At 44.4% G+C, this 72,089-nt stretch overlaps 1 protein-coding gene across 1 annotated transcript; it reads right to left on the minus strand.

Moving 5' to 3' along the window:
* Positions 1–26,288: 26,288 nt before the first annotated feature.
* LOC142501999 (uncharacterized) lies at positions 26,289–31,799 on the minus strand. Its single transcript, XM_075612744.1, has 2 exons — positions 31,760–31,799; positions 26,289–28,178 (listed from the first exon to the last, which is right to left on the minus strand). Exon 2 carries the CDS (start codon positions 27,948–27,950, stop codon positions 26,289–26,291), a length of 1,662 nt encoding a protein of 553 aa, XP_075468859.1. The 5' UTR covers positions 27,951–28,178; positions 31,760–31,799.
* Positions 31,800–72,089: the final 40,290 nt, after the last annotated feature.

Genomic DNA, 72,089 nt, shown 5'->3' on the forward strand with positions numbered 1-72,089 from the left:
CCTGGTTTTGGATTATCCAAAAAATGGGGTTCAGTCTAGGCATCCTTTTTGTCTGCACTGATCAATAGATCCTTTAGGTTTTGTCCCCTCTGGTATGCAAACCTGGGTTGTAATTTACACGCCTCCTTGAGGGTACTGTCACTATTTAGGACTTTCCAGTGTCTTAAAATGTTCTGCCTCATGAATTTACTCGCAGTCGTATATTTCATTACAATCGTCATCCTCTCTTGGTCTTCCTGATGATTTACCTGCATAATTGGATGAGTGAATGCCTTTTCTACCACTTATCTAGAGTGCCATCTGGAAATAAATCTGGATTTGATTTCATCATATGTCTCTTTTAATTGAGTCTGCATACCAGAGGGGACAAAACCTAAAGGATCTATTGATCAGTGCAGACAAAAAGGATGCCTACACTGAACCCCATTTTTTGGATAATCCAAAACCAGGTTGTTATAAATGTTACAACTGTTCAGTATGTAACAGCCTCAACACGGGTACTAATTTCACTCACCCTAGAAATGGGAAAAAATACAAAATCAAAGGGAGAATAACATGCACAACTATGTTTATTATTTATAAAATCACATGTCCTTGCGGCCTCAGCTATATAGGAAAAACTAAATGCATGCTTAAAACAAGATATATCGATCACAAAAGCAAGATCAATAATGTAACTGAAGAGACTGAATTGATCAAACACTGCAGGGAATTTAGGCACACAGTAACCTCACTCAAGTTAATGGGTATTGAACTAGTTAAAAACAGCTTGTCAGTGACAGACAGAGATACTCTGTTATTACAACGTGAAGCTTTCTGGATATTTACCTTACATATGATTTTTCCAAGAGGGCTCAATGATAATCTATCCTTAGGTTGTTTTCTGACTGAGAGGTGAACAGGTACCTGCTGCTGCTGGAGGTCTCGCTTATGTTTCGGTCTGTATGGTTGTTCTTAAGGGATATATCGTGCTATCCCACCTTGGAGTTTTTTTGATTTTATAGAGTGTTAAGCATCTTTATTAAAGAAATGCAGATTTTAATTTGAGTGTGTTCACTGATTTTTTCTCATTTTATATTGAGCTTGCTGGATGTTCCACTAATACCTCTCTTTATTCACTAAACATCAACACAGGAGGCATATAAAGATGATCGTGGGAATAACAGATCTATATACACACTGCCCCCACATCACATATGGATGAATGCACTAAAGGAGCGATTTTGAAGAAAGGGGAGGTCCCTGCTGCCAAGAATACATCACGGAGCAATACAGAGGTCCCTGGCTCCGCCCTACGTCTGGAGGGACTGAACAAACCTTGAGATGTCAGAGGAAGGGCAAGAGGGAACGTCAAGGAGGCGGACCAACGTTGGATACCGAACGCGATGACGGCACACGCATTGGAAGACTGGAAGACGCCCCATGATGACGTCACAGATGTCGCAGGACCAGCAAGAAGACAAGCATATTGTAATGGAGGACAATCACGGACAATTGTGGACACATGTGGGAGGGTGTATATAAGACACTGTGTTACGGTGGTTTGTTATCATGCCATTAGCATTTGAGAAAGGCCATAGGGGCCGAAACGTCATCATACTGGCTAAATAAATCTTTTTTCACAAGCAGAAATCCGGAGTGCCCAGGCTCTTCCTTCCTATTTCACTAGCAGTAAACCATACATCTGTTAATGTTTTGAATTGCTGTACACTTTAAATGTTTTTAAATTGTATTTGTAAATAAATGTTTTTGTACTTACTCCACCAATAAAAGAAAATGTTGATTTGTTTTAAATTGTTCGATTGTCTCCTTTTATACTGTAACAAAATACAGTGCTTCTAGAACATACAGTACTGTCCAGGCATACTGTACAGTACTGTACTGTATACTGTAGGCATGCTCAGTACTGTACATCACAAGAGTATTAAAACAATACATGCTGTACGGGTATAGAATACACATATGTTCCGAAATACATGTAGAATAAATGCATACTTTTTATTTTTCTGGTTTATTATACAGTACATTTACTGCTGCGGCCGAGTTTATTCGAGCATTTGCCCGTTCTCGGCCGCAGCAGTATCCTGGCGCGCGCCGGAGGCTGCCGGGCGCGCACCAAAGCATCGGAAGAGCGCCCTCCGATCGGGGCGCTCTCCCTACCGCTGCCGGGTCCGCCGGGTCCCCCGGAACCCCCTGCCGCCGTCCCCCACATCGCGGGACACCAGGGCTCCCTCGGGGAGCCCTGGACGCGCGTGCTGGGGGCGCAGGCACCCGATGAAAAAAAGCACACATTGATTATTTAAAGCTTTTTATTAAGAACGCCTAATTTGATAACGTCTTCAAAAAATCAAGGTCAATTCACAATGGGCCACTGTATGTATGTACCAGTATAGAAGTGTGTGCTATCTGTTTTAAACACCTGCACCCTTACATTGTAGCAAAATACTGTATACTGTAGCACTGTACCATGCACATTACAATTCAATACAATTCATTCAATTCATTAATTTCTGCCACCTGGCGGATACGCAAATAATAGCAACCAAATTATAATTCATTAACTTCTGCCACATGGCGGATATGCGAAGAATTGCATCCAAAGAAACAATAAACCATTAAATGAAACAGATAATCCGCGTGTGGCTGCACGGTGCCATATTGCGCGAACGCTGCATGAATAGTGGTCAAAACACGGAAATACCGAATGGAATACAGCGGTCAACACGAAAACTGATTCGAGATCCATTCGAATCATGGCCGCTCCATCAGTATGACCGGAGGGTGGCCAGAATTAGGCACTCAGTTTAGGGAAGCGGTGCAATCTGATACCTCCTTGGAGGGCATGAGACTTCGGACGTCTGAGTCTAAGCCAAGTGAGGGGTCTGATTACTACTTGTGGCACCGCAGGCTTTTTTATAGAGAGCAGGGTGCTACAGGGTTAGATAAGGTTTGGAATGGCAAGCGACAGTTGGTAGTACGCTCGGAGTATAGGCAGCAGTTATTATGGGTTGCCCACTCCATCCTGCTTGCGGGGCATCAGGGGGTCGCACGCATGAGAGCCCAGCTCTTGCAGTGTTACTACTGGCCGGGGGGATCCAGCGGGGTGGCTGATTTCTGCCGCTCCTTTGATGCCTGCCAGCAAGTAGGTAAGGCGGGTGATCGTATGAAGGCACCCCTGAGACCGTTACCGTTGATTGGGGAACCCTTTCAGTGGGTGGCAATGGACCTTGTGGGGCCCCTCATGATTCCAAGTTGGACAGGGAAGCGCTACATAATCACGGTGGTGGATTTTGCCACCCGGTACCTGATGATGTTGCGCTGCTACTATTGACGCTAAGGCAGTGGCGAAAGCCTTATTAACCATTTTTATTAGTGTAGTTTCCCCAGCGAGGTCCTAACGATCAAGGGACGCAATTCATGAGTGAATTGCTACAGTGTCTCTGGATGGATGCTAAATAGGAAATCCTGTTGACCATCTGGGCTAGCTCACACCCTGAGTTAACTTCCCAGCCTGAGAAAGGCCAGGTACAGAGGGGAGTGCACCTATGCTGAGTAGCCAAGGTGGCATTGTCGCACAGGCTCTGTGTGAACAGGAAATCTCTAGAGTGCCCACTCTCCAAACTGTGGGCAAGTAGGGGATTGGGGAATGAGAAAATTCCCACGAGGGGGATTGGGTGGGTATGTTGGAGATAGGCACTCAAACCCTATATACATGCTGCCCAAGCTATCCCCATTGTCTTTTGTTTTTCATTCTTCAATGTGAGCGGACTTCCATCACGCTTCTAACAGTAGGATAAGAGCAGCAACGACCCTGGGACGCAAAAAGACTTATCACATCGGAACCAAGGACATAACTCTGCGCCAGGACTCTGTTATTGCTGGGGGTATCTGTCAGACCCCAACGGACCAGAAAGAACTTTGCACTGTTCACAGAAGGATTGGTTTGGCAATTTGCGCCTTTGCAAAAAGACTGCACTTTAACTGACAATATTCTGGTGCTTTGCACTTTTCTGGACATTCTATGCTGTTTCTCTATTCAGTAAGAGTTTTTGTTAAGTATATTCTGAGGTTGTCGTGTGTCTGTCTAGTAAGGAAATAAAGGACAATTTATTTTGCTCAACTTGTGTGCTCAATCTAGTTCCCCAAAAATATAAAATTGTAGTACAGGTCAGTCCCATTAACAGTGTGTAAAGCTGGGCTTTGAAATGCGTAGCAAAAAACCTTTGAGCTTCAAAGAAATAGAGGTGTTAAACTTTTGTTCCCAGCCAGGAGTGAGGTAGACTGAGTGGCATCCCTTAAGGAAGCAGGGTGACATATGCTAATTAGCAAGTGGCCAGGTGGGGGATGATGACATTTCTGTTGCACATGCTCTGTGCAAACCATGAAGCCACTTTTGCCAGTAGTTCCTAGCATGGGCAGAACAGGAATTGGTGGGTTAAATTTTCCCAACGGCGGCTATTGGGCTTGTATGTTAGGGGTAGGACTGTAAACTCTATAACCATGCCTGCCGAGCTATCCCCAGTGTGATTCATGACATATCGAAGCTTTGCACAAGATTCTGTTTGAGTACAGCGGTAGCGGTACCAGGACGCAAGGTGTTAAACACATCGTAACAAAGGATTTACCCCAATTTAAGGAATTCGTTAGCCCTGGTGACTCACGAATGAATTCTAACGAACAAGCACGTAATTCCTTCATTTGGCGGAGATATTAGATCGGCATCTTGCGATCTAGCCATACGGACTTTAAATCAGAGACTGCATTTCTTGTGCTTTCGTTCAAAGGACAATTTATTTTGTTGCCCCATCCCAGTAAGTGTTGTATTAAGTGTATTCTGAGGTTGTTTTGTGTTTGTCTATCAAGGAAATAATTGAAAATTTATTTTGCCCTCATTGTTGCGTTTAATTGAGAATCCCAAAAATATAAAAGTATTGATAAGTTCTGGTCCACCGTGTCTAGCATCCCTGGGCATATGTTGTTTAGGGTACATCAGTTCCAAAGTCTGGACCTCCGTAGAGGACACAGTAGTCACCAAAGAACAAGCAGAGAGAGGCATGCCTGTGCCCAAAGTGGAGCACCAGAAGCAGGGATAGGCACCTCAGGCGAGACAAGGAAGTTCTGTTAGGAATCTGATTTCTCAGCGCCGTCCACGCAGCACACAGACTACCCTCAGAGAGACCCAGGGTGCTCAGTGCAACCTCCACTTACTTGCCTCCACGGGCCAACAACTCCTCCATTGCCTCAGGCCTCCTCCCCTTGGCGGTCCCACCGCTCCTCCTCCTTCTCAGTGGAAGGCGCGGGTCCTCCGTCCCATGTGCACACGTGTGTCCTCCGTCCCATGCGCACACGTGTGTCCTCCTCCAACGCTGGTCACGTGCACACGCAGCTTACATAGTGCACGCCCAGCATCCACTCTTCTACTTCCACTCCTGCTGGGAGGCTTTGCCCCCGTACACCACATGGGTGTAATCAGAGTGCTACCAGTGCTCATGAATGAGGGTGAAAACTAGCGCCACAGCAGTCAGTCAGTCAAATTCAATGCGAATCCGATGATGCAAAAAGTTTTTAATGGTATAAGGCACACGCAAGACACTCCTCCACTACGTGTTTCACGCTAGAACAGCACTTCGTCTGGGACACCTATCCAGAGAGGCTCCCTGCAGTCCTCCTGACTTGCCTCCATACCTGATTGTTCAGCCCAGACTTAGGCTGCGTCCAGGGTTGCAGCAGTCGTACGGAGGCACGCTGAGGCTGAGGGAAAGCGTGTGCTTTCCCTGGCCTTGGTCCGCGTGCCGTCTGGGGGCGTGTCGGGGGGGGCCTGTGATGTCACAGAGCTGGTTCGCCCTCATTGGGCCCTGCGCTCCCTTGAGCGCTTGAATTTAAAATTTTGCTAAGCGAGACCCTGCTAAAACTGCTCTCATTGCGGCTGCAGGGGCTCACTGGTAAGCACCAGCACGCCTCAGCATGGGTCAGCGCCTAAGCGCTGACCATGCCAGAGGCCTTATCTAGCATCTCTGAGCCCTCATTCATTGCTCGACATATTCTCTGTATGGACGTGTTTGGTGCACACTCTGTTACTACAGGTTTTGACACGGCTCGTACGACTACCCCCTTTGGCTATCGACTTCGGCTCTCCTTGGACTACGTATTCTCAGGCATCCCATGATCACGGCTTGGACTTCAACCTTCCTCATCTTTCCGCTCCCTGACCTCTGCAAGGCAATCACTATTCTACTCCTATACCCGGTACCGACAAGTATTGTCTACGTTACTTACATCTGGCCTGGCAACGTTTAATACCACACCCCGGACACGCTCCCCTTGCTGCTGGTGCGTGTATTCCTACCTCCCCCTTCAGCACAGTGGACGGGTCTGGTCTGCGGGCAGCACCGGCGTAACATTATGTCGAGCCCACAAGATTCAGACCAGACTGAAGTAAGGCAGTTTCTCTCTGATCTGCCTCAGCAAAACCAGACCATGACGGATCAAATTGTGGCACTGACATGTCACGTCTCCATACTCTCGGCCCGAGTACCAGCCTCTCCTGCTGTTATTCCCTAGACCACAAGCGCAGCTAGCAGCTCTGATGTAAAAATTCTGCCCCCCAAGCCTTACGCAGGTGAACCACAAGAATGTAGGGGTTTCCTCAATCAGTGTGAGGTGCAGTTTGAAATGGCCCCCTATCTCTTCGATACTGGACGTAAGAAGGTAGCCTACATTTATCATCTCCTAACGGACAGCGCCCTGGCTTGGGCTTCCCCGGTCTGGGAGAGATGTTACCCAGGATTACCCGGCCTTTAAGGCTGAATTCAAGCAAGTGTTCGATTCTCCCGCACACCGGGAGATGGCATCTGTTTCTCTCCTACACATTACCCAAGGGTGACGAACGGTGACGCAGTATGCCGTGGAGTTTCGGACCCTTGCAGCCAAGACTAACTGGGGACGGGAGGTTCTCATCTCTGTATTCTGGCAAGGCCTGGCAGATCCCATCAAGGATGAACTCGCTCATCAACCCAGGCCAGATCAATTGGAGGTTCTCATCGAACTAGCAGTCTGAGTGGATCAACGTATCCAGGTACGCCGCTCCGAGCGTCAGCGCACTCGCTTTCATAATTTTCAACCTCCCTTCCTCAGTACTCCTGCGGTTACTAGTGCTATCACTCCTCTTCATCCTGCCCTGGAGCCACCAGAGCCGATGCAATCGGGGGTACAACGCATCCGCACACCTATATGGCAATTCCGCTATGCCGGGAGATTGTGTTTCTACTGCGGATCCGCTGAACACCTGGTCCGGGAATGCCCCCTGCGGCCAGGAAAACGTGAACACCCAGTGAGTATGGAGGGGCTCTCTCTGGGTGTCATGTCTCCTCGTCCCCTCCATAAGGGAGAACTCCCTAAGAAACTCACCTGTCTCTCTTACAGGCGACAAGTTTCAGACCTTAACCACAGCGTTCATTGACTCTGGAGCAGGAGGAAACTTTGTGGATCTAGAATTCGCCAGGCTGAACCACATACCGCTCATGAGAAAGAAAACTCCCATCGCACTGGTCGGTATAGATGGACTTCCCCTTACCCCTGCATACATCTCCTTAGAGACGGTCCCTCTCCTTCTGACCTCACACGCTCACAAGGAGACCTTAGTCCTCGATGCCATCCATGCTCCTGGAACACCCATTACCCTTGGTCTTCCCTGGTTACAGCTTAACAATCCGCAGATTGACTGGACTTCCTCTTCCCCCATCACTTGAAATTTGAGGTCAGGCGAGGCTTTCCAACTCTTGGCCAATACCTCCATCCCTGAGATTACCCTTCCCCCTGTCTACCACCAGATCCGGGACATTTTCAATAAGGTCCAGTCAGATCTTTTGCCGCCACACAGGACCTGCGATTGCCCAATCTTGTTTCAGGTTACTGCTTGCCCAAGTCCAAGACTTACCCCTTATCATTACCAAAGTCACAGGCCATGGATGAATATTTCCAGGAGAACCTCAAGAAAGGTTTCATTCACCCTTCCAACTCCCCAGCAGGGGCTGGCTTTTTCTTCGTGAAAAAGAAAGATTGCTCGATTACAGGGGTTTGAACCGCATCACCATTAAGAATCGTTACCACCTTCCCCTTATTACCGAACTGTTCGATAAATTACAGGGGGCTAAGATTTTTCCAAGTTGGATCTACGTGGGGCCTATAATCTGGTGCGCATCAGACAGGGTTACGAATGGAAGATGGCTTTCAACACACGTAGCAGCCACTACAAGTACCTTGTGATGCCCTTCAGGCTATGTAATGCTCCAGCAGTCTTCCAGGACTTCATTAACAACATTTTTCATAAGGTACTCAACATTTTTGTAATAGTTTACTTGGATGACATACTGATTTTTTCCATGGATCTCCAGGATCCTATTCATCACACTTCCTACGTTCTCTCTTGTCTCCGTGAACACCATTTGTACGCCAATCTGGAGAAGTGCACCTTTCATCAGACCTCTACTCAATTCCTGGGCTACATCATTTCTGACGAGGGTTTTATGATGGATTCCGGTAAACTTCAGACAGTGACTGAATGGCCAAGACCCAATACCCTCAAGGCCATACAACGCTTTTTGGGATTCGCGAATGCATCCTGGTCCACGCCTAGAGATGGCACCCCACACATGCATCTTCACTGGGTGTTTTGGATGCGGTTTCATAGATATGCGACCTTTTTTGTGGAATGCAAAGGTGGCAAATCTTTCCAGCGATACAGTAGACTTGTCAGTGAAGATGCACTCCTGGAAAGTTTCTCCACTGTCGATCCATGCCTGGGCCTGGACCACTCTCTTGATCTTGTTAACGTCCCTTATCAGAGGGTACGCTCTGTAATGACAAAGAATAATTTTATATGTACAGTATAGTTTCTACAGTACAGTTTCTTAAACAACACTTTAACCTCCTGTACTGTCCAGTACTAACCTCACACGTCCATATTTCCATCCAATTCTGCGTCTCATCTTCTTTATGCTGGTCTCGGATACAGTGAGATTGTGATTTTGCTGCAGAGTGTATTTGACCTTTAATGCGCTCTTCTCATCATTCTCTTCACTTATTTTGTCGACCAGAAGAGTTGCCTCTCTACAGTGTACAGAAAAACAACAATCCGGTAAGTTACAGTGCAGTAGGCCACAAGTACAGCACATCATTTACAGTGAAAATAGTATAAAATTAGATAGATTATAATATATAGTTCTATTAATATGCAGCAATATAAACAATACTAGATATACTGTATTATATAGTTATATAGTATTATACAGTTTTATATAGTTATATCAATAAAAAAAGTTATATAAATATACCGAAATAACTATAAAATTAGATAGATCTATACTTTATGGTTCTATTAATATGCAACAATATAAACAATAATAGATATACTGTATTATATAGTTATATAGTATTATATAGTTTTATATAGTTATAGTTATATAAATAAAAAAAGTTATATAAATATACCGAAATAACTATAAAATTAGATAGATCTATACTATATGGTTCTACTAATATGCAACAATATAAATAATAATAGATATACTGTATTATATAGTTATATAGTATTATATAGTTTAATATAGTTATATAAATAAAAAAAGTTATATAAATATACCGAAATAACTATAAATTAAGATAGATCTATACTATATAGTTCTATTAATATGCAGCAATATAAACAATAATAGATATACTGTATTATATAGTTATATAGTATTATATCATTTTATATAGTTATAGTTATAGTTATATAAATAAAAAAAAGTTATATAAATATACTTACGTGTTAGTTACCGTTGGTGTCCTCGTGCGTTGTTTGTTTTTTTCCGTGTGCATGACAGCACAGGGTGGTTGATGGCACAACGAGGCCAGAAGCAGCTAACAAGCGTTGGATATCTGCAATTTGTTGTCCGCTCGTGTACATCTCCTTAATTCTCACGCTGAGATCCTTTGAAATCTTTTTAACAGGCATTGCAGCGAGTAGAAAGAAATACAAGCACTAGAATGTATATTCGATGTTTAGTTGATGTTTATTCAATGTGCAGTGAATCCACAAAATGGATGGTGTATTTATACATTAATGACTCACATTAGAGTACGCCCACTTTTAACACCTGTACCTCGTTGCCATGCATAAAAGGTCACACACTTTGCATAGCCCACCACTCGATGATCTGTATCTGAACTTGCCCTTGTCCAGATACTGCATTGTGCCATCTGCTTCCATGGATCAACCCCGATTCTACGGACGCAAGAAGCCACTCGCCTCTGCCGTGCCTATCACACAGAAAAAGCGAAAGGCGCCAGCCGTTTCCAAGCCAAGGCAAAAGCGACAGGCTAAGGCTAATAAAGAAAACCTTCTGCTGACCCCAAAGGCTAAGGGTTTTAATACATGTAAGCCTTATTATGTCAAGAAGAAATTCGGTGATGTACACTCAAGGCAAAACAAATGGCAGCCAACCCATCGAACCCGCAGGCCACTTCCTGGATTACGCTTCGACGACTTTGCCGCTGCTCTCCCGGAAATCCACAGCCCATTTTCTCCACTACTCGTTCACGACGCTGCCGCTGCTCTCCCGGAAATCCACTGCCCATCTTCTCCACTACTCGTCCACGACACTGCCGCAGCTCTCCCGGAAATCCACAGCCCATCTTCTCCACTGCTCTTCGACAACGCTGCCGCTGGTCTCCCAGAAATCCACGGGTCACTTTCTCCATTACGCTTAGACGACTCTGCCACTTCTCTCCCGGAAATCCACAGGTCACCTCCTCCATCCTTCTTCGACGACGCTGCCGCTTCTCTCCAGGGAACCCCCATCTCATCCTCCGTTGCACCCATCCACCCAGAAGTCCACAGCATGCCATGCACAAGAACCAGCTCGTTAGACCGCATGCTGAATGGGTTAAGTGTGGATATCCCCGGGAACTCTACTATGCTGGTAAAGATAGATCTGCTTTTAGAGACCATGCTAAATATGGATCAACGGATGGAGAAGATGGATCGACGGATGGAGAAGATAGAGACTGACATAGCGGGGATACATAATTTGCTCGGTGTTCATGCCCCGGTATAACCGACGCCGGAGCAGGAGGGTGGCATGGATGTGATGAATGGGACCTTCGACCACCTTCCAACACCAAGCGCACTTCCTCCACCAGAAGAATTTGTGTACATGTATGCTGTTGAGGAGAACGATAACATGACAACCCCGTCAAGACCACGCCAGGAGACAACATGGCGACCAAGGCAGGATGAAAGCTTCCTCTCAGACAACCTACCCTCGCCTGCCGCCACAAGCACACCCGTTCCCAGAAGCACACCGATTGCCACAACGCAACCTACTTACGTTTGCATCGATACGGTGCCCGACATCACTCTGCGCGAGCTGCCACCAGCACTCAGGGAGAAGTATAGGGTGATCAGTGCTGGTTTACCCCAGAAGTATGGCATGTTAATTTTTAAGCACCACGTGTCCTACTTGGTGTACTGCGGGTGGGCCAAAAATGTCAACTACGAAGGAAATCGCGAAAAAAGGGCGCTTCCTGAAAATTTAAGGAGGACTATTGTGTAGGAATTGCGGTGCTATTTTTCAATTTCAGATCCTTTAATGAAAATCATTCGAGACTCCATTAATGACATTTTGCACCATACAAGGCATTGGCCCTGGAAGGTCAATCTGGTGGGGATCGAATTTGCGTGACTGTTCAACTGTTGTTTATTTTTTGACTTGTTGCGTGTTTTAACTTGTATTAATAAAGAAATGTTTTTACTTAAACAAGACCTGCACAATTCCAGTCCTCGAGGGCCGCAAACAGGCCCGGTTATCAGGATAACCTTGAAAACCGGGTCTGTTTGCGGCCCTTGAGGACTGGAGTTGTGCAAGCCTGACTTACTTTACTGTACACCATCCTACAGTTAATGTTTTGACTTTCTGTACATAAATGTTTTCACTAGCAGTAAACAAAAAGGAAGATGAATGCACATTCCCCAACAAAGAAAATAATGATAAATACCGGTGCTCCTGGTTCAGTAATCTCTGGGTGGTATTCCAAGTGAAATAGGAAGGAAGAGCCTGGGCACTACAGATTTCTGCTTGTGAAAAAAGATTTATTTAGCCAGTATGATGACGTTTCGGCCCCTATGGCCTTTCTCAAATGCTAATGGCATGATAACAAACCACCATAACACAGTGTCTTATATACACCCTCCCACATGTGTCCACAATTGTCCATGATTGTCCTCCATTAGAATATGCTTGTCTTCTTGCTGGTCCACCGACATCTGTGACATCATCATGGGGCGTCTTCCAGCCTTCCAATGCGTGTGACGTCATCGTGTTCGGTATCCAACGTTGGTCCGCCTCCTGGATGTTCCCTCTTGCCCTTCCTCTGACATTTCAAGGTTTCTTCAGTCCCTCCAGACGTAGGGCGGAGCCAGGGACCTCTGTATTGCTCCGTGATGTATTCTTAGAAGCAGGGACCTCCCCTTTCTTCAAAATCGCTCCTTTAGTGCATTCATCCATATGTGATGTGGGGGCAGTGTATATATAGATCTGTAATTCCTACAATCATCTTTATATGCCTCCTGTGTTGATGATTAGTGAATAAGGAGAGGTATTAGTGGAACATCCAGCAAGCTTAATATAAATGAGGAAAAATCAGTGAACACACTCAAATTAAAATCTGCATTTCTTTAATAAAGATGCTTCACACTCTATAAAATCAAAAAACTCCAAAGTGTGATAGCATGATATATCCCTTAAGAACAACCATACAGACCGAAACATAAGCGAGACCTCCAGCAGCAGCAGGTACCTGTTCACATCTCAGTCAGAAAACAACCTAGGGATAGATTATCATTGAGCCCTCTTGGAAAAACCGTATCTAAGGTAAATATCCAGAAAGCTTCACGTTGTAATAACAGAGTATCTCTGTCTGTCCCTGACAAGCTGTTTTTAACTAGTTCAATACCCATTAACTTGAGTGAGGTTACTGTGTGCCTAAATTCCCTGCAGTGTTTGATCAATTCAGTCTCTTCAGTAGCATTTTGATCTTGCTTTTGTGATCGATATATCTTGTTTTAAGCATGCGTTTAGTTTTTCCTATATAGCTGAGGCCGCAAGGACATGTGATTTTATAAATAACAGACATAGTTGTGCATGTTATTCTCCCTTTGATTTTGTATTTTTTCCCACTTCTAAGGTGAGTGAAATCAGTACCCGTATTGAGGCTGTTACATACCGAACAGTTGTAATATTTTTAACAATGTAGAGAGTAATGCAGCGCACCGCGATCAAAAAAGAAGAACAGGTCTGGCCAAAAAGATGTATTCTTTAATGAAGTCTCATAAAATCAAGGGATGCAGCCCTTCTACGCGTTTCGTGTCTAGCACTTTATCAACCTTGATAAAGTGCTAGACACGAAACGCGTAGAAGGGCTGCATCCCTTGTTTTTATGAGACTTCATTAAAGAATACATCTTTTTGGCCAGACCTGTTCTTCTTTTTTGATTGCGGTGCGCTGCATTACTCTCTACATTGCTGGACTCCATTTCTCTACAGCAGCACGCAGTGGAGGGGAGACTCTGGTGGCAGTGAATACCGTGAGTACTTAGGGCTAACCTAATGAGGTAGGGGAGGCTGTCCTTGGACTACCTACCCCGACCTTCAGGGTATCTGGTGCCCCATTGTTTGATGCTCAAGTGTATACATCTATCAATGCTTTAATACCCAGAGTGCACTCCCCTCCTTCTTGTGTATAGCACACTTTGAGCACCTTACCTCACCAAAACTTCGTAATATTTTTAACAACCTGGTTTTGGATTATCCAAAAAATGGGGTTCAGTCTAGGCATCCTTTTTGTCTGCACTGATCAATAGATCCTTTAGGTTTTGTCCCCTCTGGTATGCAAACCTGGGTTGTAATTTACACGCCTCCTTGAGGGTACTGTCACTATTTAGGACTTTCCAGTGTCTTAAAATGTTCTGCCTCATGAATTTACTCGCAGTCGTATATTTCATTACAATGGTCATCCTCTCTTGGTCTTCCTGATGAGTTACCTGCATAATTGGATGAGTGAATGCCTTTTCTACCACTGATCTAGAGTGCCATCTGGAAATAAATCTGGATTTGATTTCATCATATGTCTCTTTTAATTGAGTCTGCATACCAGAGGGGACAAAACCTAAAGGATCTATTGATCAGTGCAGACAAAAAGGATGCCTACACTGAACCCCATTTTTTGGATAATCCAAAACCAGGTTGTTATAAATGTTACAACTGTTCAGTATGTAACAGCCTCAACACGGGTACTAATTTCACTCACCCTAGAAATGGGAAAAAATACAAAATCAAAGGGAGAATAACATGCACAACTATGTTTATTATTTATAAAATCACATGTCCTTGCGGCCTCAGCTATATAGGAAAAACTAAATGCATGCTTAAAACAAGATATATCGATCACAAAAGCAAGATCAATAATGTAACTGAAGAGACTGAATTGATCAAACACTGCAGGGAATTTAGGCACACAGTAACCTCACTCAAGTTAATGGGTATTGAACTAGTTAAAAACAGCTTGTCAGTGACAGACAGAGATACTCTGTTATTACAACGTGAAGCTTTCTGGATATTTACCTTACATATGATTTTTCCAAGAGGGCTAAATGATAATCTATCCCTAGGTTGTTTTCTGACTGAGAGGTGAACAGGTACCTGCTGCTGCTGGAGGTCTCGCTTATGTTTCGGTCTGTATGGTTGTTCTTAAGGGATATATCGTGCTATCCCACCTTGGAGTTTTTTTGATTTTATAGAGTGTTAAGCATCTTTATTAAAGAAATGCAGATTTTAATTTGAGTGTGTTCACTGATTTTTTCTCATTTTATATTGAGCTTGCTGGATGTTCCACTAATACCTCTCTTTATTCACTAAACATCAACACAGGAGGCATATAAAGATGATCGTGGGAATAACAGATCTATATACACACTGCCCCCACATCACATATGGATGAATGCACTAAAGGAGCGATTTTGAAGAAAGGGGAGGTCCCTGCTGCCAAGAATACATCACGGAGCAATACAGAGGTCCCTGGCTCCGCCCTACGTCTGGAGGGACTGAACAAACCTTGAGATGTCAGAGGAAGGGCAAGAGGGAACGTCAAGGAGGCGGACCAACGTTGGATACCGAACGCGATGACGGCACACGCATTGGAAGGCTGGAAGACGCCCCATGATGACGTCACAGATGTCGCAGGACCAGCAAGAAGACAAGCATATTGTAATGGAGGACAATCACGGACAATTGTGGACACATGTGGGAGGGTGTATATAAGACACTGTGTTACGGTGGTTTGTTATCATGCCATTAGCATTTGAGAAAGGCCATAGGGGCCGAAACGTCATCATACTGGCTAAATAAATCTTTTTTCACAAGCAGAAATCCGGAGTGCCCAGGCTCTTCCTTCCTATTTCACTAGCAGTAAACCATACATCTGTTAATGTTTTGAATTGCTGTACACTTTAAATGTTTTTAAATTGTATTTGTAAATAAATGTTTTTGTACTTACTCCACCAATAAAAGAAAATGTTGATTTGTTTTAAATTGTTCGATTGTCTCCTTTTATACTGTAACAAAATACAGTGCTTCTAGAACATACAGTACTGTCCAGGCATACTGTACAGTACTGTACTGTATACTGTAGGCATGCTCAGTACTGTACATCACAAGAGTATTAAAACAATACATGCTGTACGGGTATAGAATACACATATGTTCCGAAATACATGTAGAATAAATGCATACTTTTTATTTTTCTGGTTTATTATACAGTACATTTACTGCTGCGGCCGAGTTTATTCGAGCATTTGCCCGTTCTCGGCCGCAGCAGTATCCTGGCGCGCGCCGGAGGCTGCCGGGCGCGCGCCAAAGCATCGGAAGAGCGCCCTCCGATCGGGGCGCTCTCCCTACCGCTGCCGGGTCCGCCGGGTCCCCCGGAACCCCCTGCCGCCGTCCCCCACATCGCGGGACACCAGGGCTCCCTCGGGGAGCCCTGGACGCGCGTGCTGCCGAGGGGCTGCCACTTGCAAGCCAGGAAATCTCCCGGCTTGCGGAACTGTCCACACTTCAATAAAGTGTGTCGCCAGTGTAAAAAAAGTATTGTATACGGTCTGAAAACAACAGCATTCTGTTTCAGGTTTTCTATGAAGATCTCAGTTACAGTATTCTATCCTAATCAATAACAACGGCCACTAAAATGTAGACTCCGGTACGTGGTTTTTTAAATCCGATTCTGCAATGTGCAAGCATTGTAACACAAAGCGATATTATCCATCGAAATACCTCCATTTGCCGTTTTCCGCATGAGATGACAAAGTTTTCTTTTCTGAGGAAAAACAAAAGTACAAGTTTTACTGTAATGGTCAGTCAGTCCCCTAAGTTACCACAGTCACACCAGTAATTTTCTCGGGGGGCGTCTCCTGTTCACATGCGCATGCGCCTACAGTCGATGTGATGACACGCATATGCGTTTCAAGAAGGTTCCAATGCACATGCGCCTAGCTTTCCACCAATTGTTCAGTATCTACTGTAGAAGCTGCTCAGCCAATGATATTGCTTACAGGAGAATCGCTTAACTGTGCATTGAATTGATATTTCAAAAAAAGAATAAAATACGGCAACATTACTCACCATAGACTTTGCCAATCAGCTGGCACCGAGCCACTGCCAGTCCCGTATTCTTGATCATACACATCGTTGACAGGTGACAGCGGGACTACTACACCTGTAGTCAGCTGATGAGGCTGGAAATCGCTTAGGTACATGCAAGCTTGCTGGAATCTGTACGCAAAATCCAGCTCAGGCTGCAGGTATCTGGGCGGGGACAGACAGCAAGGGTTGTCGGTGACCAGGTTTTCACTGACGGTCGGACCGTTATTGGAAGCCGGTGCTGGTGCTGGCGCATTGCTTGCCTGCGACTGACTTTCTTAGTTGGTTTTAACATGACCTTTCGCTTTTTGAAATCTCCATGATCATAGATACGGGAGAAATCCGGTGATACACACCAATAGCCTCCAATAACACCGGGATCAATACGAAAAAAACACGGATTGATACTTTACCCTTATTGCACACTTCCACACAAGAGCATCTGGTGAAAATTTGTAAAAGTCATAGTTTTCGATAAAATACTGATAAATTTAACCAACTGTTGCCATCTTACATCTGTTGCATTGATCGCGGCCCATATTAAATAAGCGTACGTTCTGTTGGGTTTTTGGAACATGGACTGCAGTTGTGCACTCATCTCGGAACTCTTAAGACAAGACACTGCGCTTTTAGTTTTAATATGAAAAGCCTAAATTGATACATTATTGTAACTTCTTCAGTCCCAAGGCCAATTTACAATGGACCACTGTGGTATTCATTTAAACACCTGCAAGTCGACACATTACTGAAGCGCATGCGCAATACAATTCAAGAATATCTGCCATCTGGTGGATACTCGAAGAATTGCAACCAATTAAATCCGAACCATTATCAATAAACACATCAACCGCGGGTGTGAATGCAATATGAATGCGGTATGAATGCGGTCAGGACGTGGTGAAGTGCGGTGAAGTGCGTGGCATTCCGAAAATATCCCCGAAAAAATTCGGAGATGTTGGAGAATAAAAGGGGCAGCAGCTGTAACTATGGATTTCCCGAAACTTCGTAATTCGTTAGCCCTGGTGACTCTTGAATGAATTCTAACGAATCTCTATGAAATTCGTTGAGGTGGCTACGATATTAGATCTGGAAGTTGCGATCTGGCCACGGGACCTTTAAATCAAGACTTAATTTCTTGCGCTTGCAGGAAAAGGACAATGTATTTCGTTCCCTTATCCCAGTAAGTGTTGTTTTAAGTGTATTCTGCATATGTTGTGTGTTTGTTTATTAAGGAAATAAATCACAATTTATTTTGCAGTTTGTTCTGTTCAATCGAGTACCAAGAAATATAAATGTGTTGATAAAGTTGGTGTCCATCATGACAGGCTTTTAAATAACTGGTGGCAGCATGTGGGATACTGATTGAACCTATATTGCAGTTTCCTGCGGGGTTCTGTAATATAGTGAGGACCTCGTAGCTTGCAAGCTTCACAGACAAGTAGCAACTGACACACCCTTCTAAAGAGGCCGAGAGACTTCACTGTCCCTTTACCCATACCCCAAAGGCACCATGAGTTACCACTCAGGAAGGTTCCAATCGTGGACCAGAGAGAATGTCATGGAGAGATGTGTGGGTTATGGTTTACAGACAGATGGGCGGTCAAAGGTACAACTGGAGGAGGTTTTGGAGTGTCATGAGGACTGCATGGTCCCGCCAGAGGGGCAAGTCCCCGTAGCTGCTGTGGCAGCGGATGCTAGTCAGCCCGGAGTGCAGGAGGTTCCTCCAGCTCCAGGGCTGCAAGGACATGAGGAGAATGCTAGTGACCCCCTGGTCGTGGGTGGCTTGGTGTGGCGAGAATTGAGGTGATCAGGCCTGAATAAAGGTAATACCCGACTTGTCATCCTCCCCTCGCATTGGGAATGAAGGGGTTAAACTTGTTTGCCATGCATTACTGTGTTTGCCCTGTTCCAGCCGTTTTTACCCCCCTTTTTCAGGCCATTCCCTGCCTGCTGTGTTAAAAGAAAATGCATTGCCTGCTATATTCTGTGGAGACACAAGATGGGAGTATTGAGCACCACAGTAAGCCCTGATTGAATAAGCGTGGCTGCGGTTGTAAAGCCTGGGTATCCAGTTACTATTGGTTTGACCTGTAACCACAAGTAAATTGGGTAAGTGGTTTGTGGTTAGCGATAGAATGTATCTGTTCCTCGGTTAGCTTTCTAACTTGAAAGGCGGCCAGTCAATTGACGTGGGAACTGTGTCAATTGACGTGAGAATTTGGCGAACTTGAGTCTCCGAAGCCAGCATTTCAATTAGAAAGGCTAACTCGAGAACGGAAGCACCCAGCACTCTGGTTTTTAGAGTGCATATGTAGTAATTATTTAATAAGGAAAGAGCAGTTCCCGCTCAGCTAGTAAGTATGAGTGGTGCACTAAGAGAAAGAGGACTGAGTTGAAAAGGCAAAAGTATTTCTTATATGGGTGCACTCAACCTCTTTGTAAACAAGGAAACTCAATGTGTCATTCACTGGTAAGGGATGGTTTCCCATCCCCACTAATACAATAAATTTTATTTTACAAGAGAATAATGCTATTTAAAATCTTAGTCAGTTAGCGCTACTTAACAGATGAGTATATATCTTACTTTATCTGTTAATGCTGCTAGTCATCCTGTGAGGTAGTTATACTTAGAGGTAGAGGGACTAGTTTCCTCTTATATACACATAGGTCTGAATCGCTAAATTGAGGTGAAGAGTGAAACCGATAAATAGCTATTCTATATAATGATTTTCTTAATCTAATTAAATAAAAAATAATAATAAATAAATGTGGACATATAAGTGAGTCCTACGTGCATATATTTACATATATGCATATGGGGTACCACGAGTCGAATATCGCTATTATAAATATATGCACGGTAGGACTCACTTATATGTCCACATTTATTTATTATTATTTTTGATTGAATTAGATTAAGAACATCATTATATAGAATAGTTATTTATAGGTTTCACTCTTCACCTCAATTTAGCGATTCAGAACTGTGTGCATATGAGGATACTAGTCCCACTACCTCTAAGTATAGCTATCTCACAGGATGACTAGCGGCATTAACCGATAAAGTAAGATATATACTCATCTGTTAAGTAGCGCTAACTGATTTAAGAGGGACTGGGTGGTCAGACTGCAACCACTGTTATCTGGGAAAGCCAAGCGGACTGTAATGGATAATCCACACGTGGATGCCGATGACTACGGTCATATTAATAGCAAACTGCTGACCCAGTATGCCCTGACCCTGGAAGCATACAGGGGCAAGTTCCGGACGGGGGGAGTCCTCCCCGGGGAGTCATTCAATGACTATGCCGGCCGTATGGCTTTACACGGGACTCAGTGGGGGGCGGGGAATAGGGTTACAAAATTTCATGCCCTACTGGTTACAAAATGTCATGCCCTACTGGACTTGTTCTTTCAGAAGTAGTTGCTGCAGCAGCTCCCCCCGGACCACAAACCCCTTGGACCACAAACCTCAGAACTATGAGTAGGCTGCAAAAATGGCTGATGAATATGTGGCCAGCAGGGTAGCAATGGAAGATCCAGCAGCTCCAAAAGTAACGGCCTGCGTGACCAAGGGCTAAAACAACCCCTCAATGGACACACAAACCTGCAGGACAGTCAACGCACCCAAGGCTGCAGAGTTTAAACATGAGAGGCAGTGTTTTACCTGCACTAAGGTCGGTCATCTCAGGCTTGACCAGGGGAATTGATCATCAGCTGCGAGGCCAGTCGCCCGTGTGTGACTGGCACAAACAGAGGAGCCAACAACAGCCGTGGAACCAGACCACAGATGGATGTCCAGTGGAGAATCTGCCCTTTCCACCTCGGGACAAGCAGTGGAGATCGGGGGACATCAGGTTGCTCCAGTCAGGATGCAGCCCAATGATGTCCGGCAGAAGCATCTGCACCACCCCCAAACCAATGGATTATGTGAGAGGTTCAATGGTACCCTGAAGCAGATACTGCGAACATTTATAGAGGCAGAGGGAAAAGACTGGGAGATTCACCTGCAGCACTTGCTGTTTGAATACCGAGATGTACCGCAAGAATCTACAGGCTTCTGTCCCTTTGAGCTGCTATATGGTTGCAGGGTACGGTGACCTCTGGACCTATCCGTGAGGGGTGGGAGGGGGAGACTACCAATACTGATGCTTCTGATATGTTAACGGTTTGGTAATGGATTAGCGAGTCAGCCTGATAGATGGGCTGGAGTGTTATTAAGCTCTCCCAATGTGGAACAGGTTTTATTTTGCTATGTTTTGTTTATGCCTTAATGGGACAGTGTGCTCCTATGTATAGTTATGCTGTGGAGCAATAAAGCTATTCAACATTTGCTCTAAACCTGAAAATACATGTGTGGACTATTGTATGACCTCGGCTATAGGCCGTCCATCCACAGGTGGTATCAGAAGTGGGATCGGACGGCCCCATGTATCAGAAGAGCCACACACACACAAAAAAAATGTTTTCTCAGTTCCTGGAGCAACAGGTCCAGCTAGCAGAGAAACAGGCTCAGCAAACAGAATGGCTGATTAAAAAGCAAGCAGAAAACCAGGCCAAGCAAGATGAGATGCCGGCCTGGGAAGCTGAGCATCATGCCCAGTGAGAGGAGAGGCAGGCCCAGCAAACAGAATGGCTGATTAAGCAGCAAGCAGAAATCCAGGCCCTGCAAATAGAAAATCTCCTCCAAATGCTGGCTCTAGGTCCAGCCCCAGTCAGACCAGAGATTGCAAATAACCCACCGGTGATGCTGCCTAAAATGAAGCCAACCGAAGACCCAGAGGCATTCCTCCTTACATTTGAAAGGGTAGCCATGGCCCATGGCTGGGCAGTTGATCGCTGGGTAACAACGCTGGCTCCACTCCTCATAGGAGAAGCTCAGGCAGCCTACCAGGCTCTTCCAGCAGACAAGGCCATGGACTATCAGCAATTAAAGGCTGCTATTCTGGATCGCCTAGGCCTCACCCCAGAGACCTACCAACAGTGGTTATGGACGGTCAAATACACAAACAGAGACAGACCCCGGGTCATAGCCCACTGCTTAGTAGACTTATGTACCAGGTGGATACAACCCAAGAAGCATACCAAGGCAGAGATCCTTAAACAGTTTGTGCTCGAACAGTTCATACATATACTACCCCCTCAACACGCTCCTGGGTAAAAAGACATGCTGCATTTTCCCTGGATTCAGCGGACCACTTGGTGGAAAACTTCCTTGGCGACGACAGCCAACAGGATAGCTGGGATCGGTCCGTGCAAACACCAGTTGCTTCCGGTGATGCCAGAGGCAGGAGAGCAGACAATCGAGCGGTCTACAACCTGCCAGCTTGGGAGGTCCAGTCATCCCGATCGGAAGACCCTTTCCCATCTCAGAGAGATCCTGGTAGAGACTCCCACAGAGACGCCCGTCCCGGACCTGTGACCATTGGATCACCATGGGGAGGATGCCACTCACGGTATCCCCCGAGAGCCTGGATTCCACCACCAAACAGAAGGGAGGATCCCATCCCACAGCAGAGAGGTCCAAATGCCGAACCCCGTCGAGAGCCCCCGCTGACGACCGATTTAGCTGACTCAGGAGATGATGGTATGGACTGTTCCTTGTATGGCAGAACCACTGCCACTGCTTCTCTCCGAGGTGACCACGATCCGTGGTTGGTCCCGGCATCTCTGAAGGGGAAAACTGTAACAGCCCTGGTGGACTCGGAATCTGGAAAAACCCTGATCGTAGAGGAGCTAATTCCCAACAACCGACCAGCCTATGACATTCAGTGGAATATCGAATGTACCCATGGTGATACAAAGAAATACCCGATGGCGAACATCCTCCTCTGCATCAATGATCGGGAGGCTAGACTGCCAGTCAGAGTTGCTCCCTGGCTACCTGCTCCTGTTCTACTTGGCCGAGGCTGGCCCCACTTCGGAACATTGTTGGCCCCTACTCCTACAGGGCCTTCTTCCCCAGTTCTGGAGAACCCAAAGGACTTGTTCCCTTTTTCCCCAGAGATTTTTCCCCATAGACACCACGTCCCAAACACACGTAAACAGAGACGTGCGGAAAAAGAAGACTGGTTAAGGATGGATGGGACGCTTGGTAGTCAGCCCAACAGACTGCAAGTCATGGCAGGAGATGACAAGGGAGGGGAAAAGACATATATGGGAATTTTGCCAGACCTGGCTCTCCCTGACATCCGTCAGAGGTAGAGGGAAGACCCAGCTCTGGCTAAACAATATGAGAAGGTGGTACGGGTCAACGATAACATAGTAAATGAACAACGTGTAAGGGTGTATCCACATTTCGAACTATTAAATGACATCCTATATCGTGTGAATAAGGTTACACAAACTGGGGAGGTAATTCGACAAATGTTAGTCCCTAAAGGTTTGATTAAAACAGTGTTTACCCTAGCCCATAATCTCACAAGTGGTGGTCATTTGGGCAGATATAAGAACACGGACTGCATCTTGTCCCAGTTTTACTGGCAAGGCATACATGGTTACATCATGAAACTATGTGAGATATATCCTGAATTCCAATTAACTAGACAAAGCCGGATCCCTTGTTTCCTCTGCCCTTGGTATCAGTCCCATTCGTGTAACACTCGGAGAGCCCACAAGCCAGACAAGACCCCGGGACTGAAGTGGAAAGGAGTAATACCACACACCTAACAGTAAACGGGGGCACGGCCGGAGTGTGGAAGTAGCGTAGATGATCCGGGTAACAAAAATAGAAAAGGTACCGTACATGCCAACTCCAGCGGTGGAAGGTAAAGTCCGTAAGCCAATGGTCATGGGATGGAGAAATCAGTGTAGTAGAGTGTCCGTAAGCCTGGGTCGTGGAGTGCAGAGAGCAGCGTAGTAGATTGTCCGTAAGCTGTGTCCAGAGGATATAGAAGTCTGCAAGGTAGAAAGTCCAAAGCCAAATCCAGGGGTTCCAGAGAGCAGCGTAAACGAAGTCCAATGCCAAAGGTCAAAATCCAGGGAGGTCAGTAGAATATCCAAGGACAGGAACAGGAACTGAAAGAGAGAAGGGGCCAGGCAACAGCAGACAGCACCAAGGTACAGAAGCTATGCAGAGCAAGGAGGAAATGGTGAGGGGAGATCAAATAGGGGGCTGGGACCTATCAGAGGAAGGGGAGGGACGGAGGAGTGGCCCGAGGGAGGGCCTGATAGGGGAGAAGTGCCTGGGAAGTTGTGGCCTGTCAGAGCAAGGGGAGGAGCGGTGGAGCGGCACAGGGAAGGATCTGATAGGGGAGAAGGGGCAGGGAAGCGCTTGATGCTCGCGCCGCGTCAGAGGAGGCGGATTCAGGCGCCCGGCACCAGCAAATGGAAGTGCGGGGGCAGCCGTGGAGGGGGCCGCAAGGAGCGAGGGATGCCGTCTGGGAGCCCGGGCGGCACGGGGCAAAGGTAAGGAAGCGCTGGAAGTGGGTATACCCGCAGCGCGGATCCTTACAATTCAAGAGGATTGGTGTAGATCTGGTAGGTCCTTTAGAACCCTCTGCGAAGGGACATAAGTTCATACTAGTGGTTGTAGATTATGCCACCAAATATCCTGAGGCCTTCCCTCTGAGATCAGCCACTGCTAAACACGTTGCTCAGAGGCTGTTAGAGCTGTTCTCCCGGGTAGGAATTCACAAGATAATGTTAACCGACCAGGGAACAAACTTCATGGCGAAGTTAATGCAGGATGTCCTGAAGTTATTGGAGCTTAAATCCGTCCGGACCTTGGTCTACCATCCTCAAACTGATGGATTGGTTGAAAGGTTTAACCGCACTTTAAAAACCATGCATAGAAAGTTTGTGGACACTGAAAAGCGAGCCTGGGATGAACTTCTCCATTTCCTATTTTTTGCGGTATAAGAAGTTCCCCAAGCATCCACAGGCTTCTCCCCATTTGAGCTCCTATATGGATGCCAACCCCAGGGTATTCTAGACCTACTGAGGGAATCCTGGGAGGAGAAGCCCTTCAGTATGTCATAGACCTTAGAAACCGCCTGGACATGATAGGTCGGTTTGCTAAGGAACATCTTAAATCTGCTTAAGAACGTCAAGAGAAGCAGTATAACCAAAATGCCCGCATAAGTGTCTTCCAACCTGAGGACCAAGTGATGCACCTATTACCGACTTCGGAGAGTAAACTCCTTGTGAAGTGGCCGGGTCCTTTCCAAGTTCTCCGTTGCACCAGGGAGGTGAACTATGAGAACTCTCAAACAGGGTGCAGGAAGGGTAAACAAATCTACCACGTAAACCTCCTGAAGCCCTGGAAAAAGATGAAATCGCTATTCATCCACCCTCGGGAAGGAGAGATGGATTTGGGTCCACAGCCTCCAAAGGGGAGTATATACAATGACAGGCAGGTTCCCATGGGAGGGCAAGTAACAACCGAACAAAGGTCAGACCTACTGCAATTATGTGACCAGTTTCCAGACGTTTTTTCTGAGCTGCCAGGGCAGACTGATTTAATGTCCCATAGGATTGAGACAGAACCTGGAGTAAAAGTACTGTCCCATCCCTATAGATTTCAAGAGGGCCGAAAAGACCTTGTAGAGCGGGAAATAATAGACATGTTGGAATTGGGCGTGATCGAGGAGTCCCACAGCGAATGGTGTAGCCCTTTAGTGTTTGTCCCTAAACCCGATGGGATGGTGAGGTTTTGCGTGGATCTCCGAAAGGTAAATGCTGTATCCAGATTTGATGCATACCCAATGCCTACGGTGGATGAATTGCTTGACTCTCTTGGCAAAGCAGAGTATATCTTCACCATTGATCTCACAAAAGGATATTGGCAGGTACATTTAGCAGAAGAATCCAAATGCAAAACTGCCTTCGCCACCCCTCTCGGTTTATACTAATTTGTCACTATGCCATTTGGGTTACATGGGGCTCCAGCCACGTTCCAAAGATTAATGGACAAAGTGCTACGACCCCATAGGGCATATGCCGCTGCCTACTTGGATGACATCGTCATCTATATTAGTCACTGGCAGCCACATTTAAAAAGGTTAAGGGCCGTCCTAACATCCTTAAGAGAAGCAGCGCTCACTGCCAATCCAAAAAAAATGTTCCCTGGGAAAAGCCACTACAAAATACTTGGGCTATGGCGTTTGGGGAGGGATAGTAAGGCCACTTGCCAGCATGGTGGCCACCATAAAGGAAGTTCAAACCCCACAGACAAAGACGCAGGTTCGCTTCGTTTTGGGGTTAGCAGGCTTTCACAGGCGGTTCATACCTAATTTCTCAGATCTAACAAAAAAGAGTGCCCCAACCCAAGTTAGATGGTCTTGGGAATGTCAAAACGCCTTTGACATCTTAAAGAAGTGCCTGTCAGAGGGCCCCGCTCTTCGGAGCCCAAATTTTAAAGATCCCTTCCCTTCCCTCCCATTATTCAGACAGACGCCTCCGAGGTAGGACTGGGAGCAGTTCTGACCCAAAAATTTGATGGTGTTGAACACCCCATATTGTTCATCAGTCACAAGCTGTTCCCAAGGGAGGTGAGGTATTAGGTCATTGAGAAGGAGAGCCTCGCTGTAAAATGGGCAATTGAGGCCTTGAGAAATTATGTCGCCGGGATAATCGTTGCATTCGTACCCCACATTGCCTCTGAGTAGGGCATGTTAACAATATTACGTGTGGTGCACGTGTCATACTCATCTGGAGCTATTTGAACATTCATCAAATCGCTCATTGCCCTGATTACCGTGTCAACATTCATATGCAAACTATCATTGAGACATTTCTGGAACAGGGAGTAGACTTTGTAATTAGGTTTCATAATCACTATTCGCTCCACACACCAAAAATCTCGTAACCCAGAAAAATGTAAAAATCCTTGATCAATCATTTTCGGTTGCCAGTTAAAATAGCCTTGCGTGAGATTGTAATAAAAGGAACACGGTTTACAACCGTACTTGAATACTGTAGTGTCCTTATCACAGATTCCTTCATTAATCAATTTCTCCAATGTGATACCACACGCATTCTTGAAACCTTTACATGAATGGCTGTAGTATGTCGTATTGGTAAATGTAGCAAAGCGTGGTTGAGTGCAAGTGTCCCATGCTGTAGGTTCACGAAACAACATACCATCACCTTTAGTATTCCATTCTTTCGGAAGTGCTGCTGTCTTTAGCTGTCCAGTTTTAGCATCTTCCATCACATCTTGAAGTTTGTGTAACAGGTCCTCAGCGGTTATTGATGAGTTCCACCATCCTGAGTAAATACTGTCAGTACAAAAAACAGCAGATATATAAGGTCTTACCCCCCCAGGTATTCTGTACTCTTCTTCTTCAGCACCTTCCCAGAATGCCACTCTTGGATCAGTCTGTCCATTGGGAACGAATCCGTTCTGAGTAATTTGACCTGTATTCAGATAGAAAATAGGGTATTGCTTATACCTTATATTGTCCATGGTCACACCAGGCCGAGGGCAATGATCAGCTTTCAGCTCCTTCGTTGGCCATTTACGTGTTCCTTGAAAGTCAATGAAATAACAATGTCCAAATTCAGCATGACAACGTTGTTCACGGTAGCTTTGCTGCTTCCAATGGTCATGAAGGGGTAAATCATATTTCAGGCTTGTAGATTGCAGCTGTTGCATCTGTGCATTCAGATGTTGTGTCACCAGCTTCCTTCCTTCTGGCGTAGTTATACCAGCTTCTTTAGCTAGCACAGTAGAATCAAACAGCACAACCTGTGAAATCCCCAAAGTCTTTCGTTTCTGGATGATAGGTTTAGGAAACGGCTTCCAATACACACCTTGAGGTATACCCACCGACTGTATGTCCACCGGTTTCAAATCGTAATGTAGTCCTCGTTTCACGATGCCGGAGTCTGGTGTGGTAATACCGTGTGCTGCTGTACGTTTCCAGTCGATGATCTCTCCTTCTTGCTGAGTCACAAAATGCCATTGTAACCTGAAAATAACGCTGGCCGATATTGCTAGAAAAGCAAAACAGATTGAGAGACACAAAATAGTCTTTAACAGTCTTTTCTTTGTGATCACCTTAGCCACTGTTTGATAGGCCTTCTGGTAAATATTGCGTTGATCCGGTATGGCAGGTAACACATATATATGTCTTTGGTCACTGTCAGGGAAGTCAGCTTCAGCTTGTAGGACCTCACCTGCGTGATTATTTTCCACATCCTGTTGTCTTGCAATCTGTGCTTCGAGAGGCTGCAGCTCGATCGAAGTCTGTCGCAGATACGGTGTCTCCTCCATCTTGAACAGTGACGTTACTGCAATGTGCTGTAGGCTTAAGATTATCGATACTCACTTTTCTTTCTCTTCCTTTTGTATCTTGGATGATAAAGGTTCTTTCATTTATCTTTTTCAGTATCGTGGTAGGTTTCTTCCACTTAGGCCGCAACGGCTTTACCTTAGCAACCCTCTCCTGGACCGAATGTCCAATCTGCGGCGTCCAAGCTGCAGGATTACGTGGTGTGTGGGCTGTATGGGAAAAAGAATCCCTCAATTCCTGTAAAATTAATATTTGTTCAAGTCTCCCTGGGACAGAAATAGAATCATTAGTAAACGGTGTATTCATAGGAGTACCATATTACAGTTCATGGGGTGTTTTACCAGTTACTGAGTTAGGAATATTATTTAGGCCAATTTGAACCGTAACTAAGAGTGGATACCACTGTGTAGGACGATTAGATAGCATTTTGGTTAAAAGTCGTTTTACCTCGTAATTTCTACGCTCAGCGATTCCAGTGCTTTCCGGATGCCACGGTGAGCTGAAGGCCCAATCAACACCTAATGTTGCGGCCCATTCCTTGGTTTCTGCTGCTGTGAAAGCAGGTCCACCATTGGAATGAAAGGCCTTGGGCTTAGCCACACTTACTAAGGTGTTGAGACAATTAAGCGTAGAGCTAGATGTCGTACTACGAACGGGGTATAACCACGTAAACCTTGTACAAGCATCAACACAAACCAAAACATGTTTGTAGGAATGTGATGCTGGCAAAGGTCCAATATGGTCCAAATATATTAAATCAAACGGTTTGTTCGGTATTGCATTAATAATAAATGGTGGGGTCTGATGATTAGGAGCGTTTACCAACCGACATGGTTTACAGTTGCTTAGAACTGTCTTAACTGTTTTCCTCATGTTCGGCCACCAGTATTTGTGTTTCAGTGTCAACAAAACATTTTCTCTCCCTAGGTGAGGGTGTCCCACACTGTCGTGTGCTTGCGTAGCGATCTGCATCCTGCTTGCTACAGGGGGAACAATGAATTCATTAGCATCAATTACAACCATGCAATTATTGTTGACTTGTTTAAATGAGTATTTCTTAGGATACCCAGGTGGATTAGGCCTGGTGGCATCCAGACAAGCATACAACTCTGCATCGAGACTGGCTGACTTTGACTGTGCCCTTGTTAACACTTTGTTAACGGCACATTTCTGACTTACAGTTTGCGCGAGACTATCTGCAAACTGGTTACCCATAGTATGAACCGATGAACCAAGCGTTCTGTGCGCTGGCTCGTGTACAATTTCAATATCAGGCTTTTGATCAAGATAGGCCGCAATGGCCTTCCACTTAGCTATATGCGTTAGTGGTTTCCTTTTGGCATTTAAAAATCCATTTGATCTCCAAATTGGTAGGTCCTGCAATGCTGAACGTGCTAAATAAGCGGAATCTGTAACTATAAGTACATGTCCCTTAACTGTAAGTGCTTCTTTCATAGCAAAAGCTAATGCATGAATCTCTGCAAACTGTGCAGAGTGGTCTCCAACAGGTAATTGCCAACTATGCAACAAATTCATAAGTGCGTCATATTTTGCAATTCCTGAACCTGCAGATTTATTCACTCCTTCTTTGCTGGAGTCTACAGCTGAACCATCTGTGTAGAAAATGCATGTGTAAAAGTCATTTGGGTGTGTTTGATTTTCCCATGTCACCCCTTCAAAAGGTGATGGGAGGTCATCTAATGTAGTTAAAGTTTTATCATGCACAAAATGTATTTGGGGATCTTCTATAATTGTATACCATTTTAACCAGCGGCTTCTTAACGCCTTCCTATCCGGAATGGTCTGTTTCTGCAATGTTGCTAGTGAAGCTACTGAAGTGTATATATAGATATCCTGTCCCTGTGCCAAATCACGTGATTTTAGCACTGTGAGTGTAATCGCTGATAATAGTTTTTCAAGCGGCAAATATCTCTTCTCTGTGTTTGTAAATACATAAGATAATAATGTAATTGGTACTGTTTCCATAGCATTGTAAATTCTAATGTATACAGCTAGAGGTGAAATGTTGACATAAGCTGACAATGGTTTTGTCGGGTCGCGCTGCGCTAAGTAGGAAGCATCTTTAACTGCTGCTAATAACTTTCGCAATGCCTCATCCTCAACTGTTAACCATTTAAAAGGTGTTTTCGGTCTAGTCTGCTCTGACTTAATCTCGCGTGATGTTGCGTGATGTAATGGTTCAATCAGTACATTAAAATCTGGGATAAACGTCATTGAAAAATTCACAATGCTTCTTAACTGTTTTAGTGATTTAGGAACACTGATGTTGGAAACTTTTTCTCTGTAATTAGTAGAGAGGCCTCTGCCATTTTCAGCTATTTCAAAGCCTAAAAATGTCACAGTTTCTCTTGCAAGCTGAGATTTCTTTAGGGAAACAAGGTAACCTGCTTCTGTCAATGTAATTAACACTTCTGTGATAGCTTTAAAATGCTCTTCTTGTGTGTCATGTGATAAATAAACGTCATCAACATAAATTTCTGTATTGACAAATTTAGACAATAGTGAGACTACGTCTGCAGTGAATAAAGCTGGACTATTTACAAAACCTTGTGGTAAGCGTGTAAAAACCAATTGTTTACCTTGCCAGGTAAATGCGGTTAGCCAATAACTCTCAGGCGTGATTGGATGGGAAAAATACCCATTGCTTAGATCAAACGTAGTTTTAAAGCGTTTACGCTGTAATCCGCTTAAGATTGAAGGTGAATGTGTGTTCTGTGCTGCCACTGAAGGTGTGACTCTGTTCACTTCCCTATAATCTAACACCATTCGCCATGAACCATCTTTTTTAGGCACTGGATATACTGCAGTATTCATTTGGCTATACTGTTCAAGCAGTACTCCTTGTTTAAGCAAATCATTGATTACAATTTGTATGCTTGGTAAGGCGGCATGATTAATTTTATATTGTGCCTGTTTCTTTGGAAGTGTAGAACATGTATTAATATTGTGTACAATTCCGTTTCTAAATCCGACCTGATTTTCCCATTGTTGAAAAATATATTTGTGTGTCATTAACCAATTATACAATTTTGTTTTATCATTAAAAGCACTTTCATTGCATTGATCTGTGATAATTTTTTCCAAGTCAAATTTCACAGTCAATTCCGTCTGCTTGCGGTTTTCTGTAACTTCCTCTTTTATTGTAAAGAAGGAAGCCACATCTTTGTATGCTATAAGAAAGTCACAACCTAATCTGTCATGTTCAACTAATTCAATAGAAACTCGCCTGTCATTAATTTTTAAGTCTAAATAATATGAAGGATAACTGCTATTTCCTTCAATTGTTTGTATCGTGATGTCGTGTACATAATTTTCATCTATTAAAATATCAGTTCTTACAAGGGATATGTCGGCTTGTGTGTCTAATAGGCCAGTATAATTTTTTCCCTTGTAGTGAATTTGTAACGTTAAGTTTGTCATTCCTCAAAGAGGAGGTCTGTAGGGAAGTGAGTTATCTTCCCAACAAATTTCTCTGTGCTCGCTGGTGTCGTCGCTGCTGCAGCCTGTTTAACCTCACGTTGGCTGTTCGTTAATCCTGAAGTCTGCGTAGCAAAACCTGTACGCTTGTCACGAAATTTAATTTCGCTAGCCTTGCCTTGCCCATATCTGTCAGGAGTTTTAATGTATTGTCTCAGATTATATCTGGACACTGCACCCTCATTACGAGCTTGCTGTTCAAAGCGTGTATTTTGTTGTGTAGTCTGTGGTGTAGGAGTGTTTTGTCTCTGTGTAGGAGTCTGAAAACTTCTATTATCTCTTTGAAAATTACCTCTTCTGTCCCACTGCTCGTCTCTAGGATAAACTGGAGTCTGATACTGGGTGAACGGATGTCTCCACTTTCTCTCTTGGACAAGAAAATTTCCCCTCTTTTCTGCGTTCGATCTCTCAGGTTTCTTGTCACTGGCTTGTGGCTTAGTTAATCCAATCGGATCCCCAGTGAGTGATCTGCCAACAAGAGTGTAAGTATTTTTCAAAATCTCAGGAACCATAACTGGTTTTTGTTCCACTGGTACACCTTGAATTTGTCTTTCAAGGTCTAACAGCAAACCCTGTCCCTTAATCAAAGCCTTCAGACAACCCCACACAATCTCATGGTTGCCTTGTGTAAAGCGTAACCCTAGAATATAAGCTGCTACAATCCCACTAGTCTTATTAACTTGTCCTAGCGTATCTGCCAGTGATGAGATAGTAACTTTTCCATGGGTTTTCTCATACACATTGCTGATGACTGAATCCCAGTCTCGTGCTTCAGCTAATGTGATTGACAAACCCGCTGGTAGCAGGGAATTTACCAAAGCAAGTTTCTGATTTGCGGTCGGTGTAGGATAAACCCCATCTAAACAATGCGTTCTCTCATTAAGCCACAATGCAATGTCTTTTGGATTAGTTGGCAACTTTCCAATAGTAGCCTTAATGTTCGCCATGGGAATACAAACTTGTACCCGAGCTGGTACATCAATTAACGCTGGAGCAGCTCCTCTAATTGCGAAGAGGGCATTAGCAATTTCTCTTAACAGCGTGATTTCTGCAGTTGCATTTGCGCGCTCTGTCAGAACGTCGCGTGCTGCTGGTGTTAACTCAGGTAATGTAACTGGTGTAAATAAGTGTGTGCGATTCTCCCCATATTTCGCACCAGAATTAATAGGACCATGTCTGTCCACGCCTGTAGCAATCACAGGCTGTTGTCCCAAAATGACAGTCGCTGCATTATGTGTCAAATTAATGATCGTGTGTATTAACGGATCATATGCCTGTTGTACGTTCTGATATGTGTTTGGATCAGTTGTGGTGTCTATTGTTAGATAGCAGTATCTTGCCCCAGGTCCCCACGGGCCAAATTGAATTTCAAATGCCAGAGTTTCACCGTCAATCAGATTTCTCTGATACTGATTCCTCATTAAAACATTCAGATCTGCAACTCGTGCAAAATCCGTAACAGCCATGATATACTATATATATATATAATGAAAATTGTACCTTCTCTTTTATAAAGAGGAAATATAGCATACACGTGTACTTTCAAGATTAAATGGGTAACGTCAGATTTATTATACAACTCATGAGTAATTAACCACGTTGGGCGCCATAATCTGGGTTCAATCCTACCTCTCTTTATCAAGTGTCGCCTTATGGTGAGTTATATCCTGCTCTAAGCAGAGAACACAAACCAAAATGTTGCACTTGAAAAAGCCTCGGCCACACTCTCACATATTATGATATATGGAGGGTATCGTGAGATTATTATTTATAAAGAAAGGGTACTCAGAGTTTGTATAAGAAAAGGTTTATCATTTATTGTATTACAACAATATTCAGAAATATCAGAAATATCAGAACAAGCTTCTTATAAGCCAATGGCTAACAGTTACAATATGTTACCAATCCATTCCTAACTATGCAGAGATTATAACTAGATATGCATTGTCAATACTCACAAACCAAAAGATATTATGTCAGGTCAGCCAGTCCCAGTCTCATCTATGTGACTTCACACTTAAGTTCGGTTCTCTTTCTCTCTCTCTCTCTGATCTAACATGGAGTCGGGCCAACCTAATATAGAGTGTATTAGTTACTGCGTACGTGTGTCACGTGTCATGTGTCCATACTCTGTGGTTTGTGATGTATGATGTTTACGATCTTAGGACTTGCATTTAGTAACCTAGGATATTTCATAAGTTACTGTTCAAACCACGGCGTGTTTACCGTTATAAGTTCCCCTTTTATGTCTTTGTAACCTGTCCCAATATCCTGCCTCTTCTGAGCAAAACAAGCTATTATTTCTAAGACAAGAAAACCAGGAATTTAACAATATACTCTAAGCTATACTAGGCCTTACTATGATACTACGTATATATGTACCTGTGACCTGTATTCATTATGCGTTATATGCCAGAAAATACCTGTAATCCATAACACAATTCCCCCTGGTCACGGACCACGCGCCCTTGAAATAGTTAAACACCATGAAGGACACAAACTCGAGGTTGACCAGGTGATGTATGGCCCTCCAGCCCTTCTCTTTTGATATACAGCATAGGCCTTGGAAGGACCATGGAAATACCGATTTTTTGTCAAGAGAAGGAGTGGAGGGTTGGGCTTCAGCCGTGTGGGGCCCTAGCCACACACAAACAGGGGAGGTATGTGACAAGGTGAAGTCAACCACTAACTGTTATAAGAAACAAAAGCAACAGCGCAAAACCGCAATAGGGAAGTATATCAAGTATAATTGATTCAAGTATAGGGTATGTACAGTATTCTGTGTATTTAGTAGATAAAACAAGCGCATTGAGTGTACATTACACAACGGGTCACCACACGATTGAGCTGCAACAGATGAAGTATGCCCTCTGATAGACATCAAATGGGGTTATGACGTCAGCTCCGCATCCCAAACAGATGGCGCGCTGCACACTCCGTCCTTCACTTGACACAGATCTCGTCAATAGGGGATCCCCCTCTTGAGCGAAGGCAATGAGAGTCCCAGAATACAGAGAAGCACAGAAAATCTAAGTGCAGGAGAAATACAAAGTGAAACAAATGTCAGCTCCAATCTTGGCTCTTGTGAAAGGCCTACTTACAAACTGTAAGAATATCAACAGCAGTGTGTAATCAAGGCTTTAGGCAGTCTATCCAAGGTGAGTGTCAGCTTAGCATGGATTGAGGGAGAAGCAGCTCCAATACTCAAGAAGATGTAGCCCCAATATAGAGAGAGGAACAAGCTACATAGCTTTTAGCTACATAGGTTTTAATCTAAGTGTAAATATCGCACTTACAATATATCAATAAAAAACGGGCATATCACACTGCAATAGTGTAGTGAAGAGACAGCTTGGCACACCAGCTCACTGTCCTGCAGCCACCATAAGATCTCTGTATCCAGCCTTTACTCCATCGCGTCTCCGCAGGTCTGGGCGTCTGACGTCAGATCCGGTTTTCAGGTAGCTCCTCTCCAAGAATGCTCCATATGGTGAAAGGACTCCCACTCAACCGGTTTCGCCACATGATACCGTCAGCTTCGTCAGGAGTGACAAATGTCACACAAAAGATAGGCTGGAATATGCAGTTGCACAGTATAAAACACTAATCCTACGCGTTTCGTAGCTGAAACGCTACTTCATCAGGGGGTATGATTGAGGTGTATGTGAGTATGTGAAGGGTTCATTCAAGGGTGCATTTTTTTCACTTAAACACTAGTTTATTTATTGTTTTATTATATAATTTAGCTGTGCACTATTTCTTTTCACTTGTTCACTAACAGTTATGCCTGTGAGACATACGTCTGAGTGCTTCATCCAGCACTCAGAGGGTTAACCCAGGAGGAATGGTTGGGTAATCAGAAGGGAGCCAACACACCTGACAACCAGCATGAGATATAAGGAAGTCATTGCTGGTAATCAGGTGGCTGTCTCAAAGCTATCCTAGACAAGCTGCTATGCAGATGGATTAACAAGTACCTCTCTAACCACAGTAAGAACTGCTCATATTGTTTTCGGACTGTTTGATATGGTAACGGTTTGGTAATGGATTAGCCAACCAGTCTGATAGATAAGCTGGAGTGTTAGTAAACTCTCCCAATGTGGAGCAAGTTTTATTTTGCTATGTTTTGTTTATGCCTTAAAGGGACAGTGTGCCCCCATGTTTAGTTATGCTGTGGAGCAATAAAGCCATTCAACATTTGCTCTAAACCTGAAAATACACATGTGGACTGTTATGGCATTGGTGCTGTACTCAGCCAAGTGGGGGCGGAGGTCAGTGAACACCCAGTGGTGTATCTGAGCCCCAAGCTGCTGCACAGAGAGGTGACATATGCCACCATTGACAAAGATTGTCTGGCCATAGTATGGGCTTTAAAGAAGTTACAGCCCTATCTGTATGGCAGACCTTTTACAGTGATCACAGACCACAATCCCTTGAGTTGGTTACAGAGGGTGTTGAGGGAAAATGCTAAACTCTTGCGCTGGAATATTGCCTTACAGGAATTTGACTTTACAATCCAGCACAAGAAGGGAAGCGAGCATGGCAATGCTGATGGCCTTTCCCGCCAGGACAGTGCTCAGGACATACTAACTTCAAGAGCTGGCAGGGCAGCCCAACCACTGGACAGGGTGGAAAGGGCAATCCCTGCGCTTTGAGTGGGGGAGGTGTAGGATTGAGAGGGTTAATCAGGCCTAAATAAAGCTATTATACACGGCTGATTAACCCCAACTCACATTGGGAATGAAGGGGTTAAAAGTATTTGCACTGCACTGCTGTATTTGCCCTGTCCCAGCCTTCTTAACACCCGTTTTCAGGCTATTCCCTGCCTGCTGTAATAGAAATACATGTGAACTGTGCTATCTGATGTTCAGGCACAAGATGGCGTGGTGAGCGCCAAAGACAGCGCTACGTATGGGAGGTCTGCTGTATAGTATGGGTATCCATTTCAAGCTCTTGACTCCGTAACCGCAAGTCAATTGAATAAGTGGCTTGTGGTTGGACTTGAAGTGCATTACCGAAACAATGTATCCATAACTTGTTAGCTTTCAGAACTTGAAAGGCAGAAATTCAATGGCCATGAGAAGTAGGTCAATTGATGTGGGAACTGGGTGAACTTGAGTTCCCACAAGTAAGCATTTCAATGAAGCTGGCTAACTCGCGAACGGAGGCAGCCAGCATCCTGATTTTTGGTGTGCAAGTGTAAATAAATAAAACATGCACATACATATTAAAAAATACAGTTATGGTACACCCAGAACATGATTTTTTAATAAAGTGTGTAATACTGGGAATTTAAAATGTACAGTCAGGAACTGTTTTCTGTAAGCCCGGGAAGAAATCCTTTGGCATGTAAATATACTAAGGATGCATGACCTGAGGGTATTTCCCTTCCTGCATTTCAAAGAGGTCCCGCTAAGTTGGAGCCTCTAAGTCTAGGGAAAATGTAGGAAAGAAAAGCCTCAGAGATCCAAGGTGTGAAAATGGCCGGGATGTTGCAGAGTGCTAGATCCCGGCACCCAGCATGAGCCCTTTGCACCTTGGAGCCAAACACCAGACCCAGGGTCACCAGGAAAGGGGTGTATTCCAGGCACTTGCACTTTTCAGACTGGAAAGCCTTTTTTGCCAGTTTTGCAAACTATGGGCAAATCAGGGATTGGTGGGTTAAATGTCCCTCTGGAGGGGATTGTGCATACATGTTAAAGACAGGCTTGTGAACCCTATAACTGTGCCCACCGAACTATCCCCAGTGTGATCCAGATGTGATTCATGATGTGACTACGCTCTACGCAGGATTTCGTTCAAGTACAGCGGTAGCGGTTCCAGGGCGCAAGGGGTTAATAACATCGCAACCAAGGATTTACCCCAAACTCCGGAATTCGTTAGCCATGGTGACTACCGAACGAATTCCTACGAACTTTAATGAAATTCTTTGATTTGGCAAAGTTATTAGATCGGCAACTTGCGATCTTGCCAACTGGACTTTAAACAGAGACTGCATTTCTTGCGCTTTCTTGCAAAGGACATTTTATTTAATTTCCCCACATAAGTGTTATATTAAGTGTATTCTGAAGCTGTCGTGTTTTTGGCTAGCAAGGTAATAAATGACAATTTATTTTGCCTCCTTGTCGTGTTCAATCTAGAATCCCAAAATATAAAAAGTGTTGATAAGTTCTGGTCCACTGTGACAATGACTCCTGTCTGTTGTTGGCTCTAAATCTTCTCTTTACTCTTCATAGAGTTCCAAGATAGCCACTGAGCTCAAGCGATAGCGGCTGATCACCTCAGCCTCACTTAGGGCCTCATGCAGAGAGCAGCGCTATTTGAAATCTCGCCATTTTCCCGCGAAAATCGCGCTAAAAACAGGTGAAAATGGCGAGCTAGGGAAAACGCGCCATTTTTTTTTTTTTTTTTTTAAACTCGCCTTTCTACCGGCGAGAACCTAAATCTCCCCTGTTGAAAAAATATCCCTATTCAGAAAGGCGCGATCGCCATCTAGTGGCTGATCGCGCCAATAACATGGAGAGAAATTTTCTATTTACCTCCGCCAAAAAAATTTGGCAAGAAGCTGGAGGTCGGCGGCCGGTGGGGGAGAAAAAAAAAAAAACGCGTTTTTTTTTCAACACGTTTCAACAGCGCTCATATCGCTGGTTGAAACTCTCCATTTGCAGAAAGGATTCTAAATGCAGTTTTCGGACCTTTCTGCATATGGAGAAAAAAACTCTCCATTAAAGCTTCTTTTTATTCCCCTCTCCAATTTTAAATAGCGCTGCTCTCTGCATGAGGCCCTTAAACTCTCTAGGGAACACCCTGTTCTGAAGTTATGTGGCGACAATGTACGCCTTACTTGTAATTGCCTCTCCCTTCTCTCCTTCCTCTCCTTCCTCTCCCTCCTCTCCCTCCATTGCAAAATAATCTCTCTCCTCCTTAATACGAACTCCATCACCCCATACTGCACCGACACACTTTATTCGAGCAAATACCCGGTATGTACCTGGCAGATACCTGGAATGCGCCGCTCCTCACCTCTGACAAGCCCCGTTGCGTTTGCCTTCCCAGCCTGGGTTCATGCCTGGCTGACGGGCGGCTGATCTGTTAAATGATAATGATTAGGATTTAATAGGCTGCAATGCTTCGCGTGTCTACCAGATGGCATAAATTCATGAATTGTAATGCAGTATATATATATATATACTGTGCAGTATTGCAGCCAGTGGGAATAAAATGCTTCAATCCCTGCTTGGAAAATAACTCAATGCACTCGGGCAGAAAACAGTCACAAACCTCAATACACCCGGGTATACCCGAATTCGTGGGACAAGCCAAGCTCGAATAAAGTGTGTCGCCAGTGTAATTGCCTATGACCTCATTGTGAAGAGAACAGGGTTAACCAGGCCTAAAATAAAGGTTATACCCGGCTTATTAATCCTTACTCACGTTGGGGATGAAGGGGTTAAACTTATTTGCGATGCATTGCTGTGTTTGCCCTGTCCCGGCCTTTTTAACCCCCATTTGCAGGCCATTCCCTGCCTGCTGTATTAAAAGAAAATGTATTGCCTGCTATATTCTGTGCAGATACAAGATGGGAGTAGTGAGCACCACAGTAAGCACTGATTGAATAAGCGTGGCTGCGGTTAAGCAGTCTGTGTAAAGTATGGGTATCAATTTTCTGTGGGTTTGACCTGTAACCATAAGTCAATTGGATAAATGATTGGCGGTTAAGTTTACCGATAGAATGTATCCGTTCCTCGGTTAGCTTTCTAACTTGAAAGGCAGACAATCAATTGATGTGGGAACTGTGTCAATTGACGTGAGAATTCGGTGATCTTGGTTCCTCGAAGCCGGCATTTCAATTAGGAAAGCTAACTCGAGAACGGAAGCACCCAGCACCCTTGTTTTTTGTGTGCACGTGTAATAAAACATCACATAACCTTACATGAAAGCATTACAGTAAAAATACACCCAGAACATAATGTTTTATTAAAGTGTGTAAACTGTGTATTTAAAATGTATCTATAACTGTTTCTATAAGCCCGGGAAAAATTCCTCTGACCTGTAAATAGGTTGCGGGTGAATGAGCTGCGGGTATTTTATTCCTGACACTTCAAAGGGATTCCGCTGACCAGGCACCCCTCAGTCTAAAGAAGTGACAGGGATGAAAGACCGCAGAGAACCCTAATGTATACATGGCCGGATTCCTGAGAAGTCGTAGATCCCGGGCTATTGACACCTTCGCGCCAAACCTCAGACTAAGAGGCGCCAGAAAGAGGTTGTACACCAGGTATGCTAAGTTGCCCGGGTTTCAAGCCGACACATGCGCTTTGCAAACCGAGAAGCCTTTTAGCCCGGTTTTGAAAACTGCGGGCAACGCGGCTATTGGTGGGTTAAATATTCTCAGAACAGGGATTGGGTGCTCATGTTAAAGGTAGGCAGGAATCGTCTATACCTGTGTCTACCGAGCTGACCCCGGTATGATCGTGATTCCTTTGATCCATGATGTGACTACGTTTTATGCAAGAGCACAGTGGCAGCCGTTCCAGAAGGCAAGGGGTTAATAACAATGCAACTACTGATTTACCCCAAACTTCGGAATTTTTCTTACCTGGTGACTTCCAAACGAATTCTAACGAATCACTACGAAATTCTTTGAGGTGGCTGAGTTATTAGGTCGGCAAGTTGCGATCTAACCACGGGACCTTTAAACCAAGACTGCATTTCTTGCGCTTGCATGCAAAGGACAATCTATTTTGTTCCCTTATCCCAGTTAGTGTTGTTTTAAGTGTATTCTGCAGATGTCGTGTGTTTGTCAACCCAGGAAATAAATCACAATTTATTTTGCTCCTTGTTGTGTTCAATCGAGTACCCAAAAGTATAAATGTGTTGATAAGTTCTGTGTCCACCGTGACACTCCATTTCACCCTCCAAGCTAACTGTTTCTATTTATCCTTTAAATAGGCAGACAAATCAACCACATTAGTTTTAAAGAGACCGCATGTGTTGTATTGTTTCTATAACATGTGTATTGTATTAATCCAAGCAGTCATTATAGTTTGAATGAGATGTGTTGCACACATAATATAAAATGATGTAATCAGAAAAGAAACATCATTAATTAATACACAGTGAAAGCGATGATGCAAGCCAATATTATTAATTGTTGCTTAAAATCACACAATCATGAAATTTGGATGCAACATATTCAGTCATGAAGGTGTTAAATACAAAGAAGATTTTTTTTCTAGAGAGGTGTGGCAGAAGCCTTGATTATTGTCAGGTTGTTTTATGATCACGGGAGTATTGCCCTTTATATTAACCCCTCCTAACTTTTGCGGTTAGACTAGAAGTTATGAAGATGGATGTAATGCAATTGTACTTACAGCCGCGGCCGCTTTTATTTTAACACTTCTCGGATATTTTCCGGTGACTTTTTCCAAATGCCACGCACTTCACCGCGTTCATGCGGCGTTCATGCGACATTCATGCCGTATTCATGCCGTATTCATGTCGCATTCATGCTGGCATCACCCACGCATGATCTGTTTAATGAGAATGGTTCGGATTTAATTGGTTGAAATTCTTCGCGTATCCGCCAGGTGGCAGATATTCATGAATTGTAATGAATTCTAATGTGTACACTACATGTGCTTCAGTAATGTGTCGACTTGCAGGTATTTAAAAAATATCACAGTGGTCCTTTGTGAATTGACCTTGGTACTGAAGAAGTTACAACACTGTATCTATGTAGGCGTTTCATATTAAAAACTTAATGCAAAGTGTCTGGTGTTCTATTCTATTGTCCAGAGAGGTCCAGAGATGAGTACACCACTGCAGTCCGTGTTCAAAAAACCCGACATAACGTATGCTTATTTAATATGGTCAGCAATTTGTTCAACAGCTGATAAGATGGCCACAGTTGGTCAAATTTATCAATATTTTATCGATAATTATGACTTTTACAAATTTTCACCAGATGCTCATGTGTGGAAGCGTGCAATAAGGAAAAAGTTATGTATCGATCCGTGTTTTTTTCGTATTGCTCCTGCACCCGGAGTTACAGGAGGAGGGTATTGGTGTGTTGCCCCAGATTTTTCCAGCATCTTTGGTCATGGAGACTTCAAAAGGCGAAAGGTCATGGTAAAACCAAATAAGAATCGTCAGTCCCAGGCAAGCAATGTGCCAGCACCAGCACCGGTTTCCAATAACGGTCCGACCGTCAGTGAAAACTTGCTGACCGGCAACCCTTGCTATCTGTCCCCGCCTGGATACCTGCAGCCTGAGCAGGATTTCACGTACAGATACCAGCAAGCTTGTATGTACCAAAGTGATTTCCAGCTTCATCAGCTGTCAACTACAGATGTAGCAGGCCCGCTGTCACCTGTCAACTACGTGTATAATCAAGACTACGGGACTAGCAGTGGTTCGCCGCCAACCGAATGGCAACGTCTATGGTGGGTACAGCTGCCTTATTTAATTCTTTTTTTACCATATCAATATCAATGCACAGTAAAGCGATTCTCCTGTAATCAATCATTTGCTTATGGTTATTTAGTTCTTTTAGTCTCAATTCGCCAAAATGTAGTCCAGCAATATCATTGGCTGAGCAGCTTCTACAGTAGATACTGAACAATTGGTGGACAGCTAGGCGCATGCGCATTGGAAGCTAGTTGAAACGCATACTGTATGCATCTAATCACACCTAGGCGCATGCGTGTATGTGAACAAGAGACGCCCCCAAAGAAAATTATTGTTTGGACTGACCGAGGGGACAGAATAATTTGAACCAACCTTTACAGTAATAGTTTTATTTTTCTTCCTCTGAAAAGAAACTTTGTGATCACGCTGAGAACGGCAAATGGAGGGATTTCGATGGATATCGCTTTTTGTAACGATGCTTGCACACTGCTGAATCTGAATCAGTGCCATTTCTATTGATTAGGATAGAATAACTGTGAGCTTTATAGAAAACCTGAAACAGTATGCTGTTTTTTTCATAAAGTATACAATACTTTTTTACGTACTGTACTGTATAATAAACACCCCCCAAAAAAGGATGCATTTATTCTGTACATGTGTTACAGTATGTGTGTTCTAATAATACTAATACTAATAATGCATTTTAATACTGTTTTGATGTAATGCGCATGAATACCCCGTATGCTCCCCAGGGAGACACAATGAAACAATTACAATTAAAACAAGCAGCATTTTTTTTTATTGGTGGAGTGCAGTAAGTAAAAAAAACATTCATGGTGTACTTTAAGTTCAAACATTGAAGAATACAATTTAAAACAAGCAGCATTTTTATATTGGTGTAGTAAGTAAACAAACATTCATGGTGTACTGTAAGTAAAAACATTGAAGAATACAATTTAAAACAAGCAGCATTTTTTTTATTGGTGGAGTAAGTAAAATAAACATTCATGGTGTACTGTAAGTAAAAACATTTTAGAATACAACTTAAAACAAGCATCATTTTTTTTTATTGGTGGATTAAGTAAAAAAAACACTCATGGTGTACTGTAAGTAAAAATATTGAAGAATACAATTTAAAACAAGCAGCATTTTTTTTATTGGTGGATTAAGTAAAAAAAATATTCATGGTGTACTGTAAGTAAAAACATTTTAGAAAACAACATAAAACAATCAACAAGTAAAAAATGAATCAACATTTGAACAGACGACCAATCACGCAGCGAATTCGATCACCAGCAGATCGTCCTTCCAGGGACGATTCCTTGTATGCCGCAAAATGCCATTTATGGAGTCTCTCACGATCTTCATTAAATGATCGTTAATTGTAAAATAGCGCCGCAATTCCTCCACAATAGTCTTTCTTAAATTTTCAGGAAGAGTCTTTTTGGCACGATTCCCTTCGTAGTTTACATTGTGGGCCCACCCACAGTACACCATGTAGGGCACGTGGTGCATGAAAATGTACATGGCATGTTTCTGGGCTACACCACCACTTGCAAACCTATACTTCTCCCTGACTGGCTGGGACAGCTCGCACAAGATGATGTCGGGCACCGTCTCAATGCAAGCATATGTGGGTGGGATTCTGGGAGCGGGTGTGCTTCTGGGAGCGGTAGTGCTTCTGGGAGCAGGTGTACTTGTGGCAGAGGGCGAGGGTAGGTTGTCTGGGAGGATCCTTTCCACCTGTCTTGGTCGCCTTGTCTGTGTTTTCTCCTGGTGTGGTCTTGACGGAGTTTTCATGTCATCCTCGTCAACGGCATATATGAACACATATTCTTCTGATGTAGGGGGTGCGCTAGGTGATGGAAGGTTGAAGGTCCCATTCATCCCATCCATGCCACCCTCCTGCTCCTGCATCAGAGATACAGGGGCATGAACTCCAAGCAAATTTTTTATCCCCGCTAAGTTAGTCTCTATCTTCTCCATGCGCTTATCTATCTTCTCCATCCGTTGATCCATCTTCTCCATCCGTTGATACATCTTCTCCATCCGTTGATCCATATTTAGCATGGTCTCTAAAAGAAGATCTATCTTTACCAGCATAGAGTTCCCAGGGATATCGACACTTAACCCATTCAGCATGCGGTCTAAGGAGCTGGATCTTGAGCATGGGATGCTGTGGACATCTGGGTGGATGGGTGCTGAAGTGGATGAGATGGGGGTTCCCTGGAGAGAAGCGGCAGCATCATCGAGGAGTGATGGAGGAGGTGACCTTTGGATTTCCGGGAGAGAAGCGACAGAGTCATCGAAGAGTGATGGAGAAGGTGACCTGTGGATTTCCGGGAGAGGAGCGGCAGCGTCGTCGAAGAGTGATGGAGAAGGTGACCTGTGGATTTCCGGTAGAGAATCGGCAGCGTCGTTGAGGAGTGATGGAGGAGGTGACCTGTGGATTTCTGGGAGAGAAGCGGCAGCATCGTCGAGGAGTGATGGAGGAGGTGACCTGTGGATTTCCGGGAGAGCAGTGGCAACGTCGTCCAGGAGTGATGGAGGAGACCCGTGGGTTCTGTGAGTTCGATTGGTTGGCTTCCATTTGTTATGCTTTGTGTCTACATCAGCGAATTTCTTCTTGACATAATAGTCAGAACATTTTCTTTATTAGCCTTAGCCTTTTCTTTATTAGCCTAGCCTTTCGCTTTGGCCTTTGCTAGGAAACGGCTTCCGTCTTTCACTTTTTTGGCACGACAGGCACGGCAGACGAGAGTGGGTTCCTGCGACCGTAGAATCGGGGTTTATCCATGGAAGCAGATGGCACGATGCAGTATCTGGACAAGGGCAAGCTCAGAAACAGATCATCGAGTGGGAGGCTATGCAATGTGTGTCACCTTTTATGCGTGGCGATGGGGTGCAGGTGTTAAAAGTGGGCGTACTCTAATGTGACTCATTAACGTATAAATACACCATCCATTTTGTGGATTCACTGCACATTGAATACACATTGACTAAACATCGAATATACATTCTTGTGCTTGTATTTCTTTCTACACACAGTGATGCCTGTTAAAAAGATTTCTAAGGATCTCAGCATGAGAATAAAGGAGATGTACACGAGAGGACAACGAATTGCAAATATTCAACGCTGGTTATGTACTTCTGGACTCGTTGTACCAGCAGCCACCGTGAGCTACCATGCACACGGAAAGACCAAAAAAATCACGAGGACAGCAGCGGTTACTACCGCGTAAGTACTGTAAAGTATTTTGAATTCTGTGGGGGCTATGCACTAAGCTCCGAGCTTTCGCGCTGGCCTGAAAAAAATTACCACGTCCGATAAAAAATTAAGCCGGCGGCGCGATTCACTAAGGCCCTGAGCCCATTTTCTATCAGATGTGCCCAAAACTGGCTTATCGTGCGTGCAATGTTTTTTCCCTCTGCTTGCGCATTGAAACTTCACGTACGATAGCTGATTGAAAAAATAAGCCGCCTGTGACATTTGCATGGAGATTTTGCATCTCCATGCAAGGCTCTTACAGGCGATCGCACACAAAATAAATACATTTTAATAATAGTGTACATGAGCAGGGGTCTCCGGAGCTGAACCGCATTGGTTTCAGGTCCGGGGGCCCCCTACTTCAGGAGATACAGGCCCCATTATGGGGTTCCGGTATCCCCTGTTCTTTTAGAACTTCCGCGTCACGTGACCAGGACATTTCCATTCTGCAGGGGATACCGGCACCCCATATCGGGGCCTGTATCTCCTGAAGTAGGGGGTCTCCGAGACTGAAACCAATGCGGTTCAGCTCCGGAGACCCCCTGCTCCCGCACACTATTATTAAAATGTACATTAATGCAGCTTCATTAATATATCATATAGCCTCTACAGAAAGAAATTATTGTTTATTGATATGTGTGTTTTGACAGAAGTGTACATTTGCAGGGGGTCTCCGGAGCTGAACCGCATTGGTTTCAGCCTTGGGGATCCCCTACTTCAGGAAATACAGGCCCCGTTATGGGGTGCCGGTATCCCCTGCAGAATTGAAATGTGCCGGTCACGTGACGCAGAAGTTTTACATGTACAGGGGATACCGGCACCCCATAACAGAGCCTGTATCTCCTGAAGTAGGGGGTCCCCGGACCTGAAACCAATGCAGTTCAGCTCCGTAGACCCCCTACTCATTTACAGTATTATAAAGAAAATGTAAGCAATTATAAATATTTGCTCATCTCCACGCAAAGGCAATTATGGTCCCCTGAGGTTCGTGTATGTCCCCTTACTTTCCTGGGTGTATCTGTGGGAGAGTCCATGGAACGAGTGAATCCATTCACTATAATATCATTGTAAATTACTAAGGTACAGGGTTTAAAAACAGGTATGAGATAGGCTCACATAAGCCAGTACTGCTGTCCGATATCAGCAATGGTGTCCTCTCCTGTCTGCTCTCCGCGTGGTCCGAGCAACCGGAAGTGACGTCCCTCCGGTCGGGTGCCCCGCACAGGAAATCCCTCCGGGAACCAGCACCTCCAGTTCCTTGCTTCTGGTCAGTGAGCCACCGGGGGAAAGGATCCAGCGTTTTTCTCAGCCTCACACAGCCTGCAACGTCTCTCAACCAGCAATGGTAATGTTCGTGGGAAAGTGACAACCTCAGTCTAGACACGCCCTATATATATATATAAACCATATGATACCGTTTGAAGCACGAGATCAGGAGACAGCACTCTGGTAAGTTTTATCACAAGTTTTTGTATTGAAAAAGACACATAAACCGACATTTCGGTCCCCCAGTGGGACCTTTCTCAAGGTGGATTGTAATGTTATGTTTTATATTGTAAAATAAGTTAGGATTATTAAATGGATTATTATTATTGTCTGTATAGAGAAGCGTTATCTGTAGGACAGTATGATTTTGATAACCATTCTACATACTTGAAAACGAGAGGTAACTCTCAATGTATTACTTCCTGGTAAAATATTTTATAAATAAATAAATAAATAAATAATGTATTTGTACTATTGGATCATCATGTGTGTATATATACTGTATATATATATATATATATATATATATATATATATATATATATATATATATATATATATATATATATATATATATACATACTGTATATACTGTATGTATACAGTATGTATATACATGTATACAGTATAACTATGCTACCCAGCACTTATGCAAACTATTTTTCTGGACTGTGACCTTTCATTTATTTTTTCACTAGGGACACTGATAACAAACACTACTGTAGGTTATTCAATAGGCGTTCATTAGGTATTTTCCTATATACAGTACTGTATGCTATTCATTAACTTCATTGCTCTACACATCTAGGGATTTCATTCCACCTTACCACCTTTCCTACACATGATTTGTGCTGTAGGCATTGGTTATACTGTATTACTGTATGCTAATGCAGATGTGTGATGCTTTGAGACTGTCATTTATACTTTGACAAGTCTACCTTTTGGTGTGTAGTGTGCATTATCCTTAGCGTTGTATACAGTAGGTGCCTTTGAACCCAGTAACCTATTGTGATTCACTTTGATTCTCCCTAGTGTTTTTTGAGTCACTATCCTTTTCATGTTTAGGGTTGACAGTGTGTGTCGTTCCCTAGTGCTGTTCATTAGTGTTTAAGGGTAACACCCGTGACAGGGGTCCATGCCTCTTTTTTAAGTGTTTTTAAATCATGTACTGTTTATTCATCCCTTTTTGCACTGTGTCAAATAAATAAACAAATATATCAATTGCATACCTGAGTGCTCCCATACGGGTTACTTTTTTCTCTTTTCACTCACATACAGTATGTATGTATATACTGTATATATATATATATATATATATATATATATATATATATATATATATATATATAGTTATACGTTACCGTTCCAAGGATTGGTAAACAAGAGACAGCACTCAATGTTGAAGATCAAAGTGTATTAGTGAAAGCAAAAATACATCCAGAAACCCATTTCTGGATGTATTTTTGCTTTCACTAATACACTTTGATCTTCAACATTGAGTGCTGTCTCTTGTTTACCAATCCTTGGAACGGTAACGTATAACTACATTCTCTATATGGGACGTGCACCTGTGGCTTAACAGCACCTATTGGAGTGCCAACTGCCTTATCTGACTATATATATATATATATATATATATATATATATATATATATATATATATATATATATATATATATATATATATATATATATATATATATATATATATATATATATATATATATATATATACACAGTGTATATATGTATACTGTATATATATAGAGTATATATATATACAGTGTATATATATACAAAGTATATACTGTACAGTATATATTTATTTCTCTTCATGTATTTATTTATTTATTTATTTAGATTTATTTATTAATTGTGGGGCTGCTGTGCGTGAATTTTTTTTTATTGGGGGTGAGGGGGGTGTTTGGCCCTTGGTGTGAGTTTACGACTTGCAGCAGCAGCACAATTAATAAATAAATCTAAATAAATAAATAAATAAATAAATGACAATAAATACATTTGAAATACATTTTAATTGATAGTGTAGATGTGCAGGGGGTCTCCGGAGCTGAAGCGCACAGGTTTCAGGTCTGGGGCCCCCGTGCCCCCCGAGATACAGGCCCCTTTAGGGGGTGCCGGTATCCCTCTGCTCTGCTTGGTTTACAGGCCGCGATCACGTGATCGGGGCCTTTAACGCAGAGCACTCAGCACTCAGAAACACAGGCCAGGCAGATTTAACACACACACACAATAGGGGGAGGTTTTTTTTACATAGCTTGCAGGGAAGCTTAACGCACACACACAATAGGGGGATAGGGGGAGGGGTTTTTACATAGATTAGAGAGAAGGCAGGGCGTTTTAAAAGCGAGAATAGGGGGAGGGGTTTTACATAGATTAGAGAGAAGGCAGGGTGTTTTAAAAGCGAGAATAGGGGGAGGGGATTTTACATAGATTAGAGAGAAGGCAGGGAGTTTTAACACAGACGTGAAAAATATGTATTGAATGTATTAATTGTTTATTATGCCTTAACCCCTTCATTGCCTTAGCGGCTATCCGCTATGGTAATGACGCAGCACTTTCCGTATTTTTAATAATATTGATCAGGAGCAGGGGGGGGGGGTTCCCTGAGCATTAATTTCTGGCTCAGGGAACCCCCTGCTCACTTTACAATATTATTAAAATAATGCTTCTTTACCATAGCGCATAGACGCTAAGGTAAAGAACGAGTGTCTATTTATACTGTATATTGTACAGTATGTGTTTTATTGATACTGTACATGTGCAGAGGGTCTCCAGAGCAGAAGCGCACAGGTTTCAGGTCTGGGGACCCCGTGCCCCCCGAGATACAGGCCCCTTTAGGGGGTGCCGGTATCCCTCTGCTCTTCTTGGTTTACAGGCCGCGGTCACGTGATCGGGACCTTTAAACGCAGAGGGATACCGGCACCCCCTAAAGGGGCCTGTATCTCGGGGGGCACGGGGTCCCCAGACCTAAAACCAATGCGGTTCAGCTCCGGAGACCCCCTGCACATCTACACTATCAATAAAAATATATTTCAAATGTATTTATTGTCATTTATTTATTTATTTTTTGGCGGCTGCTGTGTGTATTTTATTGTTGTGGGTTGCGGGAGGGTGGGTGAATGGGGTATTCGCCCCAACGATGGTTGGGGAGGGCTTGCGGGGGGGGGGGGGGTAGCGGGAGGGCTTAACCCCTTCATGACCGTAGCGGTATTAACTGCTATGGTCGTGAAGGGGTTAAGTGCACCCGCAACCCCCCCCCCCTCCCGCAAGTCCTAAACTCACACCAAGGGCCAAATACCCCCCTCACCCATCCCCACTACACATAATAAAGCGGGCACGGTGGGTTAACCCCTTCATTGCCTTAGCGGCTATCCGCTATGGTAATGACGCAGCATTTTCCGTATTTTTAATAATATTGATCAGGAGCAGGGGGGGGGGGTTCCCTGAGCATTAATTTCTGGCTCAGGGAACCCCCTGCTCACTGTACAATATTATTAAAATAATGCTTCTTTACCATAGCGCATAGACGCTAAGGTAAAGAACGAGTGTTTATTTATACTGTATATTGTATGTGTTTTATTGATACTGTACATGTGCAGAGGGTCTCCAGAGCAGAAGCGCACAGGTTTCAGGTCTGGGGACCCCGTGCCCCCCGAGATACAGGCCCCTTTAGGGGGTGCCGGTATCCCTCTGCTCTGCTTGGTTTACAGGCCGCGGTCACGTAATCGGGACCTTTAAACGCAGAGGGATACCGGCACCCCCTAAAGGGGCCTGTATCTCGGGGGGCACGGGGTCCCCAGACCTAAAACCAACGCGGTTCAGCTCCGGAGACCCCCTGCACATCTACACTATCAATAAAAATGTATTTCAAATCATTTTTAATGTGCGGATGTTTGCGCAGAGAGAGAGCAGCGGATCTCTCTCTGCTGCAAACACATCTCGCCCCCGCCGCCCATACAGTAGTATCATTTATGTATGTGCATATACAGTACAGTACAGTACTGTACAGTACTGTATGTTAGGGCTTACAGGGGTTGTTGTTATATAGTATATATATATATATATATATATATATATATATATATATATATATATATATATATATATATATATATATACTGTACAGTATACAGTATACAGTATACTGCATTACAATACATTATAGGGGATGGCTTCACAGAGAACAGCTCGCAAGCGCCACCATGTGTATTTTGACGGCATTGCAGTATTGTAACCAGCCGGAATAAAAAGCTTAAATTCCTGCCGGAAAATAACGCAATGCACTCTGGCAGAAAACTATCAGAAACCTGAATACACCCGAGTATACCCGAATTCGCGGGACTAGCCGTGCTCGAATAAAGTGTGTCGCCAGTGTACATGGCTTCCCGCTCACCTCGATCTTCCCGCCTTCCTGGTTCTGCGTTCCATGGTGCCTTTGCTGTCTCCGCCATCTTGGGTGCCATGCCATCTCTACGAGGTAAGTCCAAAAGAAATTTTTAACAGGTGCCCGACATCCCGGGTATGCGGCAAACACCATCTCCGGTAGGGGGGGTGCGAGGTACATTAGTCCAGGGCAAAGGTATATATTTCTTGACTTTTTGAACATTAAACTGTCAACTTTATTAAAGTACAAACTGTGGTGAAACATAGTAATTATACGTTTCCTCATCCTTGAGTGACCCCTTCATCAGCTGTGCTTCCGACTGTGGTCCAGGATGGTCCCGGGGCCGGCTCTTCCATCTCGGAGGCCGTGGGGGTCAGCCGCAGCCCCAGCTTCTTGAGGAACGCCTCACCTTCTCCAGGGGCTTTCATACTGATTGGGCGTCCATTTTTAATCACCATCAGCCCGAAGGGAAATAGCCAACGGTAGCGGATGGCCTTATCCCTGAGGCATTTAGTTATGGGCCACAGCTCTCTTCTCCGGGCTAATGTAATTGGGGCAATGTCCTGGAATACTGCAATTTTGGTGCCCTCAAATTCTCTCAGGGGTGCATTCCTTGCGTGCTGCAGCACCGCTTCCCTGGTCTTATAGTGATGGAGCCGCACTATAATGTCCCGCGGTCGTTCTGTTGGTTGTGGCTTTGACCGGTGCGCCCGATGGCATCTATCCATTCCCAGTTTATCTTGCGGAATCCGGGCACATATGGGCGAGCCACCGCGCCACGAACTCCTCACAGTCTCCCACAGTCTCTGGGACGCCCCGTAGGCGGACATTGTTGCGTCGGTCGCAGTTTTCTGCGTCTTTTTGTCTGTCTTTTAATTCGTTAATTTGCGCCTGAAGGTCCGCTGTCTTTTTGAAGTGAAACTTCCTTAGTGGCACCTCATTCGTGATGGGGCAAAAAAGAATTGTGGAGACAGAAATGAAACGGATGTGACGTCAGTGCTGGCAGTTGAGGCCGGGCTGTGTTCTGGCTCAGCCCGACCCCAACACTGACATCACACCCGCTCCACAAATCAGATGCGGCGGCGGTGGCGGCGATAGCCGCCGGCGCCGCTCCTAATCACCCCCGCCCCCCCCCAAGCCCCACACCCCCCACACACAGTGACATATGCGGCGGCGATAGCCGCCGCTCCTTACGGCCGCTGCCATGCCGCGCAGCCTCTCTCCTCCCTACCTCCGCTTTCCTGCGTCCCGCTGACTGAGCGCCGCTGGGGTCGAGGAGAGGAGCCCAGGGATCATGGAGGGTAACCGCCGCCGCAGCTCCTAACGAGCTCTGCTCCCCCCACCCGCTGACATGCGGCGGCAGCCCTCAACATTTAATTGCCGCCATTCCTGCTGACCTCCCCCGGCCGAGGCATGGAACGGGGGGGGGGGGGGAGGGTAGAGTGAGCTGCGTTCCCCACAGCACCATCAGAAGGGGATCGCTGCAGCGCTCCCCTCGAAGCCAGCACCCGCTGACGATGACGCGCTGCCCCCCTTCCCCGCCGACACTGCCTCTGCCCACGCAGCACTTCCGGAGGGGGGGGGCCTTTATTAAGGTATCTGCCCGGTGCGGCCGCGTCTCGCCGGGGGGTGGGGGGGGGAGGAGAGACTCAGGCAGAGCCGCCGCGGGTCCGCAGCTCTGCCTGTCTGTGAGGGGGGGGGGGAGGAGAGTCTCAGGCAGAGCCGCAGCGGGTCCGCAGCTCTGCCTGTCTGTGAGGGGAGTAGGAGACTCAGGCAGAGCCGCCGCGGGTCCGCAGCTCTGCCTGTCTGTGAGGGGGGGGGGTGTGAGGGGAGGAGGAGAGTCTCAGGCAGAGCCGCCGCGGGTCCGCAGCTCTGCCTGTCTGTGAGGGGGGGGGTGTGAGGGGAGGAGGAGAGTCTCAGGCAGAGCCGCCGCGGGTCCGCAGCTCTGCCTGCCTTTGAGGGGGGAGGAGTCAGGAGAGAGGGGGCAGGACACAGAAAGAGAGACACACATACAGTGACAGACACACACACATACATATATACACACACACACACACACACTGACTGACACACATACACACACACACTGACTGACACACATACACACACACTGACTGACACACATGCACACACACTGACACATACACACACACTGACTGACATACACACACACACACACTGACTGACACATACACACACACACTGACTGTGAATAGGTTAGGGGGATGTGTGAGGTGCAGGGGGGCTGCGCATACGTCACACGGTCACACGCACGCACACGGTCACACACACACGCACATGGTCACGCACACACGCACAGTCACACGCACACACGCACAGTCACACGCACACACACACAGTCAGTCGCGCACACAGTCAGTCGCGCACACAGTCAGTCGCGCACACAGTCAGTCGCGCACACAGTCAGTCGCGCTCACACGCACTGTCACGTGCACCGTGCACTGTCACGCGCACACGCACTGTCACGCGCACAGTCACACACAGTCACACAGTAACACGCACAGTCACACGCACAGTCACACAGTCACACGCACAGTCACACAGTCACACGCACAGTCACACAGTCACACGCACAGTCACACAGTCACACGCACACACACACAGTCACACGCACACACACACAGTCACACACACACACACACACACACACACACACACACACACACACACACGAGGAATTCACGCTTAGTGCAAATACAAGGGATGTGTACGCATGTTCTAAGTCAAATTTATTTGCGTTTTGTCAATGAAATTGTATTTTGATTTTTAATTAAAACATCACCAATACAAATACAATTTCTGTGACAAAAGTCAAAGAAGTTTCACTTACTATGCGCGTGCACAGCACACACAGCTTTTTTTTTTGTATTGCGCAGGCCAACCTTGGCGTTAGCATCCACCTTCACTTCAAGCTCCTGCGTTCTTGACCCCAGGCTCCCTACCTCCTTTCCCAGGGCTCTAATTTCAGCCTGCAACATGGATTTTAATTCTGTATATAGTCTTTCAAAATCGCCGCGTCTTACCGGCAGAAGACCCTGATCCTCCCCTGTATCCCCCTCCTCCTCTGATTCTGATCCAGTGCGGGAGGTGGGTGCCATTGCTGCCGTGGCTCTGCTCGGTTTACCTCCGCCAAAATACTCTGGGAGCCCCTTTTTTTTAGGGGTTTTAGCTATCTTCTTTGACATCCTGGATGTTTAGTTAGTATAAGGTGGTGTTTTTATTCAAGTCTTGCCAGTTTTGTTGTTCGTTTTTTTAGAATAACAGGGAGTGAGGCACAGAGCTCTCAGTTCAAGCTTCCATGCTCCTTGCTTCCCAGCATGCACCTCCAGTCCAATCTTTTTTATGCATTATAATTTTTTTTTGCTGTTGCAACCGTGAGCCTCCTCCTGGTCTTTTTGGCAGTGCACTGCTGTTCCTCTACTTGTTCCTGCTGCATCATCTGGTGGACTGCACGCCATTCATGCTACTGCTGTGTGAAACTCCTGGAAACAAAAAGTGATTTTTTTTCTGTGGGTTGCCATACCCTGTTATTCTCACTATATGGGACTCTGTCTGAACTAATTATCAGTGGTGCCAGTGGCATTACAGTAAGTACTAGTCCCCTAACCCTATTAAGGCAACTTTATTGTATATATACAGTAAATTGGGAGTTTTTCTATTGCAGACGTTATAAATATAAGGACTTGTTCTTCTGATGCACTGGCATCCTATACATCTACAGTATACAGTACAGTACTGTACAGTATGCCTGGACAGTACTGTATGTTCTAGAAACACTGTATTTTGTTAGTATAAAAGGAGGCAATGGAACAATTTAAAACAAATCAACATTTTCTTTTATTGGTGGAGTAAGTACAAAAACATTTATTTACAAATACAATTTAAAAAACATTTAAAGTGTACAGCAATTCAAAACATTAACAGGTGTATGGTTTACTGCTAGTGAAAACATTTATGTACAGAAAGTCAAAACATTTACAGTAGGATGGTGTACAGAACAATCAGTTAAGCCTGCACAACTCCAGTCCTCGAGGGCCGCAAACAGGCCCTGTTTTCAGGATAACCTTCTTTAGACGCTAAGGTAAAGAACGAGTGTTTATTTATACTGTATATTGTACAGTATGTGTTTTATTGATACTGTACATGTGCAGAGGGTCTCCAGAGCAGAAGCGCACAGGTTTCAGGTCTGGGGACCCCGTGCCCCCCGAGATACAGGCCCCTTTAGGGGGTGCCGGTATCCCTCTGCTCTGCTTGGTTTACAAGCCGCGGTCACGTGATCGGGACCTTTAAACGCAGAGGGATACCGGCACCCCCTAAAGGGGCCTGTATCTCGGGGGGCACGGGGTCCCCAGACCTAAAACCAACGTGGTTCAGCTCCGGAGACCCCCTGCACATCTACACTATCAATAAAAATGTATTTCAAATGTATTTATTGTCATTTATTTATTTATTTTTTGGCGGCTGCTGTGTGTATTTTATTGTTGTGGGTTGCGGGAGGGTGGGTGAATGGGGTATTCTCCCCAACGATGGTTGGGGAGGGGTTGCGGGGGGGGGGGGGGGGGGTAGCGGGAGGGCTTAACCCCTTCATGACCGTAGCGGTATTAACTGCTACGGTCGTGAATGGGTTAAGTGCACCCGCAACCCCCCCCCCCCTCCCGCAAGTCCTAAACTCACACCAAGGGCCAAATACCCCCCTCACCCATCCCCACTACACACAATAAAGCGGGCACGGTGGGTTAACCCCTTCATTGCCTTAGCGGCTATCCGCTATGGTAATGACGCAGCATTTTCCGTATTTTTAATAATATTGATCAGGAGCAGGGGGGGGGGGGTTCCCTGAGCATTAATTTCTGGCTCAGGGAACCCCCTGCTCACTGTACAATATTATTAAATTTCTCTCTGCTGCAAACACATCTCGCCCCCAGTATGTGCAGTAATTTACTGAACATGTACTGTAGAATAAATGCATAGTTTTATTTATTCGGGTTTATTACACAGTATACTGTATGGCCGGAAAACATCAGCATACAGTACAATATAATCCATCGAAATCCCCCCATTAGCCGTTTTCTTTTCTGAGGAAAAACAAAATGAAAAGTTTTAATGTACAGTAATGGTCAGCCCCCTAAAGAAGTACCCAGCCAGCCCCACCAAAATAATACGGCAAAAATACAGTACTCACCATACTGTACAGTATTACTAAATTTCCCATTCAGCTTGCGCCGGCGCCGGCCCACTTCCAGTCCAGCTTTCATCATCACCCACGTCGATAGTTTGCAGAGGGACTAGCCCACCTGTAGTCAGCGGGAAATCGCTTAGGTACATGCAAGCTTCATCAAAACTGGCTGCGAAATCCATCTCAGAGTTGTCACCGACGGCGGGACCATGATGATAAGCTGGTGCTGCTGCTGGTTCTGGTTCTGGCGCATTGCTTGGCAGGGACTGTCGCTTCTTATTTCGTTTTAACATGACCCTTCGCCTTTTGCCGCCTCCATTATCATAGATACGGGAAAAACCCTGTGACACACACCAATACCCTCCAACAAATTGGGGCTCAATACGGTGAAAACAGGGGTCACTACATAACCTTTTCCTTATTGCATGCTTCCACAAATGAGGAGTTGGCGAAAATCTGTAAAAGTCATAGTTTTCGATAAAATACTGATAAATTTGAACAACTGTTGCCATCTTATCCTCTGTTGCATTAATAGCGGCCCATATCAAATAAGCATAACTTCTGTCAGGTTTTTGGAAAGCGGGCTCCACTTGAACACTCATGTCTCTGTAGAATAGTGTAAGTGAAAATGATCTTTGTCTTTATTTAATACAGTACTGTATGTAAAGCCTAAATTGATACATTTTTTGCAACTCTTCCTTCAGTCTCAAGGACAAGTTACAATACTGTAGCATACTGTACTGGGATAAAGTAACTTTTTTTGTAAACGAAACAACTTGCAAAGCCCACACATTACTTAAGTCATGAGTTTATGCCATCTGGTGGACAAACGAAACATTGCAGCCTAGTAAATTCTTCTCGTTATCATTTAACAGATCAGCCGCCCGTCAGCCAGGCATGAACCGTGGCTGGGAAGGCAAACGCAACGCAGCATGCAAGAGGTGAGCAGCGGCGGATTCCAGGTTTCTGCCAGGTACAAACCGGGCATTTGCTCGAATAAAGTGTGTCGGTGCAGTAGATGATGCGTCCGCCTCGGTGAGTTGTCAAATCCAAAATGGCGTCCAGAGGAAATAAGTCACCGGAAGGGGCGGGACCCGGAGCGGCCATCTTGGAGGTGGCGAGGAGCAGAGGAGACCCTGACCGCGACGTCATCTTGATGAGCCGGAAGCAACAGCACCGACGAGTGAGGGAACAGACATTGAGAGGCAGGGACCACCGGGAGCAGCGAAGATCCCAGACACCTGCACACAGACCAGGAAGCCGGAATGGGACAGCGACGGAGCACCACACGGGGATCGACATGGACTGCACCGGCGGACATTAAAAGAAACTTTTGTGGACGTGATTCATTACGGAGCTGAGGGGGGCAGTGGGGAGAGAGCTCAGACAGCCGGAGAAACAGATAAGAGGGGCACGGGTAGCGCAGATAGGGTGGGTAATATAAAGGGAGAGAGGGGAAAGTGAGGCGGAAAGGAAGGAGGGGGACGTGTAATAGGGCGAGATAGGATGGGGTAAGTAGATTAAGAAGGTGGTTTAGGGTAAGTGGCTAGAAGTAGAGAAGTAGTAGGTAGATGGGTTGGAGGAGGGAGCGGAGAGGGGAGGAGTAGGGAGGTGAAGTAGAGAGGAGTAGGTAGGTTATCGGGAAAGGAGGGGGATGTGAAATAGTGGAAGGTAAGAGAAGGTTAGCTTAAGAGAAGAATTTCTGGAAGTGTTGGAGAGGGATAAGAGATGGGGAAGTGATTAAATAAGAGAAAGATAGAGGTGAGAAGGCAATACACACACGGGAAGAAAGAAGGGAGGGAGCGAGAACAAGAAGTAGATCAAAAGGCCCCAGGTAACCAATATAGGCTTGATTCCGGTGCAGTCGGTTCATCTCTGTATACGGTGGTCCCGCTCATTGAGGTCAACAGCCACTGAAAGTGGAGGGATACATAGGACCAGGCCAAGCAAAGACCGGAGGCGCCACACAGAGACACAGAGGCGTGATTATTAGCTCCAATTAGGGGTACGAGGATAATGTATTACAAGGGGGAGAGGCAGGTTACCGTAAAGTGGGGTACGTAGGGCAAAGGAAGGATCATAGGAAAGCATTGTTTGCTAGTTGCTGTTTGAAGATTTTATAGGAGGGAGGCCGGATAGCGGGGTTCGAGCCTGCTTTTGTTCCTGCATGGACCGACAGCCGGAGCGGGAAAGGACATCAACCCCAGTGATGGCAAAGTCCCTTGGGAGGGGATTCCAGTGAGGGAGGGAGGGGGGCAGGGGTGGAGGAAGTAACTGACCAAATACACTGAGTACCCAAGGGCGTTGGTCTCACAGACGGGGTACTGGTACCGAGGCTCTGAGACCACTGTTTATATGTGTTGTTTATGTCTGTCTGGATGTTCCCCCCCTCCCCTCTTGTATCTTCCCCCCCATAGTGCACCAACCTACAGGAAGATGGAGAACTACAGATTCCCAGAAGCGGTTGGAGTATGCGGACCAACGAACGGCCCAGAGGATCTCTCCAATGGAGCACACCTCTTCTGCAGACAAGGATGAGTAATGAACTAATAATGATTACACACAATGTCAAAGGGTTTAACAGCCCGGTTAAACGTAGAATTCGCATTTAAAGAGTATACTGCTGCGGCCGAGTTTATTCGAGCATTTGCCCGTTCTCGGCCGCAGCAGTAACCTGGCGCGCGCCGGAGGGTGCAGGGCGCGCGCCGGAGGGTGCAGGGCGCGCGCCGAAGCCTCGGAGGAGAGGCCCGCCGATCGGGGCTTCCCCCTCTCCTTACCGGGTCCGCCGGGTCCCCCGGAACGTTCCGCCGCCGTCCTAACATCCGCGCGACACCAGGGCTCCCTCGGGGAGCCCTGGGCACGCGTACAGGCGGCACAGGCACCCGATGATGCGTGACCGCGCATCGGTGATGCGCGGCACGCTGAGGGAGTGCGGCTCGCAAGCCGGGACATATCCCGGCTTGCGGAATGAGCCGTACTCGAATTAAGTGTGCCGCCTGTGTAGCCGCCTGAAAGCCGATATACTTTTTCTACAAGAAACCCACTTTTCACACTCCAATCACCTGAAATATTTAGACAAAAATTACAGAACTTTTTATCTGGCCTCTAACAAGGCAAAGAAAAGAGGAGTGGCTATCTTAGCACACAATAAACTAGCGTTAGATATAAATAAACAATATGCGGACCCGGAAGGTCGTTATATCATCCTTACGGGGATGATACAAAGTAAACCTCTGACATTAGCGTCAGTCTACGCCCCATGCTAGACGAGCGCTACATTCTTTACACAGTTCTTTAATAAACTACACACTGTCGCGAAGGGACATATCTTCATAGCAGGTGATCTTAACCGCACACTAGACTCTGACCTGGACAGATGTACGTGACCTGTTGTTTTAAAGTTGTTTTGTACTTGGAATTCCTGTGTTTATCCCTATGCCCTCGTTCCATTAAAAGCTAAAATTAAAATTTATTTACAGAAGTAATTTGTCAGTTGAACAAACGTGTTGACGCGTTTCACATTACATCCCACAAACATGACGTACTAATCATCCATAAGGGTATGCAAGACTGTCAGCTAATTGATATCTGGCGGGAACAACATCCTAATGCACGGGAATATACCTTTTATTCCCACCCACACAATCGTTACAGTCGGATAGATTACCTCCTGGTATCCAATAGAGTGGTTCCAGTGGTAGGGCACACAAAGATCCATGGAATCTCGTGGTCCGACCATGCACCGGTAGAGCTGCGGTGCACATTAGACGCCTTAGACAGACCTGGAGCAAACTGGAAGCTCAACGAACTCCTCCTTAAATGCCCGGAACTGCAAAAGAGATTTGTGAGCGAATCCAAGAATATTTTAAGGACAACAAAGGCAGTGTGACGGCTCAGTCCACGCTCTGGGAGGCTCATAAGGCTACCATGAGGGGGGTGTTGATGAACATAGCAGGAAAAAGAAAGAGAGCAAAAGAGGCGAAAGTAAAAGAGCTACGTGAGAAATTGGCACATCTCACTGCTCAACACAAAACGCACAAGGATAAATTGGTTTGGAAAGAACTGAGCGACACTAAAATTAAACTTAACCTGGTACTGACCTCTCAGGCCGAGAAGGAGTTGGCATGGTCAAAGCGCAGATTCTATGAGAAAGCCAACAAGCCAGATACCCTATTGGCCAATAAGCTCCGAAACAAGCTTCCAAATTTTCGAATAGCATCCATCAAATCTCAGGGGGGGGGACCTTACCTCCGATCCTCGACAAATAGTGGAGGTGTCTAAGAATTATTACGCCACATTATACGATGGAGATAAGGTCAGCCACACACAAAAGACCGCAGCAACTTTGAACAAATTCCTAAAAGAGGCAAATCTACCTACCTTGAGCAGAGAGGATAGGGAGGCACTCCAGGGCGACTTCACCTTTGAGGAAGTAACAGAGGTAATGAAGTCCCTTAAACCCGCTAAAGCCCCTGGTCCAGACGGATTTTCAAATTTATATTATAAAAAATTTGTCAAGATTCTGGCTCCCCACTTGTTGTCCCTATTTAATGGGATTCTAGCAGGAGAGCCTCTCCCAGCGCAGATGCTCCAGGCATCTATCCCTTTGATCCACAAACCCGGTAAGGACCCGGCAGACATCAAGAGCTACCAGCCAATATCCCTGATCAATTCAGACACTAAAATCTTCTCAAAATTGTTAGCTAACAGGGTGGGCATTGTCCTTCCGGGGTTGATTCACCCGGATCAAGTAGGCTTTATAGAGGGCAGGCAGGCGGCAGACAATACTAGGCAGATTGTAGATTTGATTGATTTGGCAAAAAAGAAAAGTATTCTGTCTATGTTGTTGAGTCTGGACGCCGAAAAGGCCTTTGATAGGATTGACTGGCCCTTCCTCAGGGAGACGCTGGGGGCATTTGGGTTCGGGGGGCGCCTCCTAGAGGCAATACTAGCCCTTTACAATGGTCCCACTGCAAGGGTGCGACACCAAGTGTTCCCCTCGGAGGTATTTAACATCCGTAGCGGGACAAGACAAGGATGCCCACTTTCACCGTTAATATTTGCCCTCTGCATAGAACCGTTCGCGACTCATATCAGAGCAAGCCCAGATATAACAGGGATAGATATAGGGGAGCAGCATCATAAAGTAGCGTTATACGCAGACGATGTAATCTTGACACTGTCAAAACCCCTCACCTCCTTGCCCAACGTCTTTGCGATCTTGGGAACTTTCAGCTTGGTGTCGGGGTTTAAAATTAACCAGGCCAAGTCGGAAGCGCTTAACATCAATCTATCCAAGCCGGTCGAAAAACTGATAGAGCTCAACTTCAATTTTAAATGGCAACCCTCCGCTATCAAATATTTAGGGGTATATATCACAAAGGACTACAACACACTATATAAAGCAAATTTCCCCAGAATAATGAAGAAATTGAAGGAAGATCTCAGGGTTTGGGCGGGTTATGGCATATCGTGGTTTGGGCGGATCAACAGTGTCAAAATGAACCTGCTGCCTAAACTATTATATCTGTTTCAAGCCCTCCCAATACCTCTTGTTAGGACTGAGGTCCTCACGCTGCAGGCTCACATTATTCAATTTATTTGGAATAAAAAAAGCCCACGAATTGAGAAAAGCATACTGACAAAACCAGTAACAAGAGGATGGTTAGCGGTACCTTGCTTGTTGGCATACCACAAGGTGGCACAATTATGCCAAATTGTCCAGTGGCACTCGAACCCAGCAAATAGAAGATGGGTGGCCCTAGAAACAGAATGCTGCGCGCCAGTAAAACTGCACGATCTGATTTGGCTTCCAAAACAGTGCAAGAAATCAATAGGGATGTGCAATTGCGTACTCGCTAGCGGTCTGGGAGTCATCTAAATTTAAAGCTAAATTGACCACATGACAGTCGTTGATGACCCCCCTGGTGGGAAATCCGGATTTTGCTCCAGGGCTGTTAGGCGACAAATTTGTAAAATGGACGCAAGCGGGGTACTTACGATTAAAGGACCTGGAAGGAGGTAAATATATCAAGACGTTCGATATGATTAAGGATGAGAAAAAGCTACCCAACACAGAATTATTTAGATTCCTCCAGGTCAGGGCTTTCTATAATAAATTCCCGGTTCACCCAGCATGAACCAATTTCCAGAGAGACAGACACAAGAGGACTAACTTCTCGGATGTACAGGGAGGTAATCTGTACAAAGACTTCAGACGCCCCCCGACTGAAATACATGCGACAGTGGGAGACAGATTTAGGGGAGACACTAGAGGACGAGGAATGGGATCAGATATTACAGGCAGCTGCCAAAAGCTCAATCTGTGCCACGTTAAAGGAGAACGCATATAAAGTCCTAATGTGGTGGTACCATACCCCATTGAAATTATCTAAACTTATCAAGGGCTATTCCCCGCTCTGCCCAAAACAGTGTGGGGAAACGGCTGATTTAAAACATATGCTGTGGTCTTGCCCGAACGTGGTCCCAATTTGGGAATCTATTAGGGACTGGTTAGAAAGAATCCTCAACTTGGAGGTCCCCCTGGACCCGTGGCTGTTCCTCATGGGCAGACGGCCTCAGGACGTGTCTAGCGCGACACTCAAATTGGTTGCACTTTTCGCAACCGCCACGAGGTGTGAGATCGCAGCAGTATGGAGACAACAGGAATTACCCACTATAGCCAACATCAGGAACAGAATTTGGCATGTCTGCCAGATGGAACAGTTGACGAGTTGGATCAACGACTCTGGCCCCAAATTTCTAAACGTATGGGCCCCATGGCTGGCCCAAACAGACATCCCGGGGGTGGACGCCGCCACAATTTTGCACTAATTTAGATAAATGCGTTCTCCTTGGACAGAGCAGACCAGACGGGATGATGACATAGCGACGGAGAACGTAGAACCACTGGGATATCCACAACACACCCTAGCGTACACATAGAGCAAATAGCAGATCCTCCGCTCCGATGCAGCAGCTAAAGTTGCCCCCCACCCCCACCCACCCTAATGTGTCTCACCCCAGTCTAGTTTTTCCTGTCCGTCTTAGTGATGTGGTTTACGTGTGGTTCGTTACGTCTGTCTCATGTCTTGTCTACGTGTCACTGTTTTGATGACAAAATTGTGTATTCTGTAACGTATGCCAATAGGTGGTGATATTATGTATGCTCTGTAATACCAAATAAAAATGAGAGTTATAAAAAAAAAAAAGATTGGACTAAATGTCCCCCCTAGCCACAGCAATGGTCCACTAACGCGTTTCGGGCTCTATGCTGCCCTTTCTCAAGGTGTACCTTACTCAATTAGGGAGCCAATATTTATACCGTAGCACCAAGCGCGCTACTGAATTTCGTCGCAGAAGAGCTAACCAATCGGGTGGCATCTCCCATTAGACAGATCCCTATTGGATAAGTGGATCGCGTCATATTCAAAAAACTTTATTAGATACAAACAAACCCCTTCATCTATTAGAGGGATATGGAACTCTAGGTGAAGCCATCCGATTGGCTCACTTAACATATCAACAAATATAACTTTATTACAGCCGACATGAACATCTTGTTACCTAATTGTCTGTGACGTCAGTAATATGGCTTCCTCACCCAGTGCAAACATAAGTTTAAAAGAAAAAACTTTATCAACAAACGTTGTCAAAAATGGACAACAATAACAAATTTTATAGAGAAAAAAATAAAAAATACCATTAATCTAATGATTGGAAAAAAAATAATATATATATAACTTCCAAACAAAAACATTATCAATAAAGAAACAAATAATTAGAGAATAGCACATTTGCACAAAAATAACACACACATATCAAAAAAAGAAAATATATGAATAAAAATAAGTTTAAGAAGTTTTACTCCTTTCTATCCCCAAAACTCAAAAGAGCAAATTTGCAACATAATAATCATAAAAAACAACCAAAGGACTTTCATCCATATAATTGAGTATAAATGACTCAAAATGTACCGATGTAAGGTCAGAGAACTGGGGTATACAAAGGGGAAAAAAAAGAAATTTAAATATATTAATTCAAAATATGCATTGAGCAAACCGGAGACATTAACTTCTTTTAGATCAGATGTATTTGATTTTAAGACATTTCTTTGTAATTTTGCCACATGTCTTTGTGATTAAAACAAACAAGAAGTATATGTAGATGTCATAGGAAATGTAATGATCAAAAAGAAAAAAAGAGAATATATAACCAATAACTACAGAAAAAGGATATTTTATATAAAAATGAACATATTTGATAGAAAAAGGAGAATTTCCATTTGAATATGTTAATATTCCTTAATTTAATTAGAGGGAATTTATCAATGACCAAAATGAAATGGAAGTAAAATCAGAGAAAATGGCCAAGGTCCCAGTCTGTATTAAGACCGAACAGGACTTGGGTTTTTAACGTAAATATCCAAAAGGCCTCCCTTTAGTCTAGCCTTTTGATACGATTGCCACCTCTTACATGACAAGGAACAGACTCAATCCCGCATACTTTAAGTAATCTACCATCCCCCCTGGGAAAGTGGGTACAGTGTAGTGGCACCGGATGATTGAGGTCTTTTTTCTTGATGAGTATAACATGCTCCATAATGCGTGTTTTAAGATTCCTCGTAGTTCGGCCCACATACTGTTTCCCACAACCACAGGTGAGGAGGTAGATCACGAACGTGGTTTAACAATTAATAAAGCTACGAATATTAAACACAGCCTTAGTATATGTACATTCAAAAGTTTTAGTTGGAGATAATAGGGTACAAATCTTGCAGGAGCCGCACCTATATGAGCCTTTAGAAAAGGAACTGCTCAGTACTGGTCATCACAAGAGTATTAAAACAATATATGCTGTACGGGTATAGAATACACATATGTACTGGAATACATGTAGAATAAAGGCATACTTTTTATTTTTCGGGTTTATTATACAATATATATAAAAAAGTATTGTATATGGTCTGAAAACAACAGCATACAGTTTCAGGTTTTCTATGAAGCTCTCAGTTACAGTATTCTATCCTAATCAATAACAACGGCCACTAAACTGTTGTACGTGGTTTTTAAAATCCAATTCAGCAATGTGCAGGCATTGTTACACAAAGCAATATTATCCATCGAAATCCCTCCATTTGCTGTTTTCCGCATGAGATGACAAAGTTTTCTTTTCTGAGGAAAAACAAAAGTACAAGTTTTACTGCAATGGTCAGTCAGTCCCCTAAAGAAGTTCCCACAGTCAGTCCCACCACTATTTTTCTCGGGGGGCGTCTCCTGTTCACATGCGCATGCGCCTACTGTAGATGTGATGACACGCATATGCGTTTCAAGAAGGTTCCAATGCGCATGCACCTAGTTTTCCACCAATTGTGCAGTATCTACTGTAGAAGCTGCTCAGCCAATGATATTGCTTACAGGAGAATCGCTTGACTGTGCATTGATATTGATATTTCAAAAACAGAATAAAATACGGCAACATTACCCACTATAGACTTTGCCAATCAGCTGGCGCCGAGCCACTGCCAGTCCCGTATTCTTGATTATACACGTAGTTGACAGGTGCCAGCGGATGAGGCTGGAAATCGCTTAGGTACTGTACATGCAAGCTTTCTGGAATCTGTACGTGAAATCCGGCTCAGGCTGCAGGTATCCGGGCAGGGACAGGCAGCAAGGGTTGCCGGTCACCAGGTTTTCACTGACGGTCGGACCGTTATTTGGAAACTGGCGCTGTCGCTGGTGCATTGCTTGCCAGCGACTGACGTTTCGTAGTTGGTTTTAACATGACCTTTCGCCTTTTGAAGTCTCCATGATCAAAGGTGCGGGAAAAATCTGGAGCTACACACCAATACCCTCCAATAGCACCGGGATCACTTCGAAAAAACACGGATTGATATATAAATTTTTCCTTATTGCACGCTTCCACACATGAGCATCTGGTGAAAATTTGTAAAAGTCATAGTTTTCGATAAAATACTGATAAATTTGACCAACTGTTGCCATCTTATCATCTGTTGCATTAATCGCGTCCCATATTAAATAAGCGTACGTTCTGTCGGGTTTTTGGAACACGGACTGCGGTGGTGCACTCATGTCGGGACTCTCAGGACAATAAAACATCAGACACTGTGCATGTATTTTTTAATATGAAAAGCCTAAATTGATACATTATTGTAACTTCTTCAGTCCCAAGGCCAAATTACAATGGACCACTGTGGTATTTTTTTAAACACCTGCAAGTCGACACATTACTGAAGCGCATGCGCATTACAATTCATGAATATCTGCCACCTGGCGGATACGCGAAGAATCGCAACCAATTAAATCTGAACCATTATCAATAAACACATCAATAAACACATCAACAGTGGGTGAGCCGGCATTAATGCAACATGAATGCGGTATGAATGTGGCATGAATGCGGTGAAGTGCGGTGAAGTGTGTGGCATTCGGAAAAAATTCCCCGAAAAAATTCAGAGATGTTGGAGAATAAAAGGGGCCGCGGCTGTAATGCACAACATTCTGCATTTAAGGATGCACACATTGTACAGGTTGGGAGAAACATGATTTATACAAGAACAAATGTGTTAAACATTGACATACCGTTGGCAGACGAACTTAGGATCATTCACTACAAAATGTGCAGTTCATTGGAGAGAGCAGGATCCTATGATTAGATACACAATGCAATGTGACACACATCACGAGGTGATTATAGATTATATTATATGTCAAATAAAATATTACATGTGAAAAAATTAGCTATTAACGTCCGGCGAGTCTCCACCCCACTGGCAGTATGCTCCCTAAACCCTGCAGGAGGCACGGGAGGATCCTTCTCTAAATCCTGACGAATGTTGCCTTGAAGATTGTGACGTATGGCAATGTTGTGCAGAATGCAACAAGCAATCACTATGTCGCCAACCTTCGCTGGCGAATACTGTAATGCGCCACCAGATCTTTCAAGACATCTAAAACGACTTTTCAACACTCCAAATGTCCTCTCAATCACCGAGCGTGTGGATATGTGTCTGGTATTATATTGTTCCACTGCAGGGGTTTGTGTATTACCAAGTGGGGTCTGAAGCCCAGGCCGGGTTACATATCCTGAGTCACCTATAAGACAGTCAAATCACATGAATGTTAATATAATATGTAACAATATTCAAAACTTTGGCTATTGGCATTTCCTATTACATGAGAGATAAGAATATACAACACATGCCCAAACAATCAAAGCCTCATTATGTAAGATGACGCTGCATTCCATGGATTAGATATACAACTTCACAAATGTTAAGTATTTGTGGTTACTTACAATATTAGCAACACATAATGAAACATTTAACTCTACATTAAATGTTCTTGGAAATGCACTTTCTGTAACATTGACTGGCCCAATAGCCAACCGTCCTCGAATTCCCCCGCTTCAAATTTACGGAACACTAATGAGCTCTTCAGAATATGGGAATCGTGGCAGGCACCTGGGAATTGGGCTACCACACTCAGAATTTTCATCTATGCGTCATATACGACCTGCACATTGAGCGAGTTGTAATGTTTCCTGTTTCTGAAATCCATCTCCTCTTCACGTAGCGGGGTCAGCACAACATGTGTGCAATCTATAGCACCCATCACATTGGGTTACCCAGCTACATTATAAAATGTAGTCTTCAGTGCCTGCCACTCTGTCTGCTCGCTAGGAAAATATATATAATCACTAGCGCGTTGAGTCAGTGCACATAGAAACTGGCTAAAGGCCCGCGAGAATGCCGACTGCGAGACCCCACCTACTATGCACACAGTTGTCTGAAATTACCAAGAAGCAAGAAAATGTAATGAGCTCAGCATTTTAATCAGGCCAGGCACTGCGTGACTCCTGTCTGTTGTTGGCTCTAAATCTTCTCTTAACACTTCATACAGTTCCAAGATAGCCGCTGAGCTCAATCGATACCGGCTTATAATCTCTGCCTCACTCAAGCCCTCTAGGGAGCTTCTTCACCTAAAATTGCGGGGGGCTATATGTCTGACAACACGGATCTCCCTCTCTCTCCTCTCTCTCCTCTCTCTCCTTTCTCTCCTCTCTCTACTCTCTCTCCTCTCTCTACTCTCTCTCCTCTGCAACATAATGTCCCTCCTCATCCACAAAAGCGTAATCTTGTGCCACATTCATTTCACCCTGTAAGGTAAGTGGCTCCTTCTATCGTTTAAATAGGCACACTAATAAGTCACATGATTGTAAATGATGACATGTGTGTTGTATAGTATAGTGAACATATGCATTTTAGTAATTCAACAATTGATGTAAATTTTATTCTGATTTGTTACACACATTATTAAATGTGATGTAATCATCAAATATACAACATTCCTGAATCCACAGTGAAAGCGATGCAGCAACACAATATGAGTAATTGTTATAAAATAATGACTCTATAATTACATTTGTATGTAACATGTTCAGTCATGAAGGTGTTACATCACAAGAACTAATCATTTGTTTCTATAAAGGTGTGTCTGAAGTTTGGATTATTGTCAAGATGGTTGTTTTGTGTTGTCGGAAGTATTGCCCTTTAAATTAACCCCCTGCTAACGTTTGCTGGTACACTATAAAGTTAGGGGCATACACGCAATGATATTAATTTAAATTCAATCATGTGTTCTCCTTCAATTACAAATATTGTTAATCAGCTCCGGGGGACACAGATATATTCATGCCAACAAATGTGGACCCCCAGACAGCTGCGAGGACCACCCCTGGACCCCTCTGAGTGCTAATGTACTTTCTTTCTACAACTTAATGTATGTTAAAAGGTGAAATGCAGTATTATCCATATGTGGAGAATAGTAATTTTGCACAATAATGTACTGTATGTGTTATGGGGTTGTATGCATTTTTAAGGATAGTTGTTTTTGGGGGTGGCACACGATTGCTACCGCATGCCAGAGGGGACCCCCGAACACTTGCGGGACCCCCAGAAACCTGTGGGAACCCCAGACACCTGCAGGACCCCCGGCCTCTGTAGGGGACCCCCGCGGGGTCAGCCGGGGACACCCACGGGGTTATCCAGGGACACACGCTGTCCTGTTGTATTGGTGTTGCACCTGCAAAAATGTAAACAAAGAAAAATTTCTAAGTCCTGCTTTTTTTATCACCTGCCTTTAACTTGTGAGCTATATTCAGCGCAACTTTCAAGTACGATAAGTTTGCGTAGCTTAGTGAATCCCGCAGAAGGGCAGGATTCAGCGCAAACAGCTGATCGTACGATGAAAGTTGGACTTTGAAAAATGTCCTGAAAAAAGTCAGTTATAGAGCGCAAAGTGCCTGTTTGCACGGCTCTTTGAATCACGCACTTTGTGCTCTTAAAATGACTTATCACAGCTTAATGCACTGCCCCCTGTATGTTGTCTGTACCGTGCAGTACTGCAATAGCGCTTTTATTGGTTAGATGGCTTATTGGTTTTAACAGAATAATTTTCCTAGCAATTATTAGATAAACTGTACTATACAATTTGTTTTTGTGTTGCACCTCCTTCCTCAATTATCATAATTGCATTCCTACATTCTTATAATCAATTCTACAGTATTTGAAAATGAGTTGCACCTCTTTCCTTAATTATCACTCACTTCATTATTACTCATTATGACTCACGCACTCACAACCCCACATTACAGTACACAGTTTACTCACATTCTGACACACACACACACACACACACACACACACACACACACACACACACACACACACACACACACACACACACACACACACACACACACACACACACACACACACACACACACACACACACACACACACACACACACACACACACACACACACACACACACACACTAAGTACTGTTAAAATTATATCTGTTATATATATATTTTATATATATATATCTGTTATACTGTATATATAAATATATATTGTTATCACTGTATATTTATATAACTCTATTCTATATCTATCTATTATTATTGTTATCGCTGTATATTTATATTACTCTATTATTTATCTATCTATTATTATTGTTATGGCTGTATATTTATATAACTCTATTCTATATCTATCTATTATTATTGTTATCGCTGTATATTTATATAACTAATATATTACAGAATTATATATATTTAGCCATACTGTAGGCCTGAGCATAAATTATGTACTGTACTTGTGGGCTACTGTAATGTATTGTTGTTTCCTGTAGGGAGACAACTCTTCTGGTTGACCAAATAAGTGAAGAGAATGATGAGAAGAGTGCCTTAAGGGTCAATACACTCTGCTGCAAAATCACAATCTCACTCACGAGACAAGCATAAAGAAGATGAGACGCAGAATTGGATTGAAATATGGACATGTGAGGTTAGTACTGGACAGTACAGGAGGTTAAAGTGTTGTTTAAGAAACTATACTGTACCTATAAAATTATTCCTTGTCATTACAGAGCGTACCCTATGATAAGGGACGTTAACAAGATCAAGAGAGTGGTCCAGGCACAGGTATGGATTTACAGTGGCGAAACGTTTCAGGATTGCATCTTTACTGACGAGTCTACTGTATCGCTGGAGAGATTTGCAATCTTTGCATTCCACAAAAAAGGACGCATATCTATGAAGCCGCGTCCAAAACACCCAGTGAAGATGCATGCGTGGGGTGCCATTTCTAGGCGTGGACCAGGATGCATCATCATCTTTGACAGTAAAATAAGGCCTAAACTCACACGTCGTTGCATTATGCACTGTACTGTACTAGTGTGCATTATTTTGAGCACTTTTCTTTTCTTGTTACAGGAATCATGAATAAAGCTTTTTTCCAAGAGCAAATAGTGCCAGAGATTGTGGAATACATCACACGTGAATTCCCAGATGGTCACCGTGTCTACTAGGACAACGATCCCAAGCACACCGCGTCTTTTGCGCATATTCTTGCCTGCGGTATCAACTGGGTGAAGACGCCAGTGGAGTAAGTACGGTAACCGTGTTTCATTTTTTCCCACTGTTTACTGTGTATTGCTTTAAATAATTTGTAAAAAAAATTCCCCATCCAATGACAGATCGCCAGACTTCAATCCTATCGAAATGGTCTGGCATCAGCAAAAGGATTATATCCGCAAAGTGGTTAAACCCTCCAAAACGGATGAGTTGTCGAAAGGCATACCGAGTTTTTGGAACAATGTACTCACTGTGGAACGATGTAATAAATATATCGACCATATTTCGACTGTGTTGCCCAATGGACATGCACCAGGAAGGTAGATATCTACAGTTCACACATTTACACAAAAAAACCCCTCTCTCAATGAACTACAGAATGAAATGTGGCCATGACGAAGAAGAGACGAAGAAGAGAAAGACTAAAAATTTGTATTACTGTTTTTATTATTTTAAATGTACATTATTCATGATTATTTGTATTTTTCATTCTTCCATGATTATCCACCGGCCCTCAATTTTCAACTGACAGAAAGAACTAAAGTACATGTACAAAGAAGATAAAGACTGAATTTTGTATTATTCATGATTATTTGTATTTTTTATTCCTGATAAAATCAAATAAATATTTCATTACCCTCACGATAATCATAATCATTGAACCCCCCCCCCCCAAAGAAAAAGAAAGAATGACAAAAATTGGTAATTTATCAAAAGCATGATTCAGATGATGATGGTTTTTTTAAAAGGTCTTTTTTTTCGTTGAACTTTAAATTCACTTTGAATGTGTGTGGGGGATTCTTCAAGAAGGCTTTGGGTTTGTATGTGAAGTGCTTAGGGTTGGGCTACACTACTTACTGTAGTTGTCAAGAAGGGCTTATCAGATTAACATATTAAATTCCGGAAGGTGTGGATACACATTTCTATTCATTACATTTATCTAAACAGTACAGTACAGTATGTTGTAAACTTCACAAATCTACATTAGTTTCTGTAGTTGCCAAAAAGGGCTAATCAGATTAACATATTCAATTCGATAAGGGATTATCACACGTGTGCATGTGTTACCCTAAACAAAACCTCAAAGGGTCAGGGGGGGGGGTGGATGGTGAGTCATGAGAATTACACGCAGGTG

The sequence above is a fragment of the Ascaphus truei genome, chromosome 1, assembly GCF_040206685.1.
Source record: "Ascaphus truei isolate aAscTru1 chromosome 1, aAscTru1.hap1, whole genome shotgun sequence".
NCBI classification, from domain to species: domain Eukaryota; kingdom Metazoa; phylum Chordata; class Amphibia; order Anura; family Ascaphidae; genus Ascaphus; species Ascaphus truei.

Coding starts and splice junctions, on each gene's coding strand:
- LOC142501999 (XM_075612744.1), bottom strand. CDS start 27,950: ATGGAGGAGACACCGTATCTGCGACAGACTTCGATCGAGCTGCAGCCT.